Here is a 68,419-nt window from a genome sequence, read left to right as displayed (position 1 = left end):
TCCAGACTGAACAACCCCAGTTCCCTCAGCTGCTCCCGTCAGACTTGTGCTCCAGATCCCTCACAGCTTCATTGCCCTTCTCTGGACACACGCCAGGGCCTCAATGCCTTTCTCGTAGTGAGGGGCCCAAGTTTGAACATAGTATGTCCCACCTGTCCCACAGCTCCTCAAGCACCCAGAAGGTGCTGTGAAGCCACCAACACCATCCACACAAACCACTCTGCAATGGCCCACTGGCTTGCTGCACTGACAGGCCACACGGCTTGCCAACAGATTTTGAAGTGAGTGCAATTGTATGTTATTGACACACACACAGGAACCCTTCAGAGAACTGTCAAAGAATAAAAGATGTGTTGGCTGGCAAGTGCTGCAATATATCAGGATGCTGCTGAGATAGGAGTTGATAAAATGCACAGAGCTTCATCTTCCTCTGGCCATTTGTTATTACTGACCACTGTGGGTTCAGTCAAAGATCATGTCACAAGGAGAAATCACGCCTGATGCCTCTTGTTCTTCGTAGTGGACAGCTTTAAATCGAGTCTGAAATAGAAAGATTGTTTCTCAGAAATATTAAATTATATTTCCTCATGTTATCTAGTGGTGAATGAAGGAACATTCTATTCCTTTCTCTTTCATCATTCCAGTTGCAAAACACAGATCTTGCTGTAGGCTGGCTTTACAACTTAACAGATTCTGCTTTCAGTACTTAATGTTTGACAACAGGATACAAAATAACCTCCACAAAAATCTCATGTTTTTCCCTTTGTACTAACTACTGACACTTGCACGAATTATTTCTCAGATGAGTATTTGAGGTGTTCATCTTAAAGGAGTTGAATTTACTGCAAAGAAAAAGTCCAGTGTTTCTAAAGGTTTAATTAGTGTTACAGAACAACTTATATTCCAGTGCAGTTAAGGCTGAGGCTTATATCTCCATCATCTATAAATGTAGGTATTTTCTAATTTTATAAACTGGTGCATATCCTTGGAGTGTAAGGTCAGAATAGTGATTCAAGTCGATAATGATCTGTGTCTTGTATGCTTAAGATACAGCAATCTGGCAAAACATAACAAAACAGCATTTCACATGAGGAGGTTGTCTCAATGGGACACAGGTCTGTGTGGCAGGTTAAGGGCATATCCTGGTTTTAAACTAAAAGAGAGGAGGTTTACATTAGATGTCATGAAAATTGTTTTCACAAAGCACCCATTGTGGCACTGGCAGAGCTGCCCAGAGAAGCTGTGGTGCCCCATCCTTGGAGGTGCTCAAGGCCAGGTTGGATGGGGCCCTGGGCAGCCTGAGCTGGTGGGGGGCAGCCCTGCCCATGGCAGGGGTTGGGATGAGATGATCTTTGAGGTCCCTTCTAACCCAAACCATTCTGTGATTCTATGATTCAGTTTCTAGTCACATATCTTCACTCTCTACCTCCAGGCTCCCTGTTTCCATACATTCAATCCCACCTCCTATCCCTCCTTTGCAGGACTCAACACCTGGATTTCCTCCTCTCATCATTTTAGTATACCTAGAGCCAAAGCTGATTGCCAGGTTTTAACCTCTTTCACATTTTCTTCACTTTTGTTTGTTTGTTAGTTAGTTTGTTTGTTTTTTGTTATACTCTTCTATTTTTTCATCTGATTTGAACTATTCTATCCTCCCCAGTAACTGCCATTTCTCTTTGTCAACTCCACTATGTTTTCTTTCTTTCCATATTTCCTAAGTGTGTGTTTTTAACTATGTAGTCTCTGTTTCCAGTAATCACTCTTAAACTACCATCATTTTTATTCTAAATTTTCTCTTCCGCTTCTCCTTCTTGTCCCATTCCCACCTGCACTCTCAACAACAACATATTAGACTCTGGTCCCTCCATGCTCAAACCAGGCAGCTGACTGGTATCAATGTTACCCTAAGGCAAAAAGGAGGATAAAGTGAGGTTCCAGCTTCCATTTGCTGGGCCAGCATGAGGCAGGAGACTTGAGGAGCAAGATTGGCAAGTAAAGTCTGATTTCATGAACTCTGAAGAGCCTTAAGGCAGTACTTGTAACAGACCATAGACCATCAAATTTTTTTCCTCTCAAAGGCTTACAGAACTTAGAATTTGAGCTGTTTTTCCTAAGTGGAGCAAAATAGGCATTCTGGACATGAAAGCATGATCTTTTCCCCAAAATAGAAATCCTGGACTTCAAAGCATAAGGTGACAACTTATTAAAAAAAAAAAAAAAAAAGAAGAGTAAGGTATCTTCTGCCTTCTTCCAGTTTTATGGGCATTTGTTGGAATACAGATGTTGTCCTTTTTTTTCTGCTTTTTCTCCCTTCCCCAGCACTGGACTGTATTCCTTTGGGGCACAATTCAAATAACATATCATATTGGTTGCACAGTATTGCTGGGACAGACTGGGCCTCTCAGAAGGCAGCTGTGCACTGACATTTCTGGTTTGTTTCTGTCCTTTTAGAGTCTGCCCTGGCTATATAGTTCCTTTCACGATAGTGATATACTGTCCACAGAAGATGTCAGGAAGTTCTGGCATTTACAGCTGTTGGTTCTAAAAACAGCCTGAGCGCGTCTGACATTCTCACCGAAGCAAGTTCCTCCCCCAAGAAGGAAAGTACACCTCACGCATTTATTAAACCCTGACTGTGAGTTTTGTACGGCAGCTATTTGACCACGTAGGCAAAGCAAGGAATATGCCCAGGGAAGTCTGATATAGCAAGCACAGCTGATAATAGACTGCTTGTACACATGAGCAGGGGAACTACAGTGTGGGTAGCAGTGCTGATGCCCTCAATAAGAAGGCAGTGAGCCTGCAGATGCAGAGCTCTGCCTTCCCCTGCAGCTGCTGACAGTGTTTCTTACAGGGCAACAAACACATACTGTTTCTCCATGGAAATGGAGAAACCCTTTCTATGCAGGATTACTGCAATCTTCTTAATATTCTGAAAAGAGTCCTCCAATCTCCTAACAGTCTTTATACCCAGGAGGAATAGCTGAAACCTTCCTTTGTGCTCTAAGCAATGTATGTATATGTAGAGGATTAAGCAGTGGAACTTGCATACGCAACCAAACGTAAGCAAGGGGATGACTCAACAGCAGCTGAATATCAAGCACCACAATTTTTCAAAATATGGGTGAATTTATACATCTAAACACTAAAGAAGTTGCCACAAGTAAAGCAAAGCCCACAGATCAGTTCTCCTTCCCTTCCAGAAAGCAGTTCATCTAAGTGTGAAAGTGTGAGCACCCAGTGTTTCTGAGCAGTGTTTTTTGTTTGGTTTGTTTGTTTTTTTTTCTTTTCAGATTTTGCTCTATTTATTGCTTAAGAAGTAGTCCCCTTTGTCAGGAAAATGTGTGTGTCAGAGGAAGTAAAACTAGACTTCAACTCTACAGTCACTGTGCATTCTGCTGTGCTGTCCTCAAGCCTGCTCTCTCTGAACACAAACAAAGAAAATCAACTCACAAGTACTCTGCCAAACCTAGGGGTTATTAGGGCTATGCAGAGAGCAATACCAATTTAATATGTGACAGGGACCTTCATTAGAAGAGGAAAAAAGTCCAGGTTAGATCAAATGTAAGCAAACAGGGAAGCTATCCAAAGCTCCTCACTACAGCTGCTGCCACAGTACTTGCTGAGATGACATCTCAAGCTCCTGATCTGTCACTGGACTCTGCATGTAGTTTTATGCATGGAGGTTTCTGTTGTTTTTGTTCTTTTGTTTGCTTTGCTTTTAAGTTAGCCTGTCCCTTCAAATCAGTTCTCCTCGATTAGAGCAGAATATTGTCCAAAAAAAAAGAAAAATAAAAAAAAAATTGTGAGTAGACAATCATGATTTGATGAAGAGCCAGAAGACAACAGTTTACCAACAAATGGCTATGTTCCACAGACGTTTTTGTTCTTCCTAGACTCTCCTTCTACATTTCTCATTAATCCCCTGTCATTGCACCATAAGGCAAAACAGACCTGGAGTAATACAAATAATTGGCCAACCAGCAGCCCACATCTTTTCCTACCTTATCTTTGCTCCTGAGCAGACAGAACAGTTTTATTGGCCATTTGTTGCATGAGCTGTACCTTCCAAGGTCTGTCTTGCTACCCTTTGGAATTCCAGCTGACAGGGCATGAAGAAGTCGTGAGGTCACAGTGAATAACCAGCTTAGCATGAGACAACAGTGTCACAGTATTGCACTGAAGGTAATCAACTTTTAGACTGCATAAACAGAAATACAGCCTGCAAGACATATAAAGTAATCCTTGCTTCATATTCAGCCTTCGTAGGGTCTCTGGTCGAGTACTGTCAATGTTGATGCACAGCCTTAGCAGGAAATGGTTTCTACATCATAATGAAAGGGCAACTCCAGTACATGTAACACACAGCTACAAAGATGAAGGAAATAAAATTATGTCTGTAGTGGAGGAGTTACTTCCATTATGCAAAAGATTGTGAAAAGCACAAGAAGAGATTGCTTTGGAAGATTGCTTTTATCTTCATTTGTTTTTGCATAAAATAGCGGAAGAAATATATTTTCTGAATGTTAGTAGCTGTATATTAATTTTGCCTTGGAACAGAGGAACAGACATGTGACCATATAGCTTGGATTTTCTGCATAAGCACAGTAGAAAAAATATGGGGCTGCCAAAAATATGACGCACTCAGCTTGATCAGAGATGAACAAAGAGAGGGTCTTCACCCAGATTTTGTATCTTGTTTATGGAAATGATTAACGTAGTCAGAAAATGTCAATAATGGCAGGAAAGCCATTTTCTCAGCGGAAGAAAGCAGATGATTGAAAATTGATTTTGCCATCACACCTGTTCTGCATGGTGAAATTAGAATGGCTATGCCAAAGCATTTCACAGAGCTCCCATCTCCAGTACTAAAAGAGCAGCAGCCAGGGCTGCTTTGCAGAAACCTCACATGACATTAAGCCTGCAAACTAGCAAGGCCGATATGCGTTCATCTCTGGTGAAAAAGCAGCCTGCAGAAAAACTGTGGGACTACTTCTTTAAGCAGAATTGAGGGAAACAGTATGGCAAGCAGTAAATAATAAATGTGATACATATAATTCTGTACTGGAAACTGCAGTCTTCTATCGCTTTTGTAATTTTGAGCAGCCTGGCCTTGTAGTGATTAAAAAATGGTCATTATTAAGAGAGGAGGTGATCAGAAGAGCACAGTGGAGTATCCATTCACTTCTACCACTGATTTGAATCTGCTCTTTATCACTGACTTGCAAAAACTCAATATATTCTGATTCTTTTCACAGAAATATCATCCCAATGGGGCATGAGGGAGGAAGAACACGAAACATCTCAGCTCCAGATGCCAGGTCCAGCCTTGCAATCCTCACGTGAACTGGTGTATCAATGAAAGTGAGTTGAATAATACACCAGTGACTGAATGTCACAATGGGAGACGGGTCAGCAAGAACAATTTTCTTTAAAATAATCACTGTCACAAGATAAACAAAGTTCAGGACTGTATAGTGTGGGATTCTTGATCCTCAACCACACCTCTTTCAGAAAGATAAGGCTAAAAATACTTCTTTTTTAAAAAACAATGCAAGACCACTTTGCTGTGAAATTCTCAGCTGAAATACCGCTTGTATTGGTACAGTTCCCAATAACTGGACATGAATATTTCCATAGGTGCTGTTGCCCACATATTTTGTTTCCAGTGTCCATGTAACACCATTGTGGAGTTAATCAAAGAGAAGCAGAAGGCCTCCTTCAGTTTGCTAAGAGAGCTGCAGTGCTGAGGGTCAGCTTGCAGTTTTATCCTGGATGCTCATACTTGTGCCTTCAGAATCCAGGCTGAATGTTCTTACCACCTGTTACCTGATGTTGGTGAAAAGTAACACTCATTATTAGGTGCTTACTCCCTGTTACCTCTTTTTAGTGCTTATGTAATAATTTATAGGATCAGAATCATTAAGGTTGGAAAAGACCACTAAGATCCCCTAGTCCAACCATCAGCCCACCCCCACCGTGCCCACTGCCCATGGTCCACAGTGCCACATCCACACAGCTCTTGAACAACTTTGGGGATGGTGACTCCACCACCTCCCTGGGCAGCCTGTGCCACTGCCTCACTGCTCTTTCTGAGAAGAAATGTTTCCTAACATCCAACCTGAACCTGCCCTGGTACAACTTGAAGCCATTCCCTCTCATCTCACCACTGTTATCTGGGAGAAGAGGCCAAACCCCACCTCACTACCACCTCCTCATTCAGCAGGGTTAAAGATGTAGCAGAATAAATACGCATAGCTCTTTGCCAACCACTAGCATATTTGCAGCAGCAGACAAAACTCTGCTTTAGCAAGCAGTGAGGTAGGACAAGCAATCAGCTGTGGTGCAATACAGTACAACATGTGGTCACGATAATAGCATTACAGCAATACACACAAATGTTTTCATTTTGCTTTAAAACCAAAAGCAAAAGAAGGAAGAAAAAGGTATTATTTCATTTCTCTGAATGGTTTGATTTCACGGGCATTTCAGTACCTAATTTTTAATATTTAACCTTGAAGCTGCCACAGAATGTAAATTTGTTTTATAAAACATGGCTACAGCAGGAAAGAACAGGGCCTTTCGTGGCAGCAGGAATAAGGCTGGCAATCATGAATTGCCTCTCTCAGCAGCTTGTCCTGTCTGCGTCTTGCGTCACGTGCTGTCCTTGAGTCACTTGCTTCAAATCTCACTGCTCAGGGGGAGTATCCTGGGGAGCAGTATTTCTTCCCTGGGGGAAATGTGCACATGCAGCAGTGAGAAGCCAGGCCACCACTGTGCTCTAAGCAGAACAGATTTGCATTTCAGTTCAAGCTGTGGGGAAGGGAGTACGTGGGATGCTGACTAATACTGCATCTGTTTTTAGTCCTGTTACCTGGGTAATGGTAATTTCCCTTTTTCTTTTCCTCCAGCAATTACAAAAGATTTTCTACTTCAATTTAACCTTTAACTGAATGAAACCCAGTCAGTTTGCAATCAAACTACCTAGTTCTTCCAGCTAGCACTGGTTCACTAGCAAGATGATGGTAATAGAGGACTGATTTTAGGGGTATAAGAGATGTTAGCTCTGTTCTAAGCTGGAAACCCCTTTCTAATTTGCCTGTGTGATCAAGGGACAATTCACAACACTATTTTAGCATTCACCATTGTGACTTATAGCAACCACTATTCTACGTAATTTTGAAGTTGTCCAGTTTTTTCTTTCTCAAAATTAAAATGGTAGGATGAAATTAGCAGACAGTAGTGAGGCCAGTATTTTATAACAAAGTCTCCAAATTTCACCAGGAGTTTCAGTATGATCCTAGGTTTGCTGGATGCTGCATTTACTGATAAAGTACATTCTTGGTTTAGCCTGTTAATATATTAAAAACAAAATGAAACCAACCAACAAACACAAGAAAAACCCCAAACTTACATACACTCTTCTAGAATTGTGATTCACACAAATAGCCAAAGCTGTAAAAAGTCAAAGGACTTTCACCACTGGCTTCTATTTTTCGGTCCATGAATAACAAACTGTTATTTCCTGGAACTGAAGATAAACCCAGATACAAAAATACAAATATGCAATTCAAAGGCAGCAGCTGCCTGCCCCCCAGATCTAGGAAGAGAAAAAAGAATAAAATCAGAATCTAAGTTTAGCATATCACCAGCAATGCAGTTGTGTGTAATCTACAGAATCTGGATGCAGGTTTCTGGAAAGGGAGAGCCAGAGCACAGAGTGCTGTTTTCAACTCATTTCAGTCTTACTTAAGTGAAAGCAGGATGTTTCATACAAAGATAATTTCTTTTGAGGATTTTCATCTTCCTGAAGTTGGTGCTCTGGAGTGAAAGAAGAGAGAACTTTTGGTGTAAAAACTGCAACCACCACATACCGTAAAACATCCAGCAAGATACTAGCAGTTTTGAGAGCGAAGGTTTTTTTCCCCATGACAGTCTCTAAAATTAAATACGCTAAACCGATATAATAAAGATTGAAGATTGCATGAGATAAATGGGCAAAGACTGTAAGAAGTTACCATCACACAGATACCTGAGCTGCGTCATCATCAGCAGCAAACCAACATCATTGTCCATGGCTAGATAGAAATAATCAGCAAAAACATATGCTTTATCATATGCAAGCTCTAAACATGCCAATGGCCAACTGCAAATTTCTGAACCTGGCATTTGTATTTTTTTCTTTAGAATTGTACTGTATTCACTTACATTAGAAATTCATTTCCTCCTCCAAGGAGCTCGTTCACTGTTCCTTGAAGTGAATGCGTGCAGGGAGCAATCAGGAGCTTCCTGCTCTTGGCAAAGTGACGGTATTGGAGTTCAGGCCCTCAAAAGCCAGTTTGGCAGCCTGTGAACATCAAACATTTTCTTCCTGTCTTTCCATAAAGAACTCCTGAATGGATTTCTAAGGAACAAACACTGGGCACTCTCTCCTTTCCATCAGTCTATCCGGAGCCAGTGCAAACCTCATGAATGATTCTTGTTCTTCCTTTGAAAGGGATTAATGACAGAAAGACTTGAGGGTTTTCTTTTCAGAAATTATTCCATGGCAGTACTCTGCAGAGACAAGTACACATATCAGATTGTACAAGCATTTAGAGTTTCAGCCTTCATTTTATGGCAAATATCTCCCAGATGTTTACCACAGTGCCAAGGCCTACAAAAATGTAGCTCCAGAGTGCAATGAGATTGCTCCCTAAATTAAGGGACTGTGGGATTCAGCTCCCTGGAGAGCCCAGCTCTTGGCACTTCCACTTTTTTCACAAATCAAAGAGGTAGCTTTTAATCCAGGGTTCCGTTTGAGCACACATTAGTTTGTAAAGAACAAAATTCCCTTAGTGAGAGCAATTTTAGGATCGTATCTTTTTCTAAACGGGATCACGGAGCATGGTTAAGATGGGAGTCCAACCAAGCCTTGATCAAACTAACATTTCCAAAAGCAGAAACACTAAGAAATTTGTGCTCAAAAATCTTACTGGACTTTGGGGAGCAGTCCTCCTTTTTAAAAAATATTATTTTCTTCTGACCCTGCATGCAAATTTTTGTGTTGGGTATGACATTCAGTGTCTGGTTAGCCTTGTGAGTCTTCATGGAAGGTCAGACAGAGGGAGAAATGCTATCAACTTTTCAGTAACAAACACTCAGGAATGCTAACAGGAGGCGGTTTCCTAGATTGCAGAACTTTTACATGCTGTCAAAAATGTACAATGAGCAGAATTCAAACCTTGCAGGGCCTTACTTTTATTCTGCAAGACAAACATCTGAAGGAGAAACATGAACAAGCACAATTTAGCCTAGGGTCTGTTACAGCGTGTTACAGGTTCAACATGGAACATTGTAAAACACCAATGGTTAAGCCACTGGAGATTTTCTTTTAAAAACAGCTGTGAAATTGGCTATCTGTTGCTGATGAATCCAAAACACTGTGCTATTTCAAAAGAACAGGACATATTCCTAAAAGAATGATGGCCTTAATTACTCTTCTCCATTTAACTCTTCAAAAGGAGTCCAGCCATAATTGACTTGATTTTAAGCCCACGCCTTAAAACTCAAGGACTTCTTTAGTGTGAAATACTAAAGAATAATCAGAATAGTCAGAAATAATCAGGAAGGCAATATAGAGATGGCAACCTGATGTCTATCTCTCAGAAATACGTCATGGAAGGAGCACTGACTGGAGTCAGCTGCTTCATTCCAAAGTCAATTTCAGTAAAATCATTCTTATTCCAAGATAAAATTAACAGGAGTCTACAACAAATTTTGGGCTTTCTTAAACCTTCCCTCCCCCCCCCCCCCAGAAGGGTTGTTCCTACTGTGGCTCTAGTTCTCAAATAGACTATATTAATGTATGGGGACTGCTGAATCACGGCCTGAACCTCTGATTGATCACCTGAGGCGAGCAATGAGTCACCACCAGAGCACAGGTGAAGGCAATTCACCTGTGCTGCAGGAAGGGGTGGAGCCTGGCTCTACCTCTCCTAGACCCATTTAAGAGCTGACTGCTAGTGGGGAAGGATCTCTTCTGGAGATGTGCTCTGCTGGAGTTTCATAAGCAAGCCCAGGATGTGAGTAAGTGTCCTATCTTTTCTGCTTTGGTGTAATAATTATGTAGCCAAGCTCTCTGGTGTACCTCATAACTATAACATCTGTACATTTGTTAATTGTACAATTAATAACTTTGAAAGTCTCACTGTATTTCACCTGGATTTGCATGGTGAGAATAAAATGTAAAATATGCTCATGTTATTTTGTAGAATGTTGCTCAGAGAGGTGCTTTCTGCCTTCTTAAAAACACCAGACAGTATGGATCACTGAAAGGCTAATCCAGGTCCAACCTGCTTGCATGGATCACGTGAAGAGCTATTGGGGCAGTGAATCCTTAAATCATCCTATGAAATGTGTTCAGGGTAGGCAGTATGAATTTCCCTGTACAGCGCCCCAACCAAAGCAGCTTAGATCCTATACCACAGGAAGGTTGCATAACTTTAGTGGAAATGCTAAGTCATGGCCTGAACCAGTGATTGAGGACCTAGTGGGAAGGCAGGACCAACCCAAGGGAGCTCAGGTGCATGCAATGCACGAGAGTGACTGGAAGGGGTGCAGCCAGGATCCACCCCTTCCCAGACCTAAGTTACTTACAGAGAGACCAGTGAGGTGCTAGAACAGGCTGCCAGAGAGGTTGTGAATGCCCCATTCCTACAGGTATTTAAGGCCAGATTGGATGGGGCCCTGGGCAGCCTGGTCTAGTATTAAATGGGGAGGTTGGTGGCCCTGCATGTGGCAGGGGGGTTGGAGGTTCATGATCCTTGAGGTCCCTTCCAACCCAAACCATTCTGGATTCTGTGACCTCATTTAAGGGTTAGCAGTGGAGGTGAGAGCATCTCTTGTTAGAGATCCCTGCCTACCTAAGGCCTTTCAAAGGTAAGCAGCTCTTTTCCTGCATTTCTGCCTGCTGCATTTGAGCTTGCTCTCTTTCTCTGCCAAAGACTTTGCCACCCTGCTGTTATCTCATTATAGCATTACAATAATGTACTACGTTAAGTTCTATCTTGGCCCCATGACTAAACTTATAGACAAGATTTCCACCTGATGCCATATAAAATAAAAGCACATGCAATGGTTAATTTGAAGTTAAGGTTCACTGCTGTCACAATGACCTTTGCTACTGTCAAAACATTCTGCCATCTAATAACTTATGTATTCATTAAAAATGTGTAAACCTCTTTAAACATGTAACAATAACATTACTTCCACAGGACTTTAATCTGAGGGAAATTTGGTTTCATTTGTATTTTAGTTTTACTGGTGCATTTCTGAAAATTCCATGCTTCTTAAAAAAGATTTTGTATTTTTCTTATTGCTGCTGCCCAAGCACAGGACAAATCAATTCCCAAGATGAAAATGTAATATACTTTGGAATTCTTCGTGTATGTAATGCCTTTCTTCATTCTACTGGTAACAAATATGTGAAGAGCTTTTAGAGTGCCCATGTGCTATATGCTTTCCAGCACCTGGACAATTGTACTGCTGAAGTACACATTGCCCCATATTATTGCTTCAATTACCAGTTTTAATTGTTGAGGAATTACTGTGTTTGATGTACTTTGTTTCTGCTAAGCAATTTCACAGCTGCTATCTACTTTATGGCACAATTCCAAAGGTCAGTAGTTTGAGGAGTATGAACAGGTGTACTTTATAACAGCTTCATTCACTTCTGATGTGTCAAAGTCTTCACCAGAACTGGTTACTCATACAAGAGACAAAGCATTGCACATGCAAGAATGACTTCTTTGTACTTTCAAGCAGGTCCCAAGACGCTACCCTCCCATTTCCACATCTAAATTTACCCAAAATATAATGGCCACAAAAAATAAGATGGTTTATTGAAGTAGACTAAATGATCTAATGCTTAGACACCATATTTCCATTAATAATATTGTTGCAGGGGTACATAAATGACAATGGAATTTTTTCCTGCCTGTGTTCTGTCTAAGCACAGGAAATACAAGAAAGGGTGCTAGAAGCTTTCCAAGTCACAGAGCTTTGATAGAATATAAAAGATCTTACGTGCCCAATAATTTAAATATAGCTTCAACTTTTTATGTGACTGGATATTGTGCTTTTGAGTCCTCTTGAAGCTACAAAGGATTATAAACCATTAGAGCTTGAGAAATACAAAGTTGATCAGAGTTGTACTAGAAATGGAAAGATAGCTATTAAAAAAAATACTGTCTTTCAAAAGATATGCCACGAGCTTAAATTTTAATTCAGAGTATGGTTGGCAGCTTCAGAGATGGAAAAACACTATGAAAAAAGCTATGAAGAGACATCACACAGGCTAGCTCAGTTTTTCTTTTCCTGTTTTCCCCTTCAGTTAAATCTCCCCTTTAGAGAACCATTATGTCTGTGTAGTGAATATCTCAGATGTTATATTTATTTCTCCTTTATTTACGTCTGTATTCAGTGGTTACTGGAATTCTCATTATCCCAATATTTGGGGTAACTTACATTAATTAACCTGACAATGCTAACTGAACTGCATTGAGGTGATTTTCTTTGTTTGTTTGTAAGGTGGTCCTCGATGAAATTCCAGACACCACTGAAGACAATACACACTCCATATGCATATTTATAAAACATTCCACCCCTGCCATAGCACAGACATTACAATTACATGCATGAATTGCAACACATAATTACATCATCAAAATTGTAGATAAAAAACCTGACTGCCATTGTCTGCTATGATTAGTGGTCTCAGCAACACAGTACTTGCAATGGGTTCAAAGAATCCAGCATCAATTGAAAAAGATCCAGACAACTAAAATACATTTCCATAATAGGTTATATGTGATAAACAAAATAAAACCAACGTGAAACCCCAGTGTATCTTGATCCTTGATTTTTCTAAGCACACCAGATCCACCTACTGACTGTTAGCATCTATAGCCTTGGAGGAATATAGCATCTTCAACATATGGCATTGACAACCATGCAAATACAAATGTATTTATGCATATTCCACAAAAAACTTCTCACACAGTACAAGATAAACATACAACATACTTACTGTCTTGCAAGAAAATGCATTATGCTAATATATAGAATGAGATTTTAAAAAAATAGATTAATGATAACTGTTTAAACAGCAAAAACTATTAGTTTTTATCAGATGTATTCTCCAGAGCTCTATACTGAGAAAAGGAAAGAAGTAAGAGGGAAGAAAAAAAAGAAATTGGGTCCTTTGTTTTAAATGAGAGAAGACAAGAGCAAAATGACTTCCTAACATCCTGATGGCAGTATCACAAAGTTAGTGAAAGAACTGTCATGATTAGAATTAACAACCAAGACCAACCAGCACTCTACAAGGACAGAAATCTTTTGAAGAAATCTAAGTGAGCTGTGAAAGTCTGGTTTCAGTCCGGTTGCATGTAGTCCTGGCAGAGGACAGTCAGCACCAAAGACTGGTAAGAAGTAGTATTTAGCAATGCAAATGTTTTATGCCACAAAATTTAATTCTGCTCAGTGAATTAGCAAAACATTTACTAGTTCTCATAGCACAGGGTATTGAAGTAGTCCTACTTTCTCTAACCTAGGGGATCCTGGAAGGAACCAGTGGGAAGTTTCATGAAGCTCTGTTCTGGCACCAGGTTGTACTTTGGAGCTGAACTCTTATGTAGAGATCTGCTGCAAAGCCTTTGCTTTCTTTGCACAAGCAAAACTTTCAAATAAAGATTTGATGTCTGTCAATCATATTAAAAAAGTTTTTATTTTCATTTGCTTTCCCTTTCCTCATAGTTCCCCCTTGGAATATCATAACAGTCTCTCACAGAAGTACACAGTGTTCTGTACCAAAGGAAAAAAATAAACATCTGCGCATTAGTTAAAAAAAAGTCCAAATATAAGCAATGCAAGGAAACATTGCAGAAAGAAATCTTCTGGTTCTACATCAAAGCAAATACCAAACTGTTTGTACTGTCAAGTTTTACCCTGTCTTGAGAGGCACCAAGGATTTGAGAGGCATATCCTAACCAAGGATGCACAACACTGATCTAGCTTTACTACAACCAGTGGTTCATTCACTGAATGAGATCTGTTCTGGTAAAACGTGGTGATACCAGCTGCTAAAGAAGAAATCTAGGCTCCCTCTGATACTTCCAGGAAAGTCAGCACTGGAACTGGTGTGGTGGGGAGACCAGCTGGAATTATCAAAGATTTCTCCCCAGTGAGAGCATGTGAATTACAGTAGAGAAGAGGTCAGCTTACCATATGGCAAGCACAAGTCAGCTTTGGCACTTGTATTACCAAAAGTAACGTAGTGAGAGTTCTCAGCAGAAAACCCACTGTGAAGATTTAATGTATCAGTGATGAGTTGAGCAGCCACATACCTACAACTCCTGGAAAATCTTTCTTAGTTGGGTAAAGCTACCAAAGTCCAGCTCATATTAAGCAGAAACATGAGGTAATTGTTATTTGCAGAAGAAGAAACAAGATGCCAATGATGGGGTAAGATTTTAAAATACACAAATAACTAACGGAGTTTAAATTTCTGTCGTCTTTTTCCCTTCAAGCCCTGACCCGTTAAAAATAGTTTAACAGCATGAAGTGCAAGGTTTCTTAAACTGGCTCAAAAAAAATCCCAGAACAATGGAACCCTCCCCATTCCCGAATTAAATGTAAAAAGTTTATTGTGAATTATGTGGACGGTGACCATATTTTTATAGACTATACCTGAGTAGAGAGTGGATTTTATTTCTTATCAGTTAATATGCAAAACAAATATTTCAAGATACAGCTGAAGTGCTGTTAAAATAGTGATGTCTCAGGTCACAATCAGAATCTTGTATATACAATTCATATTAACTTAAAAAAATAAAGAAGTTCAAAATACCTCCAGAGAATGTTACATTTTAGCAAAATGTCCTGTACAAAAGTAGGCCACTGCTCTTGGTTTAAAAGAAACCCCTAGCAGTTATTTTCTTCTTAGCTTGTGCAGTAAGTGGTTTCTTCAGTTCAGGCTCTCTGCCTGGAGTACCTGCAGGAGACTTCAGCACTCCATGACGGGGTTTCTGTGCAGGATTGAAAGCCACACGAGAGGGTCCTTCTGGGCTCACCAAGATACTTTTGTCAGTCTTTTTAAATTCTGTTGAAAAACAAGCAAGTGAATTAAAAAAAAATGCAATTATTGGACTCATCAATTAACTGTGGAATTGTCCAACCCTGGAATTTTGCCTTAGATCCTTAAGTCCATCAGAGATAGTGGTGAAATGCATTTCTTAGCTGCGTCCCTTGGACAATGAGGTTTGTTGCAATCCACAGAAAGGTTGTGGACAATTCATTCCCTGCAGTTCCACAGGCCACCAGAGAATTAGCCTATCCCTCAGAAATAAGTGTTTATGTATCCTATAATCCAGTGTGTCTGTTATTACAGTTAATCAGCATATATCTCCAGAGACTCCTGGTTATCACTTCTGCTAGTAGATACACATTTTTGTTCTCTTTGTGCAGCTGTTACATTAACATAAATGCATACATCAAATCACACTATTCTCCATTTGAACTTGGCCTACAGTATACCTCAAAGTAACAAAAGTAGTTAAGTGATACATGCAGTTAAGTAAACGCCTTGCTCCATAGCACAGAAGTTTTAACAGGAAAAAAAACACTGTCTGCTTACAGGTGGGACACAGAAAGGGACTGGTATTTATCTACTCATTACTATAATGCATCAGAGGCAGCCAAAATAAAAGTGAAATTTTGTTGTAATACAGCCTGAGCTCCTTAGAACATCAACACCTTTGTCCTGAGAAACAGAACCAGCAACGAAGAATATGAAGTGTGTGTGCTTGAAAGGCATCCCCTGCATAACAGGAGGCTAGGGAAGGAGAGATTGTCACCACCACACTCTTCTCAATCTATGAGGCTCCATCTGCAAGTCAACAATGCAGCACCATGGAACCAAGCAAGCCTGCATTCATCACCAGGCTGAATGTCCTCAACTTCACCTTCTCCTCTGGTTAGGATGGCTTATAAACTAGTCAATGAACTGTTAATAAATACTGAGACAGAAGGAGATCAGACTAATCCTGCTTGTGAGAGATAACAAGAATTTTGGAGTGCAAATGTGTACAGTTTCCCCTTTCTTTGGTGACATGTGAGTGTCACACAGATATATCAGACTCACCAGTAGTCATGTTTTTATTCAAACCAAAGGTGACTTTTTTGGAGCCAGATGATTGCAGCTTATTCAACTGTAAAGCAAAATGAAGGCAGAAAATAAAATAAGACTTCTGAGGTAATAATATGAGTTCTTTTACCTACATCCCATCAAATCTGATGCAAAGCAGCCTACTTCCCTTACTTTGTTTAGAAGTCCTCCAATGATCTAGAATTAACATAATGATCTCTGCTAAGACAGCACAGGTTTTCTAGCCAAAAGCAAACATATTCAATTTGTAGAGTAAATGACATGCTCTAGGATCATTACATAATTTGACAACAAAGTTTTTGTGAATTAGACAGAGGGCAGTCTTTTGAAGCCTGGTAATGCTAGTCCCTGCAAGTGGAAAGAAATGGAGGCTCAGAGTCAGTTAACAGGACTGAAAATCAGTTAAGGTTTTTTTTTATTGTGAAACGAGCATCCTTTCAACAGAAAGGCATTTTTGAAATCAGTGGAGAATAAAGAAGAGACTTTGAAAATGCCTACAATTCGTTTTCTGAAATTGTGAAGCTAACTGTAGATCTGTCTGCAAGGAAACGTGACATCATCTCCAGATTTACCTGCCTGCATTAGGAGATTAACACAGACTGGAAACGACAGCATGAGTGAGGGTATGTGCTTGGTTTGGGTGTGTTTCAGGAAGGGACTTGTGGCAAGATTTAGCTGCCATTGGTGAAATCACATTACCGGAATGGAGGCTCTGGTGGAAGAGATGGTACTTCTGGCCTTCCTGAAGAGAAATGCCTTTGGTACAGTTGATTTTTCAAATTTTACAAAATCACTCCCTTGTTTTGCTTTCTTTTTCTTTAATGGCGATAAAGCAGTGCTGCTTTCCTATAAAGACAGAAGGGAAAAAATCCTCAGTACAGAAGAATTGTAGTTAATCAATACCTAGTGCAATGATCAGAGCACAGGGCTTACCACACATGGTTTTGTCAATTATGCCAAAGCTCAGAGAGAGCTGTCTGGTACTCACATAAACCAGTCATCCTGATAATTGATCTTAGACTTATCTTGACTGAAAACACAACCCAAGGTTGTGTGCTGGAACACAAAGCTCACTGCATAGCAAAGAAAAAGGACCCTGAGAAACTTTTGCCTGGCTCATCAGAATGCAAACAAAGCTTTCAGCTTCCTGTGCCTGATGCTGCCTTATAACCAGTTCAACTCTTCCACAGTACTTCTGATAGGATCAGATACATAACTAATGAACAAACTCAGCTTTAGGCTGACATGGAAATGAAACAAAAAGTCAAATACAGTGTCTGTGTACACTCAAGAAATCCAGCAAGTGTATATTGCTACTAGTCTCTTGCCTTCCCCTCAGTTTCATTGTGTTACCATTTGGTAAACCTGTCCTTGCCAGAAGGGTTGGAATAAAATGGGTCGAAGTGAATGGGATGAAGTTCAACACGACTCAGATCCTGCATTTTGGTCACAACCACCCCATGCAGTGCTACAGGCTTGGGGCAGAATGGCTGGAAGGCTGCTCTCAGGAAAAGAATCTGGGGATGCTGGTTGATTATTGGCATAACATGAGCCAGTTGTGCATCCAGGTGGCAAAGAAAGCCAAAGGCACCCTAAATTGTATCAGAAATAGTACAGCCAGCAGGAGCAGGGAAGTGATTGTCCCTCAGTACTCAGCTCTGGTGAGGCCACATCTTGAATACTGTGTTTGGTTTTTGGGCTCCTCACTACAAGAAAGACTTGGAGGCCCTGCAGTGTGTCCAGAGATGGGCAACAAAGCTGTGAGGAGTCTGGAGCACAAGTCTTACAGGGAGCGGCTGAGGGAACTGGGATTGCTCAGTCTGGAGAAAAGGAGGCTCAGGGAAAAACTTTTAGCTATCTACAGCCTGAATCTGATGGAGGTTGGGGCAAGGTGGGGATGAGCCTCTTCTTCCAAGTAACAGTGATAACATAAGAGGGAATGGCCTCAAATTGCACCAGGGGAGATTCATGTTGGTTATGAGGAAAAATTCCTTCTCTGAAAGAGTTGTGAAGCACTGGCAAAGGCAGCCCAGGGCAGTGGTGGAGTCACCATCCCTAGATGTCTTTAAGGTAGCTGTAGTACTTAGGGACATGGTTTAGAAGGCAATATTAGTGGTTGGTAAATGGTTGGATTAGATGATCTCAGTGCTCTTTTCCAGCCTTAACGATTACACGATCTTTAAGGTCCCTTCCAACCCAAGCCATTCTATGATTCTATGAAAGCTATCCCTTTCAACCCAAGGCAATTCTCAGGATCTGTAATTTTGGTGCTAATGAAATGCACAGCTTCAGAGCGTCTCAACATGTTGTCTGTGGGCATCAAATGCCTGTGAACTACTGTGAGGCTCATCTGCACTTTACAGTGATCTACAGATGTGAAATTCCTAGAACAATTTGCAGCCACGCTGTGGAAAATGTTCATGGGGATACAGCTTCTGTCAATTTGCTTTAAGACAAAGTAGAACTCTTCTAGCTTCCTGAATTCTGAAGACAACCATGAAATAACACTGAATGTGCTCGTTTTTCTTCCTTCTTTCCTTTTTGATATTTGAAGATCATTTCTTAGGTGGGTGTATTATCTTGTGAAATTAAGATCCAAAACATGCCCCTTGTAATTCCTGGGCAACAGACAAACGTTACCTAATTAAAATTAGGAAATAAAATAACATTTCTCTAATGATGAAATTTAAAAGAAAAAAAAAAAAAGGCAAAGCCTAATTTCCTCCAAAATTATGCATCTTAGCTAATGCTCTGCAGTGAGAAAAACAGTTTACTTACTGGATTAAGAATTGCTTTGGTTCTTTCCTTCTCAGTGCTTTATCATAAAGAAATAGGAAATGTTGAAACTATGTTAACATCATTTTCAGTAATGTTTCAAAATGCATTTTTCCTCACTTGGAGTCTGAATGATTATATCACATATGAATTGGCACTACTTAACTGATCATACACTTTTTTTTTTAATTAGACATGGAAGTCAAACAGAAATGAGCTAACGGATTAGTAACATGCACTTGTTAATCAGAGGAACTCAGTTGTTTTGTATACCACATTTAATTTATGTTTTATGAATTTTCTATCCTGTGAAGTGGGAATGACAGAACACTTCCGATAATACAATTGAACCCATAAGTGCTTAAGGGTGAATGTACAGACAGAAAATGAATGGCTAAAGGGATTTCAGAGGCAAGAGACAGAATAATATTCTCTCTCAACAACGCCACCAAAAACATACAGTGCAAAATACTTTTGGACTCTCAAATTGCTGAAATCTACCTTCATCGCCAAAAGAGAATGGGAATGGAAGGTGCAGGGGGAAAAAAATGAACTTGTTCCCAAACTGCAAAACTACACGTAGTAAGAACAGTACAGTCATCAGACCTTCCTAGCAAAAATACAGCCTGACTTTTGTGAGAAACTAGATCATTCTCAAAAGTGATTGTGCAACCACTGATGACACTGAAATTCCCAGTGCCATACTATCTGTTCACTCCTTTCTGCACTCTTTTCACTAACAAGGTGCAGAAGTGAGTTAGCAAAAGTAGCCATGATTAGGGTTATTGAAAGAAATATCACAAGGAGCTTATACTAATCCAAGTATATGGTATTGCTGCTGAACTAAAAACAATCCATCTTGGCATCCCCATCTTTTTGCCAAGACACGGCAAGATTGCAAACATGCTTGTTCAGAGACCCAGTGCAAATCAATAATTAATTCAAAGGGGGAAAAAAAAAAAAAAAAAAAAAAAATCAAACAAACAACCCTAGCCAACTACAAAGACAACTCTATGCCCTAACCAACCAAGTTTCAGTTGAATTCTTTCACAGGAATAGCTGGCACAGGCTCTAATGTTATAATGTAAAAAGGTGCAAGAATGTAGCAAGGGTGAGAGGATTCTTGGGAAATTGGTCCTTTTGGTAACTGTACAGGCCAGATGTGAAAAATAGCCTGGAAGTTTGGGAAGAGGGCAAAAGGGAGGGGAAAAAAAATGAAAAATAGATCTACAGACCTCCTTTCTACTTTTCTTGCATGCAGTCTCCAGAATTCCATTGCCTTCAACAGAATTTAATACGTCTTTAATTTTTCGCTTCTTTTTCAAGGTTGCTGCTTTCTGGTTGGAGACCTTAATCCCTTCTGGAGCAACCAGCTTTGTCTTTTTCTTCAATTTGACCTTTCTGGAGGGTTCAGATTCAGAGTCCACGTCTCCTGACAGTGGGTCTTCCTTGTTGGATTTCAAGTCTGTCTGCTGCAAAAAGTTCTCCCCATTAACCAAAGTAGACCCTGCTTTTTGTTTCTTTTTCCCAGCCTTGGGAATTAATGGTGTGACAGACGGCTTGACATCCTCTGCCTTGTTGGCATTAGCTGGACCATTTTGACACTCCAGCTTTCCAAGAACATTTTGCCCTTTTGGATTCATTTTCTCTGACTGAATCTTTTTACTCTGCTCTGTGTCAGTTTGACTGCTCTGTGCAGAGATGCTGTGCTTATCTCTGGTGTCACTTACTGCTTTTCTGACCTCATTTATCTCATTAACTAGCAATTTCTTCTTCTTCATCTTATTATTTTCTGACATCTTTCCCAGGTTAGATTTAAGAGATCCAGATGTTACAGCTACTCCCTCCTCAGAATTTCCATCGGTTGTTCCAGAATCAGCAGGTGGGCTCTCCCTTATCTTCCTTTTTTTCCTCCTCTTCTGTGGAACTGATGTCTCCTTTGCACTTGATGTCTCTTGTTCATCCTTCCCCGAGCCTACCCCAAAAGAATGCCATACAACACAAATGTGAAACAAAAAGGTACATACAGCAAATGAGTTCTGGTTAGTCCATTTTTATTTTTATTTTTTCTCCTAGAACATATAGACATAATATTTTCTTGTTTTACTGTTATAGCTGCTCAGGACATCGCATTCCCTGAACTCCTAGCCTAATTAATATTTTGCTGATCTTGCCTTGTCACAGCTGACTTCTAAACCATTCCACAGGGGAACAATATTCCGTACAGAAGCAATGTTAGAAAGAGTTATTATCTACCTATTAATCCCAGAAGAAGGGCAACTCAGGGGTTCAGTAATTTAGTGACATATTTTTGGTATGATTCAGCTTCAGCCATGTCAGTATTAGACATACTGCTATAGACTTGTTCCTGCTTCTTAGAAGCTTTTTTCACCTGTCCAGAAGCTCCACCAAATTCCTATATTCTGACATCCTCTTCCAGGTATACTGACATGTTTCTGTTTTTCTACAGTAAGTGAACTGCTCAATGGAGTAATGCAAACAACTGCTTTCAGTTCTGCTTTTGATCAAAATTGAGGTGATCTTCACCTCAAAAATGAGAAACAAAATTCCCATCACTATTGAACAGACCTTAATTTCACTTTTAATCTTCACTGCAATACAAATTAGTGTGCTCTAAATGACAGTTTATGCCTTCTTCAGAATTGCAGTATCTGATACTTTGTGTTATTGGACAAGTGATCATAGATCATCTCTCTTAGAAAGGTTGACCTTGCCTTACCTTTTCCTTTTTCCAAACTGTTTTTCTCTGAAGGTTTAACAACTTTTTTCTTTCGCCTTCCTCTGCTGAATGTATCATCGTCTTCATCTGTAGAAACATCTTCAGGGAAATCTTGGGGGAAGATTCCTGTTGAGGGGAAAGGATAAGGTATCTGAAAAGCAGCAGTATTTTCTGTGTTGCTGTTCATATACAGCATAATTCCCAAAGAAAGCAGATCAACTCACTGTTACCCATTCAACTCAAAACAAAATCCTACCACTGATTCCTTTTTGATTAAGTAAAAATAACAATCTTTCATTTAAGGACAAAGGGCAGGGTTGGGGAAATTGTGAAGGGGATTTGGCAATCTTACAAAAAACATGCAATTAGTCTTAGTGAAGTTAAAGGAAAAAGCCCACAAGCCTACAGTATTCTTCAAAAGCAGCTTAAAAAACAACAACAAAGATTTGCAAGCCCCACATTGCATGGGGATCATTATATATTCTTTAACTGAAAGAAACTCTGCTCAATCCTTACCTTCTGCTAAATCCTGGAACCTGGTGGTAAGAAGGAAGGGAGAGAAGGAAGAACAAGTCAGCATTACTGATTTAGTACCAATTGCAACACAAGTAGCATAGCGTCACTGTACTCATTATAATCCTGTGATTTTACAAAGGAAGTTACAAAATGCTTACTCCAGAAGAGATCTGTCAAAATGGAAAGTCTTGAGAAAAGAAGAATTCAATGCTCCTGTAACAATAATTTGTGTCACATATAATGAAATGTGACATTCTGCAAGACACAGCCACCCCGTGCAGACAAACCACAGTTGCCAATGAGGAACAGCAGCACAGGCTTCATCAGGCACCTGCCAGGTAAGCCTTCCTTTGTGACACTGTCACCAGAACAAGAGGGCGAGGGGAAACTGAAGTAATTTAAGACAAGATAGTACATGCAAGGTGTATTTCAACAGAACTCACTTTTTGACCAGCTTGTACAGACGCTTTCTGTTAAGGGCAGGTGTATTTTTCTTGCTTGCCAGTTCAAAGAGTTTGTCAGCAACAGCCTTATAATCAAACTGTTGGAAGAAAGCACAATATGGCTTTTCTTAGTAAACTTATCACGCAAGATAACCCAATGAGACTAACATTAACATCGATTCAAGAATAAAGACTGACTTCCTTTAAACCCAAGGTAATTTTCTTTTGAAATGTACACCTTCTTCACACATTTCTACTCATTTTTAAAGGTGTTTGTAGTCAGTATCATTTCCTGAAGCATTTCTAACCTTAATTCTTATTGATGAAAAAAGCTTCAGAACTCCCCAAAATACTTAGTTAAGGACCAGATTTAAAGTATACCATTTCTTGTTTAAAAGCTACAGATGGGTGAAGAATATCTGCCTGAATGTGCAAGATTGGTGCATCCTTCAAAAACACTACACTGCACTGGAAGTAAGCCTAGAAAACACAAATTGCAACGTGTTACTCTCTTACTTTTGCTCTTAGTGTCAATAAAACTTATGGTGACTTCTTGACCATCCACAATGATTTGGCTTTTACCACACATTTCTGAACTTCTGAAATAGGAAAGGAAGAGCAAAAGGAAGAAGGTATAGTAGAGGAGAAAGAAAGAATCAGGGAATAGGATTAAAGTTTTATAACATGTTTATCTGATTCATACTCTATTTCTGTACATGTTGAAATAAAAAAAAGCAACAACAAAAAAGAAAACACAGAGGGGATATTGCTAACAAAGAAAGCAAGCCACAAACCTGAAGAACAGGCCCGATACTATCATCAGCATTTTCATATGCATCCTCTGTTTTTTCAGCGCTCTGTGCTGATTTTCCTGACAAACGTCTATTTGCTGTTAATAAAAGGTAAAACCAAGACACTGAATATTAATGTTTAGTTTGTAAAAACAGACACCAAGCACTACTCTCATATAGCAGAAGATTAGCTGCAATTTTCTTCACACCACCTTGTGAGCCTGTCCTGCTTTAACTGCTTTAGGTCACCATGATGCAATACACAATAATGTCATTATCTGAGAACACAAACATAGCTGAAACAAAAACATACTTGCTCTGTTTTTTGTTTTTTTTTTTCCCCCATTTATTTTTAGTTCCCTCAGAATGCCAAAACCACACACTGTCTTTTAAAAAGTTCTGAATATTCAAGAGCCAAAGGCCAGACTGGATTATGTAGCACTGCTGTAGAAAGCTGGTATAGTTTGTTTTTATAGAAACCATCCATTATTGTGACATGTTCTTGTGGAATCACTTTATTTAAGCACATCAGAAGGAAAATGAGGAAAAAGACAATCACTTTCACATCACTCTGGACATGTGTTTGAGTGGTTCAGTGCAGAAATGTATTTTTAAGAAATAGTTTTAAAATCTTATTATTACTAAGGATACTCATAACTTTGCCCTCACCTTTGGTTTTAAGCATCTCTTTCTTTCCCTGTTCATCATCTTCAGACACATCGTCCTCATCACTGCTGCTTTCCAGTTCTTTCATTAGGTCTTCAATGGCATACGGGGACTGATCCACAATGATCTCAAAGATACCACTGGCTACAGCATGCATCACAGAAGGACTGTGTTAAAAGAGAGTAGGAATGAGAGTTGAGAAGCAGAAGCATGTTCTTTTCTGTGGAAATTTGGGGGACACAAGGAAAAAGAATAACAAGGAACAAAGAGAAAGAGCACCTAGCTCTACAGATGGGAAAAGTCACCCTATTAATTTCTAAAAAGCAGTCCTTAAGATCTAAATAATCATGGCTAGTAGGTGTGTTGCTAACATTCCCCTCTTAAATTTCACAATGTTTACATGCTGCTTTACATTACATTGCTGAAACAGTCCAACCTACTCACCTGTTCTACGCATGCTAGAAACAAAACCAACCAACACAGGTTGACATGTTTTTTTTATCAATCTATAAGGATTACTTACACATTTTATAAACATAAATTATCCTCAAGGGATTACGCACACAGTAAAACACCCTTCTTTCTCTACGTTCTGAAGTTACGCCACGGCTTCTCTTGTTTATTTGGACATGGTGAGGTAGAATGTCTTAATTCTTAACAAGTATTTATCCTTTCATTAAACTTACTCTTTTGATTTGGCAACGAAATTGCAGAAAGGTTCAATGAACTTGAGACTCTGGTCTGCTGTGAGCTGTATGATTAGAAAGATAAAAGCAGTTAGCACAGGAAACATATGTGCATTCAAATTCATTACACATTTGGTGTGTGTTTGTGTGTGATCATCTTTATCATCTTTAAGAAGTTGTGCCAGTGTCTTTCAGCATACTCTCTAATTCCAACTGACAGGAATATCCAGTGGCTTTTTGTTACCACTGCTACCACTAACTTTCAAATATTCTCTGGAAGCATTCTAAAATTGCCAACAGCTTTGCAAAATTTAACTGAGGAGAAAAATACAATGAGTGAGGCTTCGTATTTCAGAAATAGAAAAATGAGATGGAGAAACCTTAGGTAGTTTGGTGCACATTCACAAAGACAGACTGTGACATGAATAAGATCTGGCTTTTCTTTAACCTGCCAGCCCACACCACGACAGTCAGCTACAGTACTATTACAGTACTCCTGAAATACCACTTTCCTAAACTCAGTTTATCACCTGTAACTTCAAGCAGTCTTCAAGACTAAATCCCCATGATCGCTATTTGTGGGGCTGTCATTATGGAGCTTACAGATATTATATAGGCTCCAACAGCAGATTGGTCTCTCACCCTCCACCATCTGGAACAATAAAAGTGGCAGGCAAGATCATATACAACGATTTGCAAAGAATACAAATGGAAAGCTGCTGTTTCCTCCATTGCTACGGTAAGTATCAGATTGAAGAAATAAGGAGGAAAACGTGCACAAACCTAGAACTAAGCATGGGGCAGCAGGCAGCTCACCCTAGTGGAATAACAAGAAAACTACAGTTTGGAAGAAGTTCAGCAGCAACAGGCTTTTGGTTGCTGCAAAACTGTGGCACTGAAACAGAAAGAGACAGCGATCCACAGCAAAGACAGACCTACGTCATCATCAAAACGAGCAACTAAATGTGAAGGGTAACTTGCTCACTGCACAGGTCCAAAGCTTCACAATAAAAAATGACAAAAAATAAAGGAACTTTGACAGCTTACTTTCTTCCCCTGTGTAGGTGCATTATAGAATCAGCCAAGAGCAGGCTGCAGGCTCATTTTTGCAAAAGCAAGGATTGGCAACTGTGTTCTTGAGGGGAAAAACAATTTAAGTCCTTTCGGAGAAACAAACAATTCAGAATGGCATAACTCTTCCACTGCTATTTCCAACCTAAATTGGAAGCTCTGTATGTACCACTACTCAAGGACCTAAATTACTATATTCTCACTTTCTACACTAAGACACAAAGAAAGTGAAGGCGTAAATTGTAGTAAGTCACCTTCTTCATGCTTATTCAATGCTGCTGTGTTATATTTAAAACTCTTAAACATATATAATGTAAAAAAATCGTATTTCTTTTAAGGTTCTCCATGCTATATTGACATTTATCAGGAATACAATGCATTTTCTAACCTCCTTTGCACCAACTTTAGCCAATTCTTGCAGATAGATATCAATGAAATGGAACTTTATCCCTTTGGGAGTATTGCTGTCTGGGTCCATGACTTCCTTCATTAGTAGCTGCAATAGCATTTCACTTAGGCTACAAGAAAACAGAAAAAAGAGGAAAAAAAAGAGGAAAAAAAAGAGCAAGATATTAATATTCAATTGTTCAGGTTCTGTTTGCTTTGAAAAGAGACCCAAGTCATTCACAGTTTTACCAGTTCTTAAGGTGGCTGTTCAACACAAGAAACAAATTCTACGGTGGATTTTCACATCTTAAAGAACAATTAAAAAAAATCCACATACAATTAGAACTGCTTGCAGTCTAGATTATTTTGTCACATCATACAATCCACTCAGCACAGTTTGCTACAGTGGAATTCACAGTTTTAAAATTCACTTGAATATGGACTGAACTTTATTATGCTACATGACTGATGGACAGGACGTTTTGAGCAGGGCATTCCTGAAGACCCAAATGTCATCCTTGATGAGTGACATCTCCCACTCCTCATTTTATGAGATAACTTTCATTTTGGTGTACATCCAACAATAAAATTTAACACTGATCCTTCTCAAACTCATTTCCGTTGTTCAGACTTTGTCTTCGTTAAAGCATACTATTCACTAACCCTTATAGCAAAACAGTGACCCGTGAGCATTGACCAAATGCAAAACTAGGATAAAATAGAGAGGCTGACAGGTACATTCCTATTTTCTTTACATTCTCATTTCCTGTTCCCATGAAATTATGCTCTCCACACTCCAGAAGGTAAAAGACAGATAAACATAATACTAGGCTATCACTTTACATCAAGACTTCAAAGACTGCCATCAGCTTAAATGCAGAACAAGCTTACAAGTGGCAGAAAACAGAGCAGGATAACTGCAATCACTTGCATTTTATGGCGTATGGGAGAAACAGAAACAAAATCACGAATGTAAATTGGCTTCCTGTTGCATACAACAAGGGCAGGTTCCAGATCTGTCTTATAAAAAGGCAAGTCACCATGATTAAGTAGAATAAATAAAAATTAAAAAAAGAAAAAGCTACAACCAATAAGAAACACATTATAATAAAAAAGTTCATTTTCTGTGTTTTTCGTGATGTTGACTCACAGTCTAATCCCTCCACAGAAGAAAATTCACTGCTAGTTCTCCTGGCTAGATAAGGAAGATCTGGTAAACCACATTATATATTTGAAAGTCTCATGTATCAAGACTCCTTTCTAAGCTACGTATTGTAACTGATATAGAAAGCAAATAAGTCTTAGAGCTGAGGCTTCATGGCAGCGCTACCTGTGAAGAAAAAGGATCTATTAAATGAAAATATATTTTGCAAAAATAAATTGGTTAACTTCCCTACAATGCAATTACATTCAGAAATCTGCTTACCTTTCATCCCAGTCATTTCTTTTCAGCACTTCAAAAGATTGCCTCAAAATCATACGGATTAGCTGCAAAGTACAAAATCTGTTACAGGTGTTCATGAAAATGGATAAGAGTTAGTGTGACTGTAACAGGAATAGAATTCTTAGTGAAGCTCTTCATAGCACAAGATGGAAAGCTTCCTCCCCCGAACATTTTGACAGACTTGTCTATCATGTCAAGCAATGTGCACTGAGGTTCAAATGGCAATAAAGTATTTTCATATTTCAAGCCCAACAAAATCAATGACCGCCTCTACTGTACAGCTTTCTTCAGCTCCATCACCCTGATTTCCTCATTAAGTGCTGAAAGACCTAAAAACCCCGACAACTTGAACAAGCTGGAGACAACAGTGAAAACAGATTATAACAATAATCATTTAATTGACAAGAACCTTTTTCTAAGAGACAGCCATGTGTAAAACAAATGCATTAACCTGATTCAAACACTGAAGCATCTTCTTTCTCCTAACATTGAGAAACAAACAGTAGCAACAAACGTGCCAGCAATTACTTCATTTGGAACAAAAAGATTAATTTTGTTCTTTGCAAAGACAGATCTTCTAAGAGTGTTCTTTCAATGATCTTGCTATCTGTTTTAATATAGTGTTTCCTCCAGAAAGAATTCTGATAGCTGAATGTGCTATGGTGGATACCTTAGGAGTGGAAAGTTGGCATTCTAGTGACAACAGGTTTGTTAAATGGAATCATAAAAAAGTCTTTCAACAGCCCGCTCTAAATCACTGATCTTGATGCAGTGTCTGCTGAGACAGTATTAATATGCAGTGAGAGCACTTATGCATGAAATCAGCTTTCTTCCTAAGAAGTTCTCTCAGTGTAATCTACGAGAAACATCACTGTGATATAAAGGATGGTAAACAAAAAAAAAAAATAACTCTCAGCACGACATAAACTGTAATGACTTTTAAATTTGTGACAGTGTGCAAAAGCCTTTAAAAGAAGTATGTTTTGCAATGAATAATGAAAATAGTCACTTGTCTTCTCTTAAAACATACACAAATGTATGTGCTGGATGCTGCCTTCCAGCACGCCACCATATTCTACACATAATAAAAAAAAAAAGTCAATATTACCATATAGTACTTATCGAGACGTAGATTGTCTATTCCATTCCACTCACGGCTCATAGTTTGCCAAAATGTTCGAATGAACAAGTGTTCTGCAAAAGAATAAAAAAAAAAGATTTGTAACTGCTTGTCTGGCACGCAGGTTTCTTCTGTTAAACTGAAAATCTCAAGAAATCACTTCAAGATGAGGGAGAACTGCATTTCCCTAAGGATTTGCCCAGTGACTGAGGTAGATCCGTGGGTAGATATGCTTGAGTCAGGTATGCATCCACTAAACAAAGCAAGAATTGGCACACAGCTACTTTTAAAGACAAGCACAATTACAGTGACAGTTGAAATAACAGTTACTGAGGCTGAGCTTTGTACCTATGCATTTTCAAGCATATATGCACAAGGTCGAGCATTCATTTCTACACATGCTAGTTTAGGCACTGACCAAGAACTCCATTTCAAGTGGATTTTGTATATTTTGTGCTTAACGGCTCATGAAACAAGGTTGGGTTTGAGCAGGAAATACACAGAACAGCAAGGCAAGGGGTTAAGTTTTCTCTGGCATCCACCTGGCAAAAATCTCACCTTTCTCACACTGGAGGGACAATCCTTCCCCTGCAACAACCCAAAATAAACTGCATCTGATCCAGGGTCTAGATACTTTCCTAAATGCAATCACATATACCAGCTGGATAGCCAGCAAAGGAAAAAACAAAGTTATGATCCAGATCTGTCTCTACCCTAGGACTGTGAAAGTAGGCTCAAAATCATCAAACATTAAAGCACCTTGAGAGGAGTCAGATAATTAAATAGTACTTACGAGCCTCTGTATTCTGAATCACATGGATAAGTTGTGAAATGTTATTTGCAAGTTCCTCCTAAATGTAAACAAATACAGTTAGTATAGTGTATTTCAGAGCTTGGTCTCCTCACTACACTTTCAACAAGAAAACAGCCAGAAATAATGAAGAAACATTCCTCAAAAAACATTCTCTTAACAACTGCTTTTGTACCATAGTTTGTACTGGGATTAGGTTAGTTACAAGGGAGAATTCAAGGCTACGAAATCCTGTTTTACCAGTTCCCTGCACAAATCACCCTTTTGACAGCAAGACTGAAGTAGGAAAAGAATAATCCAACGTATCTGAATTAACACGTGATGTAAAACTTTTGGGGTACTCTTCTCATGTAGCTTAAATGTAGGTACACCTCTGTATTATTTATGAGATAAACAGAGAATAAGCATTATTTAGGAGGTGAACTCATTTATGAGAGAAACTATTTGAAGCCTGATTAAGTGAGGTTACTAAGATTTCTACCCCAAAACTAGCATCTTTTGAAAACAGGTAGACAAATCAAAGGAGGGGGCAAAGAGTTGGTAATAGAGGAAATATCACCAAACTCCTCATACTAAGGAACGTTTGGATTTTGTGTTGAGGGACATGGTTTAGTGAGAACTATTGGTGATAGGTGGATGGTTGGACTGGATGATCTTGTAGGTCTTTTCCAATGTTGGTGTTTCTGTGATTCTAACAAAAAATAGGAAGTATGAAACTTTCAAACTCAGCGAACCAAAGGTTGTACGTATGTTGAAGTTGCAGGTAAGGGCAATCTGCTGTTACTGCTGTAGTTCCATCAAATCAGTGCACTTCGTAGCAATACATATTTCATCCAGAAGGTAAATAGTTACATTTGCTTTTGAAAGGATGACTGCAAACACCACATGGTCCATGTGGTGAGGAACACTGACTTAGTCAACTCTACTGAATGTGCCCTGTTAGGGCAAGACAGAACAGTGAGAAAGACTCACTAAAGTCATTTTCACTATTCTGAAGTAGTATGTCCTCATAGCACATTTTAGAAGACACCCACTCAGACAAACTTAACTATACCTGTAGCAGTGGTTTATCCTGCATCCACATACAATAGAACAGTCCCTTCCATATTTTCAGCAGTTCTTCCTGGCTGAAGCCACCTAGGGTACAGAATAAGTGTGAATGAAAATGAAACATCCCACACTTCCAATGTTTTCAAGCAGCTCTCTTTCTTCTTGCTTCCCTCTATTTCCCATTTTTTCTTTCTTTTTGTCATATTCTTATGGGCAAATACTGATTCCTACAATAAGCAGACTATCTGGACAACCACTTGGGACAGTTCAATGATTTCATGGCTTTAAGATTTTATTGCGTGCCAAAGTAACAAAGACTTGAAAGAAATCACAGAGGTGAGAGATGAACACTACAGTAAATCTGATAAATCTGTCTGCAGTTAAGCTTTGTTCCCTCTGGCACATTGCTAGCATCTAGTCTGAGATGAGAGCATCATCTCCAATTTTGAAAGAGATGACTAAGTGCAAAACTTAGAATACAGCTGACTTAGTCCCTCCAATTATCAGCCCAGAATAGCATCCTCTTCTCTTACACAGTGCAGTGGAACTACCAGGTCAAAGCCTGAACTAATGGTTGAGCACCAGGTGAGGAGTGGCTAACCTAGGGAGCTCAGGTGCAAGCAATGCACCTGAGAGAGAGAGAAGGGCTAGAGCCTGGATCCACCCACTTTCATTAAACTGTGAGCAGCATCCCTCTGGATAGAGATTGCCTTTCTTTCAAGCTGTTGCTGGTTGTCAGAAGAGTTGAGTCAGTTTTCCTTCTTTATCACCTGCTATTGCTTTGTAGTGCCTGTATCCTATTCGTTGCCTTTTTCTGCCATACACAAGGAATGGATTTTAAGAGTGGATTGATCAGAAAAACAATAGGACCACTTCTGAAAAATAACGTGCTTATCCAAGTTCATCCACACACACGTAATGACTTCAGAGATCCAGTGGTTCTATGCTTCCTCTGGAATTTAACTTCACTGAAGTGAAGTGAGGCTCTTGCTCTTCAGAAAGGTTCCCTGCCATGGCTAATAACATACCCTAGCATAGATCATACTGAACAGTCCATGGCCTGTGTTCTGCCTTCCTACGGACCATGAGACGAAGTCAACAGGAACTCTGGTACCTCATTCAAAAGTTGGCAAGTTCTTTATTGTTCAACTGAAGGACTCTAGCTGGCTTACCTGATGTGTGAATCTCATCTCCAACAAAGCACTGTACAGATATATGCCTACTTACTCATAAATAACTTGAAAATAAAAAAAAAGCTCTTCCTGAACATAACACTCTTTTTTTCAAGTCCAAATCAGCTACTTTTGTTTTAATATTTTTAGCTAGAACTTTACTTGAGAGTTGAGAGCAAATAAATCAAAGAGCACTGGAAATCAGTTGCTTTGCTTTCCTCCTTTTTACATTTCACGGTGGGTTGATCTTTATATGCAAAAGCTTCACTGACTGCTTCCCTATGGTGGTTTCCTAATATTTTAAGGCATTAATTAACATGCCTTATCTGCTAGTGAGGAAGCTCCTATCCACCTGAGAGTTTCCACAAACTGGGAGGAATCTACACTTTGCAGTGAGACTGAATATAGAGATATAAAAAATATGAATATAAAGATGCTACATCTAGCATAGGAAATGCACCAAACTAAAACAATCTGAACTTGAGAGGGGCAGTGTGTACAGTTGCTTGCTCTTACTAATCCCTAGACATCTCCTTCTATTTATTTATAGGAACTGTCAGGAAGAAAGCCCTGGGGTGTGTTAAAAAGTGTGGCCAGCAGATCGAGGGAGGTGATTTTCCACCCTCCCACCCCCCTGCTCTGCCTTGGTGATGGTCAGGGGCCCGGAGCACCCCCCTTATGAGAAAAGACTGAGACACTTGGGACCACTTCCTCAGCAGGCAGCAAAGCATAAAACCACACGCTTCAACTCCCGCGTATCGCGAAAAAGATGCATAAAGGATAAAACAATTAAAAAAAAAAAAAAAAAAGGAGGAAGCAAAGAAGCGAGCCCCGATCCCCACAGAGAGGCCTCAGCGCAGGCCCTCCCCACACGTGCCCCGCCGCCCCGTACCGCCCGGGCGCTGTGTGCGGAGGCTGATGTAGCCCCGCAGCTTCTTCACGGCGCGGTCCCGGATTCGCTTCTCGTTGGCGGCCAGCCGCTGCGCGAACTGGATCTCAGGAGCTTGAGCGGCGGCGGGAGCCATGGCCCGGCAGCACCCCACCGCACCGCGCCGTGCCACCGACACTTGGGCGCACGCTGGTGACGTAACCGACAGCGCCGTCGCCTTTTCTCTGACGTCATCCCCCTGGGGGGGCCGGTCGCTATGCGGGAGGACAGTTGCGCGCCATTTTTACACACACTCTCTCAATAATAATAATAATAAATAGACAGCTGTTGTGCCTAAAGGTGTTTTTATTTGCTGTAAATAACAAAACGCCCTCGCCCAGCCCAGCCCCTCCCTCAGGGCAGCGGTGCAGCGTGACGCGCCGGCGCAGCGCCCTCCTTCCCGCCCTCTGCTTTCCGCATCTCTTTCCCGCCCTGCCGCCGGGCGGTGCTCGGTGCCATGCGGCGCTGCGCGGGGCAGGCGGGCGAAGCGCAGGTAGCGCCCGGTTGGAGGGCGGGCTCTGCCTGAGGGCTGCGGGGAAGGGCCATGCTTCCTTCTGCGCGCAGCGATTTGTTGCAACTGGATGTTGTAGTGCGGGGAGGTGTTGGGTGAAAAAAATAAATCCTTGTTTTTCTGTGTGAGGATCTGTGATTTACAGGGAGGTATGCTCTGCGTTTCGAACCTCGGTAGTGGATTTTGCCTGGGTTTGGTCACTGAGAGCAGATAATGTGGTTTTTATGTCTGTGCCGTGCTTTGCTTTGTAGTTTGGAACTTACTGAACTGTATTTCTGGCTTTCCTGTTTGTCTGACTGGAAGTGTTCACCTGGTGTCCTCTATGGAGTCCTATTGCATATGCATATGTGCTTTTGAGACTAAAATGTGTTGTTTTCCTGTGAATTGTGTAGTGTGGTAGGTCTTGATTGTGCTAACTTTCCCATAAGGGCTCCCTAATTGCAACTGCAAGTTAAAAACCTTCTTCCATGTCTTTATTGATGGTGAGCAGAGTTAAATCTAGTTATTGACTGGTTGCTAGCAGAATTCCTCAGAGGTCAGAATTGGGGCCAGCCCTGTTTTATGTCTTCATTGATGATCTGGATGAGGGAATTGAGCGCACCCTCAGTAAATTCACAGATGACACCAAGCTGGGAGGGAGTGTCAATCTGCCTAGGGGAAGGAAGCCCCTACAGAGGGATGCGGAAAGGTTGGATAGCTGGGCTGAGGTCAGTGGAATGAGCTTTAATAAGACCAGGTGCTGGGCTCTGCACTTCTGTAATAATAACCTCGGGCAATAACAGTAGTTTGGGAAAGAATGGCTGGAAGGCTGTTCTCAGGAAAAGGATCTGGGGATGTTAGTTGGCAGCCTGCTAAACATGAGCTAGTAATGTGCCCAGGTGGCTAAGAAGGCCAATAGCATCCTAAATTGTATCGGAAAAAGTGCAGCCAGCAGGAGCAGGGAGGTGATCAGGACAGTGATAGGACGAGAGGAAATGGCTTCAAGTTGTGCCAGGGCAGGTTCAGGCTGGATATTAGGAAGAACTTCTTCTCAGAAGCAATAGTGAGGCAGTGGCACAGGCTGCCCAGGTCGATGGTGGAGTCACTGTCCCTGGAGGTGTTCAAGGAAAGGGTAGTTGTAGCACTGAGGGACATAGTCAGTGGCTATGGTGATGATGGGTTGATGGTTGGACTAGGTGATCTTACTGGTCTTTTCTAACCTTAATGAATCTGTGTTTCCATAATGATCTGAGTTTGTCATGGATGACTGGACTGGAGATGGCTGTGTCTTGAGGCGATGGTATCTTGTATTCCCTAGCATGCTCATCTGTCTGAAAGAAAGGGAAGTAGTATGTGAAGAATCTCAATTTCTGAGACTTGCACCATTCCCTAAAATTTAAACTGCTTGAAAATGCCCCTTTTGCATTGTGAAAGTGTACTAGCTCATTAATGTTTTAGACAAAGGAAGTTGAACTTTTTTCTATGTCGGTGTGTAACATCTTTAAGATGCAGCAGTGTGCATACCAAAATACATCAGAAACTGGAGTTGGGTAGTTTATTATACAGAAAATTTTGTATCATTTTAAAATCAATACACGTTCTCTTGGACTGTGGACTTGGATGGAACATCCAACTCCTCTCTTCTTTTGTTGACTTGGGATTGAGTTACTTTTATGTGGGATTGGATTACAAATAGCTTTTGCTTCTAACATAAGGTCAAGTATTCTGAAAAAAAAAATACACATTTTCTAGATAACTGAGGATCTTGCAAATATTTGAGTTAATTAAAAAATGGAGTTACAGTGTATGTTTTATAACAGTTTCTAAACAATAGCTTTGCATATGTATAGCATTTTCAGACACGTGAATGTTAATTCTTACAGCTTTCTGAGGTACATTGCACACATTTTAGGTGAAAAAACAGATGTAAAGAGTTAATATGATTTGCTTTAGGCTAGAGTGGCAAAAATCAGATTACACTCAAAGACTTTGTGTCCCAGTGACTTGCTTTAAATTATTACTCAATAGTTCTCTTAAATAAGGTTATGAATTTCTGAATTGATGTAGTGCAGAACAATATTGTTGAGAGAAAGGACACAAGCAGAAGAGTATTTCAAAGCAATAACAGTGTCTTTTTCTGGGGGGGAGAGGGGTTGTTTGTTTTTATGTTGGTGGTGGTTTTGTTTTCCATTTCAGAAGGATGAAAGCAACGAGGACTTTGTTCAAGTCAGAAGGAGGGATTTGGAAAGGCTGACAACTGAGGTTATGCAATTGCGGGATTTCTTACCTAAGATACTCGACGGTGATATTGTGTGGACATTCCAGAAACTGGATGCTATTGAATCAAGTGAGTGGTGCCATGTTGTAAGCAGAGATAGTTTCTGCCAAGACTATTCAATGCGAACTGTTTTGCCCAGATGAATGGTTGTAGAGTTTGAGGCATTCCAGGTTTAACTGTGATGTTTAGACTGCTTCAGGAAAGTAATGTTTTTGCAATGAAGAAAATTAGAAAGCACGTTAGAAATAATTAGGCTTATGTCAAATTAACTTTTAATATTTTGCTGTGGATGATACAGTTCAGACAGTCAGAGAAGGTATATCAGGAAAAAAAAGTGACTCTTCTTGGAGGGAATGGGAAAGTATTCTGTTTTTCAAAATGTCTCTTAAAGTCATCACCAAAAAATGTCATCAGCATCTCTTAAAGATCAGCAAAAGAACAGGTGAAAAAAAAACAACCTGTAGTTAAGAAGCTAAATTTGAAGGAGCAGATAATAGCTTTGCCTTTGATAGGTTGAGCTTTGAAAACAGCTATTCTACCTTGAGTTTGAGTCAGGTCTTAACTTCTTCTATGTGAGACTTTCTCTTGATGAATACCCAAGCAGTTGAGTGAAAGGTCTACCTAGCAAGTCCTGCCTCCTGGTGTGTCTGCATAATTTCTGACCCACGTAGCCTTTTGGAATGAGACCTTGATGTATAGTTTTTTTAACGTTCTTTGAGACTTTGACTCAGATGGTAGAGGCTGAGATTGTGGTCTAGCCTCAAATAAAAGTATTGGCCACAAAGTACTGGAAGAGAAGCAGGGCTCCGGAGTCCTAACCAGAATGCTGGCTATGTTGGTTAAGATAGATATGGAACCACATTTCACAGGATCCTTTGGTTTGAAGTTGCTTTCCTGCTATTAACTAATTTTCAATCAAACTTCTGTAGCTAGAAATACAGTAGAATACCTAGGAAACATCATGACTGAAACATTTCTGTAACTTCCAGAAGTTACCACTTTTCAGAATTACATTCTAGTCTTTACAGCTTGCTGCAATTGCTGGCAGAACCTCCGTGCTAATACTTCCATTCTCTTTTTCTTCCAACAAAAGTCTAGGACATAGGCGCAAGGCCTATCTATGATACCAAAGATTGTTTTGGGGTGGAGTTTCCAGCAGTCTCCATCATCTGCTCTTTGGAAGACTTCTTGCATGCTATCAAATACCAGTAGAGATAAGGAGACTGTAACATCTCCTGCTGCCACTTAAAATGTCATCCATGTCACAGGATGTGAAGTAAGATCTGGAAATGGTCTATGCTATTGCATGATATCAAGGACTGTTGCCTGTTGGGTTAAGCTTTCATCATTCTCAACTTGTCACATCCTTCTTTTACATAATTTTATCGGTGCTCAGCCACAAAATTTCTCTTATGCTCCTTGTGCCAGGCACCAAGGTGACATTATCAGAGCATTCTAGCTGCAGGTTTGTGTTGTTGACACACTCAACAACATCTCAAGACTTTGATCTCAAGACTTTCTTCCAAATGGTTTGCTGGCTTGCCTTTACTCTGTAGGCGCTTCGGAGGAATTGCTGAAGTCAATCTTTAAATTATCTTGTGTGCATCCCCACAAAGGAGACTTTTCTTCCAATTAATGTTGTGTCTTGATTACTTATTCAGGCTTTTGTTGCTGTTTTCTTCCTACAGCTGGACGTGTCAAGTGGCACTATTTCATTCTGCTCCCACTTCTGTAGCAATAACAGCATGGAATAAGGTACGCTGAGAGGAAGCTGTGAAACATGCTGCTCCAAAAAGTGAGATGTCACAGGAACACCATTGCAGCTGTTGGCCATCTTCCGTTTTACAATAGTGAGCTGTCTGGTTCTGGTCCTTAAGTAAGGTCTGTGGTGTGAAGCTTACAGGACTCTTCCAGCAGCTGCTTGAGATGGTTTTCCATACAGGTCTCACAGAGGCCTGTGGCTGATCTAGGCTTTCAGCAACTATCACAGTTTTCTAGGTAGTGTAAACATCAATTGGTTTATAATCTGGATTATAGCCAGAGACTTTACACACCTCTTGTTTGTTCAGTTGTGAGACTGATGACATCTTGAATAGCTTCAGGAAGCTCTGAGATCATTGTATTTATCACTTGCATAGCTTGATCAGTTAGATGCCTGTTTGCTATGGGAGTATCCTGCTGGTGGTATCCAAGGTTTGAACTGGCAACGATACAACTGACACTACATTTGTGCTGCTGTTGGAGTCTTTGTTAAGGCTTTTTCCAGCATGATATTTTGTTTCAAACAGAGGGTCTGTTTTCTTCTTGCTGCCCTATTCAGAAAGAGTGGTTGGCTCCAGGAACCTTAGAAAAATAGATTCATTAATGTTTCTGAATTATTATACACCTATTTGGCAAGACTTATCAGTGCTATATACAGTGGGCTCAAGTGTTTGGATCAGTAGAATTGGAATCCCATCACTTCTTGGCATTCATTATAATCGTACTCACTTCTTCACTTTCAAGAGTGTTGAGTTTAGATCTGTCTTCCAGAAAACACTGGTGTGACCTATAGCACAGAGGAGAATGAGCCCTCTGGAATTATATGCCATTTCTTTTGTCACCTCAAGTGTCTCTGTCTGTTTTGGGCTATGCTGTTGCTCTCAGGGAAAAATGTCACTTCTTCCTGGAGTCAGATTTACCATTGCAGCGGTAATGTTACATATTTCCTGTTTGTATAGAGATGTCATTTTGTATTTTGTGCTCATCCATGTTGATAGTGAACACTGCTTCTTCGCTTGTTTAAGGCAGACAGTCTGAACCTCAGGACTTTACTCTCAAGAAGGAGGGAGCTTTCTTACCGGGGAGTTGGGACATGTAGACAGTGGGAGAATCTGTCAGGCTGCTTCTGTGCTGACAGGACTGCGCTCTGCAGGGAGTGAGCAGCATAGCTGTGGAGTTTAACATCAGAAAAATGTCTGGTGCTCATTCAATTGCCATATGTCAAGGGATTGTCAAATGTTGGGATTGGTGAATCCAACCTTGAATTCACTTCAGAGCACACCTGGAAGATTTGACTGGACGCAACAAGAGGAGTTTCCAGGATTGAGGCATAGCTGACAGTAGATCTCTTTTTATCAGCTCTTTTCATCAGTACTACCATTTTTTCCGTTATAGGATGGACTTAGTGTTAGTTTCCTTTGACATAAGCCATCACAATACCTTAGAGGTAAATACTTCTCCTTTTATCTGTAAGTCTTCGAAAGACAGCACGTAGTGCTTTATATACAGACAGTAGTTAATACCATTCCTTTTCTCCTGGCTCAGTCTTGGTTCCAGAAAGTCTAGCAGTGAGGTGTGCAGTATCTTCATATGCCTCCTGGCACTGCCAATACTATATTCAGGATGGATCCATCTCATCAAGGGGTGGAGATGATTCTTTTCACTCTGGAGAGTTTGTCTCCTTGCACTGAGAGAGGGCTTCACTAGGAGTTGGTTTCACTGGGTGTGCCTACCTGGCAAGGATGAAGAGGTTCTTGGTCTGCCATTGATAAGCAGAGCATGCCCTCCTCGGACTCTGTATGTCTTTATGTTATAGAATCGTAGAATATCCTAAGTTGGAAGGGACCCATAAGGATCATCAAGTCGAGCTCCTGGCTCCACATAGGAGCACCCAAAAATCAGACCGTATGTCTGAAAGCATTTGCCAGAGTTCAAGAAGAGTCTGGACAATGCTTAAGACCCGCATTCACAAAGTAATTCATACATGGGACAGGACTTTGTGAAGGAAAGAAAAATTTTCTATCACTTGAACAATTCCTCAGAAGCTCAATGAATCCATCCCCCTGTTCATTTTTATTAGTTTCCTTTGAGCTGTAGGTTGAAAAGAATTGCGTGTTTGGAGAGAGCACCCTGGCACCTGGGCACGTCCCAGGAGTGGGATTTGCATTTGTTTGCCCTGTTCAAGGGGCATCCACAGATGTTCAAGGCCAGATTGGATGGGGCCCTGGGCAGCCTGGTCTAGTATTAAATGGGGAGGTTGGTGGCCCTGCATGTGGCAGGGGGCTGGAGCTTCATGATCTTTGAAGTCCCTTTCAACCCAGACCATTCTGTCATTCTGTGATATCTTTTCATGGCGTGATCGAGTATGTTACTCAGTAAGTACATTCTGAAATATTGACTGTGTGTGAGGGGAAGTATATAAAGTGTGCTAAGCCATAAGCAACATTTGTGATCAAGGATGTGGTGCTTCAAGTGGTGCCTAACTTATTTTTAAGCTTTTAATATTTCGAGTAGATAATGTTTGCCCGTTACTTTATGAAATTACATAAAGGTATTTCCTGTGTGCTTTTTTTTCCCCACAATAGAACTAAGTAGCTGGAGCCATGTTTTTTGAAGTAAAAAAGTATATATAAACACCGTGTGTGTATTTATATATACATATATGATTTTTTTTTTTTACACACACAATACATATAGATATATACTTACTAGTAAGTATATAGTAAGTATATATAAACACAATAATTACTCAAAAAAAATCCTTCAAAGTTTTTTTTTTCTTAAACAGACATCAGGATCTTGTAATATTTCTAATATAATAATGTAATTATTATTGCATTGTTGTGTAATTATTGATATTTTGATAATATTGAATTATTTTTAAATACGTTATTAAAATAATGTAAAAAATAATGTAATATTTGAAACTTGATTTCCAGCCACTAATGTAAAGCACCTGAAGTACAGCATGAGATATGTGTGTGTTATACAGTGTGACAAATCAGACTCAGTTTTAAGGGAGTCACTGGGAAATTGGGTTATCACTGGCGCTGTTTAAATGACTGATAATGCTTTCTGCACGTTAATGTAAAATATTTGAAGTAGTTCTATAAAATTCCTATTATCCACACAGTTTGTGGTATGTATATTGAAACACTCACTTTTGAATGATGTTGGTGTTCTTTTTCTTCAATTTTCACTGTATTTCCTGAATTCTGAAGGCAGCAGACAGAAAACAAAATAGAACGCTGGCTACATTAAAAAAAAAAAAAATCCCTGGGGTGCTCAATTCCAGAATAGTATCTTATCAGCACATGCTATTTAATCATAGACTCATAGAATGGCTTGGGTTGAAAAGGACCACAATGATCATTTAGTTTCAACCCCCCTGCTATGTGCAGGGTCGCAGACCAGGCTGCCCAGAGCCACATCCAGCCTGGCCTTGAATGCCTCCAGGGATGGGGCATCCACAACCTCATTGAGCAAATAGGGGTATTTCCAGACTTCTGCTGTTTAAATCAGAGGCGCCATACATTCAGGTTTGTTAATTCCTGTTAAAACGTGGCAAATTGCTAAATACCAGTTTGGCCACTAGGAGGTGATCTAATACAAGCAGATGTTCAATGTCTCATAAATACTGTGTTTAGTGGATTCATTTTTCTTTAGTGCAAGCCAGTTGGCTGTAACTTATTATTTCATTTATCTAATTTATTCTGTCACAGGCATGGAGAAAAAGGAGGAGGAAATAGAGCAGCTGAAAATGGATTGTGAGCACTTCAGAGCCCGCCTGGAAGCAGCCCAGGCAGATTGCATGAGGGAAAAGAAGGTATATTTGCCATCAGGATAGTGAGATCTGTATGCTTAAGTTTTGAGAAATAAAGTGGGAGTGAATGATTTTTCTTGTTTGTGTCACAAAAAAACATCCTCAGCCTGGAAAACAGGCTCTTTCTGGTCTTTGTATTGTTAAAATCAGCCATTAGTTTTCCGTAAATATATAGCAACATGCTGAAGTATGGCATTGGGTGCTCAGGAAGATTGTGGTGTAGATGGCATTGAAAAGGTACTGTGCAAAATCCATTCTTTTCAATTCACTGCAACTGTAGCATGTTTTCAGAGAGGAAAACAGAAGGTAATGTAAGCAACACAACGTGCAAAATGATGCTGGCTTCTCCTTTGGTTTGCTTTAAGCTGCGTACCTGTGTTTAGTTTTAGGTTCTTTCACAGTGCACCTATTGATCCAGTTGCCACGTACAGCTGGGAGTTGAGACAGAATTACAGAGCTGCTTTTGCTGTGTCAGTACAGTATTTAGTGATTATAAGAGGGAAATTCTTAACAGTGCAGGAATAATGATGACCACGATCACTCAGGTCTTTAGAGTCCAAAAGACTTCACAGAAGATTACATAGAGTATGATTAATTTTCGAGAGGCAGTTGTGAAGCAGCGGTGATTATTTGCTGCAAAAACTCACTTCCAAGGAAGAGTGAACTTAGCAGAAGCTCATTTTGATGGGGTTCTGCTGTTAGGATCTGCCAGGTGGAGAGTTGTACAAAGACAGATAAGTCTACAGAAATTATAAACAAGTGAAAACTCAGGACTTGAAGTTTTAGGGCATGTCTGTGCGGACGAGTCATTCTGGTGTGAAGTTTAGTATGAATGTAGTAGCTGTCTGGGTGACAGCTCATGTGATGGAATAGCTGTTTGTTTGGGTACTTTTCTATCTGCTGGAACAGCTATTGCAATTTTGCTGTGCTTATGGTTTAGGCATCCAGGTTGAAATCTCAGTAGGATTTAATAGTGCTGCTGCTTTAGATATTAATTAAGTGAGGCCCACCTTTTTGTATTAAAAAAAATGAATGGGAAGTGACTTAGGTTAGTGATTTCTTTAGGATGGAAGCTTTAGTTAAAGCATGGGTAGTTAGCTAAGAATTGTTGGTGTTTTGGCGTTCCTGATCAAAGCTCTTCGTATCTTTGCTGTTGTGCAGTGTGCATCAGTTGCCTAAATGGCTCCTGTTGCTTGTCAGAAAAGTGCCCCATCCCTGGAGGCATTCAAGGCCAGGCTGGATGTGGCTCTGGGCAGCCTGGTCTGGTGGTTGGCAACCATGCACGTAGCAGGGGGGTTGAAACTAGATGATCTTTGTGGTCCTTTTCAACCCAGGCCATTCTATGATTCTGTGATTCTGCATTTGAGTGGATAGTGTTTATGTATGTTGTGAAGTCCTTTAGCTCTTTGGGATGGAAGAAGATGGTGTATACATGATTTTTTTTTTCCTTAATGACTTTGCATGGTATTTTTCATTTGCTTGCTGTTCTATGTATCCTTGTGTATAGTTCCAGAATTATTTTTTACATATTTATTTTCTGAAGGAAAAGGAAATGATTCACTGAAACAAATGATAAAAATGCCTTTTCTGGCCGAGCAGTGCCCTTTTCTTAGAGAACCACAAATCAACATTCTGTTTTCCAAAACTGCTTTGCAGTGCTGCATCAGTGGTGAGTGAATTGCATTGCTTCCTGAACCTGAACAAAACCTGGAGTGTGCGTGTTATTCTTGGCTAATGCCTCTTTTGTCTGCCTTTTTGTAGTTAGGTGTTTAAGCATCGCTGTATTCCTGTGCCTTGACCATTTCCTGAGGGTGGTGGTGTTGCACAACGCAGTGATTGCTTCACGATTTGAACTCTCAGGAGTGTCTCACTTCCAGGTTGTTTGCTTTCAGGCCCCATTTATCTTCCTGGCTCCTGAATGTTCTATTTTGTTTTCTTTATTTCGTACCTTTGTTCTCATATTGTTTTTATCTGTGCACAACTGTGCTGTTTCTTGTGGCTTTGCATCCTTGTTGGGGGGTGTAGCTATGTGGTATGGCAGAGCTTTGTTTATTTAGCATTAGCATTCTCATGCAAAATGCCAATAAAACACATTAAAATGTACATTTATCTATGGACAATACAGGAAAAAAAAAAGACAGGGACGGTATAGGAGATAGATAGAAAGATGCTTGTGGACATTTTGTTGATGCACATGGTGGCAGAATAGTCGATAATTCCAGCAGTGAGTTATGTAAAAGATAAAATTTGGTTAACTCACCTGAAAATGATCAGAGAATTAAGGAAATGAGACAATTTTTGTGACACTTCATGCCTAGGGAATTGGCAGCAAGGTGCAGTCTTTCGTATATATTACACCATAAGGTGAGAGAAACTATGGAAAGAAAATATACGTGTCAGTCTGCTTGATAGATTTCGTTTGAACATTCCAAATCCTTCCCTGTGTGTTCCATTAGCAGCATGATAAAGCAGCTCAGTTCTGGCTGTCAAATGTGATATAGGGGGCTAGGCAGGTGATTGATGATAAGCAGGCAAACAACCTTGTACTGGTTGATTCTATGTTACATAAATTTTTAGGCGACTGCCTTTCTATTCTTTCCAAACTGAAAACAAAATATTGAGGCGAACCTCTAAAATGCCAAGATAGGTACTTTAAAGTCTCAATGGGAATATATGCTTGAAGGTGCATTTGCTTACTTTGCAAATTGACATTGAAAAGATGCCTTCTCATTCCCCAGGCTTCATATTGATAAGAAGATAAATAGGGAAGAGTGGGCTGAGGAAAATGTTTTCTGTGCTGAATCTGAAAATCACAACCCCCCCGCCCCCAAATGGGCAGAGCAAGATCCTTCTGTGATCTGTGGTTCTCTCTCTCTTAATCCCTGAGTTAATATCAGTTTTCTTGACAGGCCCTTATCTTTCCCTGCAGCACTAATACCACCCCTCAGCACTACCTGGGAGTTCCCACCCAGCTGGCAGACTGTGGTATCCCAGTATCCATCTCACTGTCAGCACTAGCTTGAAGCTGAGAAATGCAGCAGTTTTGCTGTACCTGCAGCAGTTTGTGGGAAGCCAATGAGACGTAGAATCATACGTAATCTTCTTACATCTTTTGGCCACCTTCCTGTCTTATTGAAAAGAAGTACTGGCTTATTGAGACTGAGTCCTGGTTGTGTTGAATTGCTCTGCTCTTTCTTCAGCTTCATCGCAAGGACCACTGAGCACCTCACTCAGCTGCTGGATACACAATGGAGTGTGGGCTTTTCTGGTCCCAAGTGTGAAAGGCACTTCAAACTTCAGGCTTGTTTTTCTAGGGATTCTTATTTTGCCACTGCTTTTCAGGAATATGTTAGTTGAAAGAAGTTGGAAGAACCAACAGGGATAGCCAACGTTTCTCCCACATTAATGAAAGCAGCCCATTTTGAAAAACAAAAGCACCCTCCCTTCCTGTGAGATGTTCCCGGTATCTTTAGTGAAGTGGCTGGAAAGGCTGACTTCTGATGCTGAAATCTCTTCCCTTTCTGAGATACACAGCTATTTGCTTAGGATGAGTAGGCTTTCTTATCAGACTTCTTTAGGTGCCGCTCAGTCTCAGTGGGTCACTTGGCTTGACCTTGTGGACAGGCTTCTGGTTACTGTCAGCCTAAGTGATATGTTTACTACTTGGCTGTAGCTCAGGAGAGAAGATTCACATTCAACACAGTGAATTTCCCCCCCCCCCACCTCACACACACCCTTCCATATATATGACCGTGGTGTTTCTTATTCTATCCTGCAGCCTAGAAACATCTGGCCTGGCATGAAGTGCAACCCTAATTTCTTTGTGTCATTTCAGGAGAAACTAGACCTCCGGCAGCACCTGCGTGAGGCCAAGCAGCAGCTCCTGCAGCAAGCAGAGTATTGCACAGAAATGGGTGCAGCTGTCTGCACCTTGCTGTGGGGTGTATCTAACAATGAGGAGGCTGTTAAAACCATTCTAGGAGGAGTAAGTATGGCAGGTGAATACTTATTGGTGGTAATGCTGGTAGATATTTAAAATAAGCACCTCGTTTTGTTACACATTTTAACATAGGAATGTATTTCAGAAAGAAATTAGACAACAAAGATGTTTCCTGATTTGAATATTCTCTAGGAAACATCCATGTTCTTTTAAGAAGAGCAGGAGATATTAAATGCTATGCAGTAATTAAATTTTATTTTGGCAAGTAAGGGTTACCTGTTGTCTGCCACACAAAGTTAAATTGGAAGCAAGGCTACAGCTAGCATAATATATCAAGCAGCAATTCCCATGCCAGCAGAAAGTTTGGAGGAGCTATTTCTCTGAAAGGAGGACACATTCATCAGTTCTACTTCCTTGAATCCTTACCCCAATACAGTCTTTGTGCTGCCTTAATATTTGTGTGAGTCCTGAAAGTTCAGAAAGTGCAGCTGTTTCAAACTTAGTGGATCTTAATAAATCTTCAGTGTTAAACATGAGCAGGTAGTTTACTAAAGACAACAGCAACAGAAAAAAACAACCAACAAACAACAAAATTCACTATAGACAGCATTAATGTTATAACTGAAATAATTTCACTGCAGCTGATGGAATTAGGAGGAATCAGAAGAACAAGCCTGACAAAAATATAATTTTGGTCTTCTCAAAGCTGACATGAGAGGGAGTTGTATTGAAGCTGAGTAAACTGATTTCACACTTTCTTTTGGTTTTTCAGCAACATGATACCTTTCAGTGATACTTTTTGATCATTCAAGGTATAAAATAAAAAAACCTGATAGGTGGACAGGTACTACAAAGCCCACCCATACTATAAAACCAGAATAAAATCACATTCTGTATTTTCAGGACAGTTTATAACCATAAGAGCAGATAATCATTTAGTGACCAGCCATTGTTATTTGACTTGTGAAATAGTATTGAAAGGGCACACTTCCCACAAACAAAACACTAGCAGTGCTGTATATGACCTTCTTCTACAAGCTGAGAGTAGAGTTAGTAGAAGCCTTGTTGAAAACAGTCTTAAATAGGAAAATCAAATAGCATTAAGTAAAAAGCTGAGTTGATACACTGACATACAGTTGTGTAGAAAGCCTAACTATGAAGATGCAATTCTTTTATTTCTAAGTTTATTTGAAATTCCTAGCAATCATTAGAGCCCACTGAACTGCTGCATTTCTGGTGAGGGTCATAGAAACATTTTTGGGCATAACTTTCTTGCAGTGGTGCAAAATGATAAGAAGGGTTTGCAACAAGGCTACTGTGAATTACAAAATGGATCGCATGGCATTGTATCAACCACAGATTACAATTGGCAGTGAGTCAGGTTATTAGAAGATGATGGAGCATTGTCGTACAAAGTTTTTGGTTTGGGTTATTTTTGGACAAGCTGTTCAGCATGTAGTGCCTTCTCAGGGGAAGATGCTGTGAACTACAAAAATGTATGAGAACATGAAGAGTGCTTTCAAACTATTGCTCATATTTAACTGTGTGGGGAAGGGTGGCATCAATTCAAAATAACTTTATGCCTTAGGGAACAATGCTCAGCTTTTTCAATCACTGCACGGATATAGAAGTAGTTCTTTTATTTAGCTCTCTAATGTAGATTGACTGATATGATATTTGTGACTAATAAAGCATTCATGTCGATGCGGGTTGGGCAAGTCAAAACTTGAGCAGCAAATTTCAAGTGTAACATGAATAGCCTGCAAGGCAGTGGGAGAGAAGTGCCTAGCGTTTCTGCTGATGCTTAACATTTCCAGAAAGAACCCAAAGAAACATCCGGAGAAGCAGCAGTATTCAAGTACACCTACCTGCATGTGCTAAGGACAAAGTAAATTAACTTCCATCAGGTTGTTTTAGGTGTCTTTCAAAAAGCTTCAGATGGATATTCACATCGCAGGACTCTAATGTGGAAACAGAAACTGAAGGTTTAATTTCAGAATAACATCAAGGTTTACTTCAACATAAGACATTTTGGATGTTACAAGGTGAGCTGCTACTACAGTTATCTGTGATGGTGAAAATCTGCTTTGTATTTTATGGCAGCACTTTTGTATGTTAACTGATGTTTTCACTGAGGAGTTACATGGAATGCAAAGGGCTCACTGCACCATTTCAGCTCAAGCATAATAATGGCTGCTCTCAGAGCTGTCCTTATCTCAGTGTCTATGGGTGAGAGATTCCTCAGTTCCATGAAAACACTGTCAAGCGAATCAGAGGCTGCACAAAGTATGTCATGTTCCCTATTTATAAACTTGACTGATCTCTGCTTCCTCATCTAAGACCTCACCACTAGTGAAATGATGGTTGTTTGGAAAGAAGGCTCAGCAGCAAGGACACCAGTGGCACCTCAATGGACTGACTAATAATTTTGCCTGGTTTGTGGTTTCCTTAGCACTCTTTTAGTACTATTCTTGCATAGTGTTCTTGTATGAATACACTTTTTTTTTATAGTAACTTACATTAGTCTGCAATACTAAGTTTTCTTCCTTCATTTTCTCTTGTATCCTTTGCTGCTTAAACGATAGTCACTGCTTGTGTTAAAATGACCGTCTCTGAGGAGTATTACCCATACATGTATAGAAAATACATTTGGTGCAAGCAGAAGCATACTTTTTTTTCCCCCCTTCTCTTTCTCCATAACCCCTTCATTCCTATTCTGGGACTGCAGTTTCATTTGTGAAAAAAGAGTATTGGCTCACCCTGCCTTCTATGCCCCACTGTTGGAGTCACCCCACACGAACTGTGCTACATTCCTCCCAAATCATGTCTTCAGCGTGGTCCGTGTGCAGCAGTGGAGAAATAAATGAATGGTATTGGTGGGTTTTAAGTATTGTGAAGATGGTAGTTTTGATAAAATACTGAATATTTCAGTCACTTTGCAAAATGAGTAGGAGTTCAGCAATTTCACAAAGTGATGGGAATTGTAGGCACTTTCTTGAGCTGTTTGGCTTTTCCATTGGGTTGCTGCAGGAAGTGACGAGGTTTCAGTTCTCATGAGATGACTTGCAAAATTATTAAGCACACCAGGAAACCTGCGCTTTCTGTTATGCTATTTTGATCGAAAAAACAGAATCCTCTGTGGGAAATAGTGCTTCAGCAGTGTTTTACAGGTCAGCATTTAAGGAGAAGCCGTTCTTTCAGTTGCTCTCTGTGGGTTTTGCCTGCACCTCTGACCACGTTCTTTGATCTGCTCTGAGCTTCATGCTGGACGATTAATTCTTCAACGGAGATACCCCAAAATGGAGCAGTATTCCAGCTGAGATCTTGCGCTGCGTAGAGGAGATTGCATAACATAATTACAGGCCGTGCTTCTGTTTACTCATTCTGGCATGATGCTTGTCTTTCCTATGTGACATTGACTTAAATTTGACCTGTGACTCAGAGGAGACCTCTCTTTCCTATTCTGAAGAACTGCCCAGCAAGTTGTTCTTCATCTTACATTGAGCAATACATGAATCCTTTTATTAGGATCCAATCCAGTCCTACTTCTCTGAGCATTTCATTGGTTTTATTATTTTATTTTTATTATTTTTTTGTTTATTATTGTTTTTTATTATTTTTTATTATTATTTAAATTCATAACAAGTCATGTAGGTTAGGCAACTGTCTGGTTGTCAGCTAGATAGAGCTTTGGCAAAAGTGGCTATAGTTGAGTTGAATATGAAATGCCTTGCAGCTACTGCAAAGCAAAGAGATGATGGTCTCGGTTTTGAGAGTAAGCATTTTGTTTAATATATATTATTTAGAGTTTAGGAGGTAATTATGCAATAATAGAGTTTTATAAATGTAGCACTGAGTAGTTTCCCTTATTCTCCTGAGATAATGGTTCCAAATATTAGAGAATTAAGCATGTCACTTGGTGTTTACCTGTTACTTTATACTGTTTTATGAGGTGACTGGATGCTTTAATAACTTTGCAGTTTGTCCAGTTTTATTGTAGCATCTAATAATCATAGTCACTGTAGTGTGGATAATCTTTTTTTTTTTTTTCTCCTCCACGCTTGCAGAGCAAGGCAGCAAAGTTTTTTACTATCACTGCACAGACTATGGAGAGCTTTGTGAAGTCATTAAGTGAAGATATGAAACAGCAGGATTTGGATTCTGATGAAAATCAGTTTGTGTTAGCGTTGGCAGGGATCGTAACAAGTAAGTTAATGTTATCTCTCAAAATAGCATTTCACGTGCACTGGGAATTTCTTTATTGCTCTCTATGTACCACAACAATTGCAGCTTTCTGAAGTCAAATATTTAGTCAGTGTTGGTATCTTGGCTGACTTCTAGTCTTCTAAAGCTCTAGCAGATTTTTTTAATTTGGCAACTCTGTGAGGAATTGAACTTTCTGTACCATAGTTAAGGATGCGATGTGTAAAATTTGTTCAGTTCTGAAATTTCTTAGCACTTCTGGTCTATCTGAAGTAAAGCAAGTACTCTTTTACTAGTCATCTGCACTCACCTTGCTTTGTAAATGTCAAGCAGTGTACTGTCTGAATCACAGATAATGCTCACATCTTTGAGATGTTCTAGCTGCAGATGACGCAACCATCTCAAGGTATGTGTTCAGCATTTTGAATTTGTGTAAGAATCTTGTTGTCAGGTGGACTCCATCTTCGCTGCCTTCTAGATCCCCGATTCAATGATCCTAAGAGAAGTAGAAGTTAATAAATGTTACTTCCACCCTAAATATTTTTTTTGGAGGTAGAAAATAGATAGGAATCACAGAACAGAAAGAAGACAGAGATTGTATCTGTATGGCTGCCCTTGGCTTGGAAGGCTATTAGAGATAGGGATGATACATAACTGCAGTGCAGCTGTCAAAATGATATTAGTTAATGATGTGATGCAAGGTAGGTGAAACAATGGCTGTACAAGTGAATCTTGCATTAGTGGCTCTTCTGAATGTGTGATTTTAGGTGCTGGTGTGCCATTAAAGAAATAAGAAATGGTATGTGGCACATTGTGCCACTGTACCAACTAAAGGTGGGATCCAGTTCTCTCCAATAGCTTCACCAAAACAAAAAAAGAAAAAAAAAAAAAAAAAGAAAAAAAAAAAGAAAAATAGAAACATAGCAAAAGTAAAGTCAGAACAAATAAAGTGTTTAATGGCCTACGTGGGGGAGGATGACAGTGTTCTGCCTGAGAGAAATCAGCGTGGTAGAACGAAATCTTGCCTCACTGAAGCTGATTTTTTTCCACTGAATTAAGTGATACCAAGGTTTTTCTCTTTGTAATTTAGGAAAGGGGTTGCTGAAACTTGAGTATGATAAAGGATGCAGACATACAAATGATGTATAAGGTACAAGTGTAGTCCTCCTGGTATTACGTTAGAGGAGGATAGCTGGTCACAAAGTGCCAAGTATTCAGAAGTCAGAGAACAACAGAAGTTCTGAGTGCAGTGTTAACACAGCCCAGCATGAACACACATTATGGCACCAATCCTTAATTATGTGCTGTATCCTTTGAACATTTGCTTAATTCTGAGTTTAAAAGGCATTTTAAACTGAAAAAAAAAAAAAAGGACATTCATGGCAGAGAGAAACTGAGGGTACGTGGAGGAACACTGTCATGCAGCACATCCCAAAATCTGCCTTGAATGGGAGGCCAGGGAGCTGAATTCTGCCACTCAATACATTCATGGTACTTCACTCATTTGGAGGAGGTTTGAAAGTCCAGGTTGCTGGAAGATGTTTTGCACATAAGGATTTCCTGAGTTATGGGACTAGCATAAGGGAAAATACTTGAGGAAAATCTGTTTTAGAGCAGTAGTCATTGGAAATGTTTTTGCTATTTGGTTCGTGCATGAATAATGTAGTGCCTGCAGAGAATTAGGAAAAGAACTCTTTTTAGTCTTTAGACTTTCACAAGCATTTCAGTTGTGTAATGTGCCAGGCATATTGGATTGAGTGACTGTAAAGCAATCTGCAATCCTGTTTCTGCAAATCAGAACCTACAATGATCAGCTTTGCTTCATTCCCATGTCACAGGGTGCTGGCCACTCTGAACAAATATTTGAATTATTGAAGTAGAATCATGAGGGAGTTTGATCAGTATCATTTGCTCTGACAATGGATGTAGCTTCAAGTTTATAGAGATACAACAGTTCATTCATTACAGTTGACTTTTTTTTACTTGTTCTGGTAATTATCATAAACTTATGTTTGAAACATGAATTTGATGGTAATATTTTGTGTTCTCTCACAGATGTGGCTGCACTGGCATGTGGCCGTGAGTTCTTGGTTAGTTCAAGTCGTGACCTATTGGACACAATGATGCACCTCCTGGGAGAGATGAAGCCAGGACTTTGTACAAAGTTTAAAGTGTATGATGACTTTTTTCTCTTCTTTCAATGTAGATCAGTGATTACAGCAGTGTTACCACTTTCCCATTATTTCATTTCCTGGAGGCAAGGCATAACGGTTGGAAGACTTTGCGCAGAAACATTCCTTGCAGGTACACTAGGCTTACCTGCAAGGCTAACTTTATCCAGGTTTTGTGTCCCTTTGAAAGACTCGTAAGCACTGTAATACTGCCCATCTATCTTAGGAGGGGCTCATAGTTTGAGGGTCGAATAAGGGAAGTATGAGGTTAAGCTTTAAAATAGAGATAACTGTGGGAAATGTGGATTTGTATTTGTTCTCTTTCACTATGAAGAATGCCTTCTGCAAAATACTACATGCTGAAGTGAAAAATGTGCTCTGCTAAGAGCAAAAATTAGATTACTTAATGCCACCTTAGTAGCCAGAGGCACTGTACAATGGTACTTGTAATAGGTGCTGCCTACAAAGGGACTTCATGACAGAGACATGAAAGAAAAGCCTATGTTACACCCTTCAGCCACTGGAAAAGTTGTACTTAGAAAGTGGTGGAGAAACTAAGAAAGTTGCTAGCTGTGTCTTTTTCTCACACCTTTTAAAGCTGAGAAAATTTGACTTTAGCAAGCAAATTACTACAGCTTATCAATTACTTATTATTTTGCTACACAGTGGACACTAGCCTGATACATGTCATAGAATCACAGAATGGCCTGGGTTGTGAGGGACCTCAAGGATCATGAATCTCCAACCCCTCTGCCGGGGCCACCATGCAGGGCCACCAACCTCCCCATTTAATACTAGACCAGGCTGCCCAGGGCCCCATCCAACCTGGCCTTGAGCACCTCCAGGGATGGGGCATCCACAGCCTCTCTGGGCAGTCTGTGCCAGCACCTCACCACTCTCTGAGTAAAGAACTTTATGTGGTTAACTTGTTCTTGAAGATGGTTTAAGCCAGTGTGTGTGGTTTTGTCTTTATAGTTGGACAGGGAGTACATGCTATGAATTCATGCACAAGTTAGCTATCACAGTTCAGCTGACAAACAGCAACCTTGTCAGCCACAATAACCCAATTGCATTTCTATGCACACACTTAAGCAGCTTGTATGTGATGAGTATGAAATCAGGGGCGGTCCTAAATTCAGATAGGTTTTATCTTGCCTAACAGCTGTCTGAAAGCTAGTGGTCAAGGTGGCTTTCTGTGCTTCTTCCCACCATCAATGCAAAGAGATGGGGCTGTAAGATGGCTCATTCAGCCCATGTTGGGAGTGAATGAGCTGCCCTCTGAAGATGCTTGTCTTTACCTGCAGGGTAACGAAGAGGAAGCTGAACAGCCTGTGCTGTATGCAATAGATAGATACTTTGGGGTCAGTCGTTTCCTGTTTCCCAAGCATTGGTCTTGAAGGTCAGCCTCAAAAATAAAAAAGCTAGTTAACACTTGCAGTGGTGTTTTTCTGTTAAGTCCCAATTAAAAGATTCAACTTAAGAAAGCAAAGATAGTTTGTGCCTTCGTGTATTTAGGGAAAAATACTAAGAGAGGTCCTACACTGGTTGAAAGTGTGCGTGTCAACCAAAAAAAAAAAAAAAAAAAGGATTTTCTTTTATGGGGAGGAAGGAAAGCGTTCCTAAACATACTCAAGATTTTAAGCAAATGAGCAGCTGGGGAGTAAGATATGTGATTTTTTTGAATTTTTCAGGTTGTATTAATATAGTTTGGTAATGCAATTGAATTTGAAGGCCCTCCTTTTGAAGTGATATTTTGTTTTAATTATATTTCAAAATCTGCCAGAAAAATCACATGTGATGCTGTGAACATTGGCCATACAGCAGTACAAATACTGAAACACATGAAATACAAACAAAATACACATAATCAATCCCATGAAGCAGTTTGGGGTTCAATAGAGCCTCTTGAAATAATAAATTGAGTGAAGCCTAAAGAAGAGTTTGCACAAGAAACATTTAGATGTTGTACTAAGGGACATGATTTAGTGGAGAAATATTGGTGGTGGGTGGGTGGGTGGTTGGATGGGATGATCTTGGATGTCTTTTCCAACCTTGGTGATTTTATGATTCTTTGTATACATACAGACAGATATTTTTACAGCTCTGTCTTGTGGATGAGAATGTCCATCATTTTAGAAGGGTGGTGTATTTTTCTCAAAATGTCACCACTCACTGCATTACATAGAATCACAGAATAGCTCATGTTGGAAAAGACCTTAAAGATCATTGAGTCCAACCACAACCTACCCATACTACCCTAATTCTAACAACCCTGCACTAAATCACGTCCCTAAACACCACATCCAAACGGTTTTTAAACACATCCAGGGATGGTGACTCAACCACCTCCCTGGGGAGCCTATTCCAGTGCTTAACAATCCTTTCTGTAAAGAAGTTTTTCCTGATATCCAACCTAAACTTACCCTGGAGCAACTTGAGGCCATTTCCCCTTGCCCTGTCACCAGTGAGAAGAGACCAACCCCGCTCTCACTGCAAGCACCTTCCAGGTATTGGAAGAGAGCAATAAGGTCTCCCCTCAGCCTCTTCTTCCTGAGACGAAACAGCCCCAGTTCCTTCAATCTCTCCTCATAGGGCATATTCTCCAAGCCCTTCACAAGCCTTATTGCCCTTCTTTGGGCCTGCTCCAGCACCTCAATGTCCTTTCTGTACTGAGGTGCCCAAAACTGAACACAGTACTCATGGTGAGGCCTCACCAGTGCTGAGTACAGGGGCAGGATGACTTCCCTATTCCTGCTCACCACGCCATTCTTGATACAAGCCAGGATGTCATTGGTCTTCTTGGCCACCTGGGCACATTGCTGGCTCATATTCAGCTGATTCTCCTGATCAGTACACCGAGGTCCCTTTCCATCAGGCAGTTTTTCAGCCACTCCTCCCAAAGCCTGTAGGTTGCCTGGGGTTGTTGTGACCAAAATGGAAAGAAATTACCGACTTAACATTTAGGCAATAAAAGTCAAAATTTGGCCTCATATTTTCAAGGATGTGTTTGTCCTTTTGTTGCTTTAAAATTACTTTTTAGCTTCTATTTTCAAAAGTATTTTTCTTTACTGTGTGACAAATAGGGGGAGACTGTGACTAATTCTGCACACAGCAGAATCGAACACCAAGTGAACTGGAAAGAGAAGTTCTCTTCTTTCCCTCTTTTAGTTCTAGAAATCCTGTGAGGGTTTTTTGTTGTTGTAACAATGTATAAATAAAACATTTACAGGAAAGATTTCCAATTATTCTCTCAATGCTACGCTATCCATATAGCTAAAGCTTCTATGTGAGTGCTAGGACTGAAATCTCATGACCTTTTTTTGCCTTTCTGAAATAGTGGTGTGAAAGATTTTACATGGCGCTGCTGTAGGCTTTGATCAACATTAATAATTATTAGGTGGTCAGTAAGCATTTACACAATTGTTTATGTCTGTAATTAAATTGATAGGAATCTTCAGCTTTGCTCCTGTAGCACTTGAAAGCAGCCACTAAGAATATTTCACTTTATGTACTAATCCCATCTATTAAGCAAAAGGGCCTTCACAGTGGTTTTAGCTGTAGATTTTAAAGCAGTGCCAGATACAATAGTACACAATGTTAATTATTTTGGAATTGCCTAAATATGAAGACTGTGAGGCACATAACTAAAGAACTCTCCACACTGACAAAAAGCAGAAAATACTGTCTATGAAGTCATGCTGTGTGTCAGATTTTCAGATTTCCTTCAATAAAAATATGAATTACAAAAAGTGCTTACTAGAATGTGCAAGTACTGATGATGTAACTGGTATGAAGGGCCTGGAAAAGTTTGTATATACTCATGTGTGTTTAATTAGTAATAATATGCTATATAGGATGAGGCCCTTAGCACTGGTTAGTGGGATGGGCTAAGTCCTGTTGTGACACTGCAAACCACAGCACTTTCCTGGATCACCAGCACCACTCAAGTTTCTTTTGTCTGCACATAGCAAACAAGTAAAAGAAAAATACAAACATAGTGGTATCTCTTTACGTCACTTTATTTCTAACTGTAAATGTCAAACAGATTAATGATGAAAGAAATTGTCGAGAAATACTAGCACTTTCCATTGTGAGGTATTGTTTTTTGATCATTTTAATTCTGGCTGATTAGATGTAATTACAGCTATGCTCCTTTGTCAGGGCTGGGATTCTGGATTGCATTAAGAGCTGCAGGAGCCATATAAAAAGAAGCATGTGGGCTTTATGGCTGCAAATTCAATTCCACAGCACCTCTCACTGCTTACTGATGGCCACTGATGCAGTAGATTTAATAATATATTGCTCTTGTTTCTAACTACTTAAGAGCCTAAATGATCAAACTCGTAGCAGTGCGGCAGTTAATGTAGCTTATCTTCTGTTGCAGACTAAACTGAGTTGCATTGCTTTCCTTTCTTGCTATATGAAGATATGCATGGAGACTGTTGGAAATCCTGCTGACGGCAAATTAACTTAAGCCATGTTCACTTAAGAATAGGATGTGAGGTGTGAAGGCTGTTAGGAGTAATGTTATTTCCCTCTTGTTTGGAAATGGTGCAGTAGGATAACAGGCAGCTTTATCACAGACATGAGAGGTAGCAGCAGCCAAGCTGACCCCAGAACAGGGCAGAGAATTCCAACCTGCTCCTGTTTCTCTATAGTTGTTTGCATGAGACCTAGCACTATGGTCTGAGTATCGTGATGTGCTCTGTAAATGTTACAGGAGCTGCATTCATTCATCTTCCTTTTTCATTGTCCAGAGCATTGATTTCCATGTTGTCATCTTTGAAAAATAAATAAGAATTCATAGCATCAACCGTAGCATTTTTTAAAGTGCACTAATCCTGTCATTCCAGCCACTGCACAGCTTTTAAGATGTTCTGCATAAAAGGCAGGGTAGGAGAACGTCACTGGAAGGGTGAAAGGATACATGAGATAACTTCTAACTCCAGAACTTTTCATCTTGGTCATCTTGGCTGGAAGTTTGTAGTTCAGCAGTGGTTGAGTGTTATTCTTCACTGAGAGGGCAGTGAGGCGCTGGCACAGCTGCCCAGAGAAGCTGTGGTGCCCCATACATGGAGGCTGGATGGTTGGATGGGCCCTGGGCAGCCCAATCCAGTGCACAGTGTCCCTGTCCATGGCAGCTGGGCTGGAAGTTCCAACCTAAACTATACTACAGTTTTAGGATTGGTTTACCTTGTTAACATCCATGGCTTTTTTTTTTTTTTTTTCTGTATGCTTTCTACCTTTAAGTAGAAAGGTTCTTGCTGGCAGTTAGAAGAGAATGGAAATAATTCTGAGGTAAGCCCACTGACACTCAGCTGATAAAGAAAATTTTACCCACCAAAAGCATAAAAACTCCCTTCAGGAATGTGGAAGGCAGTGTGATAGCAACTTCATCAAGCATCTGAAAGCAGAACCTAGCTCAGGAGAAGCTGCAGGAGAAGATTTAGTATCAAGAAAATCCTCTGCATTGAGCATTAGTTGCTAGTGCTGACAAGTGGAGATGCATTTGGAGCCTCAGGGTGCCACATTTGTCCACCAATCTGAAGCAGCTAAAACTGTGTTTTGGCCTAGGCACTTTATCTGCACAAACTGGCTAAGATGCCATTTCTCTGTAGCATCCTGTGTCTTACAGCATCACATCAGCACTGATGTAGCTGAGGCTGAGGCGCTTGGTACCCGTAGTCAGCCCCCCCCTTTCCTGATGGTTTTCAGATTTTTCAAGTTCCTGATCATACTGAAGCTTCTCATGTTTGCAGTAACTTAATTGGAAGCCATCTTGAGAGAAACTGGTGGGATCGGCAGGCTGGAGTCATCCTTTTCAAATACAGAGACTTCTCCAACAAATCTCTTTTTCTCCCTGTAGAAAAGCCGAGAGTGGTTTAATATGTAACTTGAGCCCCAAAAGAGGACTAATGCACCTCCGTATTTAGGGGGCTGACAAATTAAGAAAAACAGTTTTTGGGAGCTTTTGAAAATGTAGTTGAAATGAACGATGTGTATTTTTATTGTGTGGTTTACATGCTGAAGTGCAGTGTGACTGGAAAGAGCAGCAGTCTTGGTTTCAGTTTGTCAGAGGTGTCACGTTAGATTTTTTTTTCCAGTTCTCAATTAAGGAAATTCTTTTTAGCTGCAAGACCGTAGGCGGTCTTTGTTAACCCAGAAGACAGCATATGGGTTCTGTCCTTTGTCAACCTGAATGACCGTAATAAAAAACGAAAAGAAATCACCTTCTAAGAAAAAGAAAAAAGGCTTTGTGGTTGCCCAAATGTCATTTGGAAACAAGTTTTGAAGAAGTGCGGGTGAGAGTAGCATTTGGCCTGTGCTATCCTGTGTTGATTTATACTAAGAGCACAGTTTATGGCCAAATTGAAGTCTGGTGCTGTTGACTTAAACCAAAAAAAGCCAGATGTCTTTCCACTTGTGAATTGAAACTAATCAATCAGGATTCCTGAAGGCAGAATGAATAGAAAAGCCTGTGATGACATTTTAAGAGATGAGCAGTCTTGTTTTTTCACAGCAGGGTCTCCATTTACAGGCCAGCAGCATCTGGTTGGATGAGGCCTTGGGCTACCTGATCTAGTGGTTTGTAACCCTGTGTACAAGCAGGGGGGCTGGATGATCTTTGAGGTCCTTTCCAACCCAAGCCATTCTGTGATTCTGTATTTGTGATTCTGTGATCACGCTGCCCACCACCTGTGGCAGAAAGCAGCAGTCCAGCATAGGAAGAAGCATGCTAAGATGAATTGTGACTACCTGTGCTTCTCTTTTTTATACTTCAAGCCTGCTCCCTTCTTTTAAATGCTTCAGTAGGTGTAGTCACTTCTCTTTAAGAGGAGAGAGAATGCATTAGTTCTCACTGTGCATTAGCTATGTATTACATCTGTTCTCATCTGCTGTAGAAATAGGATAATACTTCAAAGAGAATGGCCTAAGCTGTGTGTCTGTTTCAGCTGACAGTAGGATTGGTGTACATAAGGCCTGCATTGCACAACCAGTGGAGCACATCCTTTGACGTTGTTTCTAGTACTCAGCCTCCAGCCTTTCTTTTTTGTGTTTCCTGTTGGCCCTTTTACTTGTCAGAGCAAGCAGCTGATCTGAAATCATCTTGCGCCCAGCACAGATTATCATTGTGAACCTGTTGTGCAGATTGTATGGGCATGTAAAGCCAAATCCTGCTTTTGTATGTTTCATGTATGTTTGATGAGAAATAAAAAAAAAAATCACTTCTTTTTCCTTTCAATTTTAGGCTAATGCTAATGTCACTTTACAACGTGAGTATCAACTTGAAAGGCTTGAAGTACATCAGTGAAAGTCCAGGTTTTATTCCTCTGCTTTGGTGGCTCTTGAATGGTAAGTTGCTCTAAGAACCTTGTAAATTGTGGCTTCAGCGATTGTAGATTGTGGTAATGTGGCAAATACAAAATAGAAATTTACGTCTGTAACATGACTGTGTAAAGCTTTTGTCAGATCAAAAGTTAATGACAAAGACACACTTTGGGGAGGAGGTGTGCATGTCCCACATTTCTGATACTGTATGTAATACTCCATTAATATAAAATTTATGGCCGATATTAAAAATAAAGAATGGTGAGATGTTGTGAAGTGCATTAGAAAAGCCACCTGTATTTTTGTATATCAACTTTAAAACATGAGTGAAGCTAAGATCACTGAAATACAACAAGGGAAAATGTAACCGTGTTCTGGGACACTTGGGAGAAATGCTCTTTCAGAGGCCTCAAATCCCTGTGTAGGAGCCAGCTGAGATTGACGTTGCTGGCGTGCGTTGGAACTTGGCTGACAGCTGTGTGCACAGCTTGTAAGGGACAGTAAGGGCTGCAATAACTACAGAGCCATGACACTGTCCTGCATGTGAACTGCAACTAGAGTTTGCTCTGTCTTGGGTTTCTGAGGTTACTGTGGCTTGTCCATGAGAATATTTTTGGTGTTCATTTCATAGTATCAGGGAGGTTAGTCATCTTGGCACTCTGCATTGCTGTGCAAAACCCTTCTGTAACATGAGAAGTAAATACAAAAGGTAGCTGAAGTGGCAGAGGTTGCATCTGCTTTTTCAAAGAACTAAATTCATTCTGAAGTTTTTGAAAAGCTTTGACTTGGGCTTGTAAACTGGAAGTTGTTTCTATTTCCCACAGTTCTCTCAACTATTTTAAGGTTGCCATGCTTTTCACTAAGGAACTTGCAGCTTTGCACTGCCGTAGACTCTTCTGTGATCTCAGAAAGTGAAGTAATCCTTGCAAAGCTGTTGAAAAACACCTGTCTGTTTTTACAGCTTTTTAATGTCATTTGAGAAAATGAAAAATTATGTTCTCAGAGAGTACCCTGTGTATATCATCCTTCGTTCTGCTGTATGTAGAAGTTGAACATAAGCTAGTTCAGATTTTCCTTTACTCCATGTTTGGCTAGTACACATGAGCTTTGCTCTAGTAAAACAAACAAGCAAGCAAAAAGCAACAAACCAAAATTTCAAAAACCTTGTCTAAATGTGAGTTGCCAAGTGTGGCCTTCTAAATTTTGTGATGAGATAAAGAAGCTGATCTTGTTTGGTGCAGTCTTTTGTTTGAAGGAGGCTCCCAGGTCATGCAAGAGAATAAAATAGGGCACAATTATAAACAATTTACTGCTGTTAGTGGCAATAAGAAATTTGAAAGGCAATAAGAAATTTGAAAGAAATTTGAATTTGTCATCAACTTTTAATCTGACAAAAGCTTTACATTTTGATATTGTTAATTGTGTGTGGCTGGGTTGTGGAAGGAAAAGATGGGCATGGCTAATTCCTTTATGTTTTGATAATAAATTTCTCCAGCTACAGCAAAGGAGGAAGATGCTCAGATAACCCACATCTGCTAGTTCAGATTTTTGACTTGAGAGGAAGTCTGCTTAGTGTGAAAGGAGATGGCTGACTAGTTTGTATATCGGATGAGAGGTTGGACCAAGATGCAGTCTTGTTCTAGTCATTTTGTATGAGATCGCTGTCATTTTCTCTACATTTAATCAACCTCTGAACTTCTCCAGAACTGAGTAGCTTTCTCACACACTTGCTTCTCTACTGTTTCTTCAGCCAGGATCTTCACCTTCTGCTGGCCTCGATTATAAACATCTGGAGTTGCCACAGTGTAAAGCCTTACATTTTTTTTCCATGCTGTCGGTGTCCTGTATATGCTGCCGTCCTACAGGAAGCTTCTTCAAAGAGTGTTTTGGCTAAGGCTTGAGAGATGATTCAGCTTTCCACAGTTCTCTAAGCCTTTATCTGCGCTCTCACTAAGAAAGTCTTCTGAAAGCATCCTCTGACTTTTTTTTAATTTTCAGAGAATCATCTCGTTAGCTGTCACCAATCTACAAGTGTCCATAATCTCAGATTATACATCCAGGCCAATTGCTCGTATACAACAGATAAATCCCTCGAGTTCTTTCTCAGAATTTTCAGTCACTTCCCAATATTCTTGTCCCCCAGGGAAGAATGTCCTTCTCATTAAGTGAAGTAGAGAGCAAACACACGATATCTTGATTTTCTTTATTCTCCCTTGTTATATCTAAAGCAGAGAGTGGTTTGATTCAGATTGTCTGCCTGATCGACTTTTTTGAAATATGTCATGACATTGAACACATGGATGATAAGAGAAAGGAGGCAAACCTGCTAATGATTCCTAGTGGAGAAAGAATGTTAACAACAAAGGGATTTTGTCTGTTCTACTGTCTTTAGAAAATTTGGATGAGCCAGAATGTCTTCACACGCACTAAAAAGAATTCTTAATAGCTCCTTCTGCTGGAGGCTATACTGAAAACAGGTGAAAAACAAATGCTTGACACACTTTCTGAAGGTAATGCAGAATTGTGCTTAGCACTGTATGACGTAGACTGTTCTTTTTCTCTTCCCCCCCCCCTTATTAAGTACCGCCTGAAAGGTGAGGCATCCTTTAATAAGGAAAAGTGATCTCTGAAGAAAATAGTCCCATAGCTATGCAGCTGTTGTATTCTTGCATAGATATCACCTTTTCCTACCTGTATCTTCCCAGCCTGGTGGGAGCATAAAATATGTGGATGATGACTCAGATTTCTGTCTGTGAAGCAGCTTGTGGAATTAGTTTCTCTTCTTGTGGAGCACCATTTGTGTGTAGAGCAGCTGTTGCTGTCTTGGAGGATATAGGCAGCTTTAGTTTTCTCCATCTCCATCTGCTGTCCCTGTGTTGATATCTTGGCTAAAGGTTTTATGTAACTTTCAGATTTCAGGAAGCTCTGTCCTCAGCAGTGGAAAGAGAAGTTATATAACTTTCGATGGAAATCCTCTTGAGATTTGTCGGTATTTTTTTGCTGGTGCTTTACTTCTATAGATGCATTAAGACTTTCAGTCTGCCATTTTCAAAGAGGTAGACAGAGACTTTTCCCTGCAAAGGATCTTTTGAAGAAGTTGAAGTTAGCTCAGGTGTTACTGGTAAAGACTAAGTTTTGTTTTTCATTTTTAATCATACAGAGCCTCTACAAACAAGTGAGTGCTGGAGAAAATTGGGCTGAGCTCTTCACTTTTTTTTTTTTTTAACTCATGCATCTATCTTATTTTTCCTTTTTTTTCCTTTTTTTCTTTTTTTCCATGTATTTCAGTTCTTGTTCTTGTTGGACATATTAGAGAGGTGGAATTCAGAGAGACTATGTCAATGACATTTCCCATCCTTGCTGGGAAATTGCTCCAGGTACTTCATTAAACAAAAGACAAGAGACATATGACTAATCTTAGATCTCTCCCTTCGGTTTCCTCCACCACAATTCCATACGGAAATCTAACCTTGTTTATCCAAATTCTTTGCAAATGACGGCCCCTGTTATAAATGTCTATATGAAGCACATTCTCATTTTGCTGCCTGCAACCTTCAGTATTTGCATTTCATGACTAACCTTGATGGCTTCTAAAGCCTTTCTTTTCGTTTTGGATTGGTTATAGCTGTTAGAATTTTGGAAATTCGGGTTAAATGCATGGCAGCGTGTTATTTAAAAGACATCTGGACAAACAGAGCTCTGCTATTTATGAATCAGTGTCTGTATTAAAACAAATTTTGGTAAATAGAAACCTCAGCTACCAGTTTTTCAAACTCTCAGCAGTTTCCTCTTAAGAAGAGGGTTACCCTACTTGTCCTTAAAGAACACATCCATTTTCTTAAATGGAAAGATGTCAGCTCTGACACAAAAAGTTCCTGAACCACTGCTAGCTGAGAAGCTGGGAAAGTAGCTAGAGGAGGTCTCACTGAATACTTGCCCTTTTCCCCTGCTCTTCTCTAAGAAGCACATTCTGTTTGTCTAAATAGAGCTCTTGCTGAGCCCTGAGAGGCTGTCATTACCATCTGAGGAGAAGTTTCTCGAACAGATCCTCCTTCTTAACATCAGAGCTGTGCAAACTGATGTTCTCCATCCTGACTGGCAGCAGTTTTCCTTTTGTGACTATATGTAAGGAACCTTAACTCTGGTGAATGCATCTGTCACTGTAAAGCACTAGTTTGATCTCCTGTTGATCAGCAGCTATTTTGGGAGTCCTCAGATGCCCAAATTAAGATTGATTGAAGCTGGGGAATGCACCTAACAGCTCACTCGGGAGTCTGTCAGCTGCAGGGCCGCATCTGTGTGAGTTCCTTTTCACTCTCAGCCCTTTATGTCACAGTCAGGCAAATTGAGTCTGCATTGGCTGCTGTGGTCTCCCTCTTTGAGTCCCCCTAAGGATTTCCCTGGTAAAAGTATGATAAGCATGTATCTGTAGGGGAGTGGGGATTTCTGCTGAGCTGAACTCCGTGTGTGACCATGAAAGCAGTTGTTTGGCCAGGGAGCAGACTGAAGCAAATCCAGCTGCTCTGCAGGAGCTGGAGAGAATGTTTTGCAGAGCAAAAATGCATTTGCATCCATAGGAGTTGCAACTGCAAAGCTGTTCTTTTTACTGCCACGGTGTTCTCCCTGCTCCTTCCCCACATAGTGTCTATGTTGCAATACCTCTTGGCTCTTGGACCCATCAGCATTATGAAAGTGTCCGGAAAACTCTGCATGCTGCAGATATTGGCTCAGCTCCACCAGCATTAGCGCCGTGGAAAGATCTTACATGGAACTAGCTGTGGCCCTATCTCTATTAGACCCGCTGTGAACGTAGTCAGTCTGACAGGTTCATAAAAAGGAAAGGGAGAGGTTGTCCCTTTATGCTAGAATCAGACAGTGATTGAATTGAATTACATTAGCAGCAGTAATGGGAAGCTTTTGAAATATTGCTCTCGTACATAGGCATAGCTGTAAACTGCTCGCTGGTAATAAATCTTACACTCAGGTGGCCAGGGAATGGTGCGGGCACGTGTAAATGGAGCTCATGCAGCTCAGAGCCAATTGTAGATAAGCTGTTTAGCATTGATGTAATGCAATTACTTAAATCCCGCTGTAGGGAACAGTTCATCTGAGAGCTTGGCGCTAATGACAGATGTGACTAAAATCTGTCCACGTTATCAGTTGCTTTTGTCAGTGACTGAAAGCCAGTGACATCAAACAGTGGTGCTGGCAGCTCGCAGAACGTCAGCAAACTCCAGCAGCTTCAATACCTTGTTAAAATTGCATCAGCGCTTTGTGATGGCGGTAGGCTTACGCTCCGCATGTGATCCCCGACTGAGGCAAGCAGCTTGATTTCTTACCCTATTGCCCAGAAATAATGACTGTAGTTTTGAAGTTTTAGTGCAGGAGATGTGTGTGCTAGTTGTTGGGAGGATATGATGCAGTGATTTGATTGCAGCTGAGGCGCTTTTTTTTTCTTTCTTTTTTTTTTTTTTTTGGTCTTGTACAAACAAGATGTTACTCAGCTAGTGTAGAAATGACTAAATCTGGAAGCTATTGAAATACACAGTGCTGAATAATGAAGATTCCTCACATTTCTTGTAACTATTCTCTAGATGGGAGTTTTAGAAAAAACCTCCAAGATGTTGAAGAGGGAAGAGTAAGATTTCTAGGGTTATTTTTAAAAATCCTCTCAGAAAACATGAGTGTCTGTAGTAAGTACTATTCTCAAAATCATATGTAATCTTAAGGAAGTATATTCTGAGGCATATGTATTCATTTAATTCAAGGCAACTCATGACACATGCACAACAATGGAAACTGGAGATTAAATCCATATTATGTCATCTTCTGGTGCAGAATCATTTCCTTCCTTGTTAGAGTGAGTCAAGCTGTTGGGCTTCTCTGGTTGCTGTTGAAGATTCTTCCTAGAACCTCCTCACTTATTGGAAAATGTTGTTGCTAGTCAAGCTGGAGTTCATTTCCTGATCTCCTACAGGTCCTGACTTTATTACCTCCCCGGCTATCACTTGGTTCTTAATCAATTCTTTACTTTGTACAGCTTTTAAACTCTTGCAGATAATAGTAAAGCAAATGCATGTAACAGCACTAATAATGAAGCACTATTAATCCAGGGATATATAAGATCTTACATACATGAAGCTTCCCAGCAGTATCACAAATCACTGCAAGTATTAATGTCTTTATTACATGGAGGGAAAATCTCACACAGAGGAAGGCTGTAATGAGCTACATAGATTTCACTCCCAAAAGCTTCTTTCAGCCTATTTGGGTGTGTTTTATTGCTGCTATTTCAAGTGAAGAAATGCAGAATAATTCTAAGTATAAATAAAGGGGGCAATGAATACATAAATAAACACATAAATAAAATTAAGAATTAAAAAAAAAAAAAAGACTGGCAGGCAGGAAGATGAAAATAAAAGGCATGGAAGGAAAAAGCTTTTAGTCATGCTTTCATGAGGTCAGCATGAATCAGAAAACCAAAAACTTGCACCCAATTTTTTTCCAAAGGATTTACTAAATTGTTGCCTTGCTGTCTGTGAGGCTGAGCTGCAGCATTTCTCCATGGGAAGTTGTGTCTCCTTATCACTGTTGGAGCTGATGATGGAAAGGGATTCCACGGACCCTCAGTCCAGGAACCAGCAACAGGAGCTGTTCTATGAGAATAGCCACTTCTGTGGTGGTGCAGCACTGATCATCGCTTTTTTTTTTTTTTTTGTAATACTTACTCAAATGACTTAAGTTATCCAGTGTGCCCAGTGACCAAGGATACACTGGCACAAAATGGCAGAAAATGCATTCTGTTGTCTGGTTTGGGGCAGTTGCCATATCTTCAGATTATACCACACTCTGCATTTCCCAGGAGAAAGTAGAATTCTTTTCTCAAGAGGTTTGCAATTTAAATAGTGAAGAAGATGTAGTAGAAAATAGCTACTGATCTCATTTATTGACAGAAAATGGGGGGAAAAAAGAGAGACTGGCTGTCTTGTGGGGATAGATCAGATGTCACAATTTTTAATATTGTTCTTTGACAATGTGACAGTGGGAATTGCTTAAAAATTCTCATCTGAGCAGACAGTTTCATGCTTAAAGCCATAGTCATTTTCACTGTCCATCTTAGTCCATTTTCTCCCTTGGATGCTTTTACATTTCCCCTTATGCTTTAATGGGTAATTCTCCTCACCCCTTTTCCAGGTTGCAGGTGTCATTATTAAATAAGCCAACAAATAAAAGAATTTGCCTCAGCCCACCAAACATTTTTCCTTACAACTCAAGACAGCATGATTTGTTGCTGCACCACATTTATGCTCCTCCAGTGAGAGTTTGGTCTCTGTGGTCATTTCAGGTACAATGTGATCTGAACTTATTTCTCCCCAAATTCCAGCACATGGCTTTATTGAAGGCTGGCTGAAGATTGTGCATACTAACAACAAACACATAAATGATGTATGGCAAATGGAACAAATAACTTCAGCTGTAAAACTGTATTACACATTTTCATTTGGAATATGCAGAATAGAGAATTGCAAAAATTGTGTTTTCTATGAGATGCTTTTGCTAAAATTATAAGCAACTAAATGCAAATGGACTGTTGTGAACAATGAAAAGATAATGCTCCTAATGTTTGAGTAATTAAAAATGCATCTTGTGTTCCTAACAGTAGAGTTGTTACATCTCCTTAGCTTAAGCCACTCAAAGGTCTTCCTTGGTAAATTTCTCTGATGCAATAAGGCTGATCTTCAGTACCCATTTCACTTTCGTGTAGACTGATTTAAACTGAAAGGTTGATGCACCGTTACCAAGAAAGTTTTGTAAAGATTAATGTTGTATTGAGCTTTGAAGGAATCTGAAGGCTTATGTAAAAAATGAAAGGAAAGCCTTGTGTTTTACTGCTGGTTTCATTAGTTGGTCTGTTTGTTTCTGAAGTCTAATTAGTCATGGGATAGAGCTTGTTGTGCTCTTAAACTGGATTGCATCCAACAGTATATCTTGGCTACTGACTGAGTAAATTTGAGCTGATAAATTTCCTTATTTGTAGCTTTTTCAACATCTGAAAGATAAAAGTTTCTGGTTGTCTGTTCCTCCCGAACACTACTGAGTACAAGCTGCTGAAGAGGGCAAAGTTGTTGTTTCAGGTTCCTTCTGGAGCCAACTAGCCAACACCAAATGGCATCTGCAAATTATGACACTTTGGTTATTCCCAGCCTGTGTGTTGAGTCTTGAGAAATGACAGCATACTATTTTTTGGGGGGGCTCACTTCTAATAAGCACTGGATTCTTTCCTCTCCCACTTCTAGACCCGGATACAGAAGTTTGTCTTCACGTTCTGCGGCTCCTCCAGTCTGTGGTTCTGGAGCCAGAAGTATTAGCCAAGTCAGCCTGTGAGATGCGTGATACTTTGCCATTTCAACGTATCATTACACTGTCAAAGAGCCGCAATGCGGAACTGCAAGCACTTGCAAAAGAACTACTTGAAGATCTTAAAATACTTGAGTATGAAGCATAGAAGAATCTATGACACCAACTGCTTATGTCTTTCCTGTATTTCCGTGCTGCGGGAGTTATTGGAAATTGTCTTGACTGAAAAGTTCTCTACGTAAGTTTCTCTGACAAAATTTCTTTATGAAATTAGGCAATCCAGGTACAATAATGCTGAGGAAAATATTTTGGGTTGTAAATGTCCAAGTAGGCAATCTGGTAGAGATGGGAAATGCTTCATTTCTAGGAGCAGAGTTTCGTTGATGATGGATTTCCAAAGTGCTACAGGTTATGTTGTCTATTTATCACATACAGTAGAGTGGTCATCTCATCTGTTGATGACGTGTTGTTTATTGGAGTAGTAAGTAATCATTTTGGTCCACCCTTAAGAATTATTATACTGGAAGAGAACTTTGTTGCTTTTCATAATTCTGTGTCAGAATGCATCCCAAGTTCTAGTTTTATTGATGTTATTGCTCCTCTCTTTTTGCATTTTAATAAAATAAATTTCAAATTCTTTAGCATGTGATGGATTCTGTTTTCGAAATCTGCATTCAGACTCACTGGAACTGCAAGTCAATCCATTTTATGGCTGCCAAGCATACTAGAAATTGAGCCATTCTTTTTTTCAAAAGCCCTGAAAAAAGGATATTAATTACTGTTGTTTGTGTTGTGTACCCAGTGTGCAGAAGATGCTAGAATTAACAGCTTCTCTGTCATGAGCAGCATTGCATTCCCTCAAAATTGTGCTGTTAGAGCTGCTTTGTATAACTTGCTTACCTCAGTGCTACATACAGACATTTGTGTGCTTTGTACTGGTAGAAGTTACACGTGTATTTTAGAAAAAAATGTTGTCCATTTCTTTGATGATAGAAACACAGCCAGTTAGGTGATGCTACTTGAAGGAGTAGCAAATGAGAAATGCAATGCTGTGGTATCAAAATACTAAAGTTATGGCACATCAACTGTGTATCTGACATACCAACAAAACACAGAGTGGACATCTTTTAATCCAACTGTACAGAAAACATATAGGATTTAAATATTGCCTAAGTATAGGTATGAAAGCATTTCTATTAGGCTTTTTGCCGAATGATGAATATTCACAGTTGGAAATGTCATATACCAGCTTAAAATTA

At 40.0% G+C, this 68,419-nt stretch overlaps 2 protein-coding genes across 5 annotated transcripts; one reads left to right on the top strand and one right to left on the bottom strand.

Moving 5' to 3' along the window:
* Positions 1 to 11,854: 11,854 nt before the first annotated feature.
* On the bottom strand, positions 11,855 to 32,990 carry RRP1B (ribosomal RNA processing 1B). The gene is made up of 16 exons (XM_003202970.5): positions 32,772 to 32,990; positions 30,712 to 30,794; positions 29,640 to 29,697; positions 28,835 to 28,920; positions 27,709 to 27,770; positions 26,284 to 26,413; positions 24,825 to 24,889; positions 24,142 to 24,305; positions 23,476 to 23,570; positions 22,682 to 22,779; positions 22,239 to 22,258; positions 21,723 to 21,848; positions 20,218 to 20,957; positions 16,907 to 17,053; positions 16,184 to 16,250; positions 11,855 to 15,142 (listed from the first exon to the last, which is right to left on the bottom strand). The coding sequence occupies exons 1-16, from the start codon at positions 32,902 to 32,904 to the stop codon at positions 14,952 to 14,954; spliced, it is 2,265 nt and encodes a 754-aa protein (XP_003203018.3). The 5' UTR covers positions 32,905 to 32,990; the 3' UTR covers positions 11,855 to 14,951.
* A 164-nt stretch (positions 32,991 to 33,154) lies between these two features.
* Positions 33,155 to 67,801, top strand: HSF2BP (heat shock transcription factor 2 binding protein). 4 transcript variants are annotated; one of them, XM_085209263.1, is made up of 8 exons: positions 33,155 to 33,300; positions 35,494 to 35,644; positions 41,059 to 41,162; positions 44,995 to 45,144; positions 49,167 to 49,305; positions 51,358 to 51,475; positions 58,723 to 58,826; positions 67,100 to 67,801. In XM_085209263.1, the coding sequence occupies exons 1-8, from the start codon at positions 33,265 to 33,267 to the stop codon at positions 67,306 to 67,308; spliced, it is 1,011 nt and encodes a 336-aa protein (XP_085065389.1). In that variant the 5' UTR covers positions 33,155 to 33,264; the 3' UTR covers positions 67,309 to 67,801. The 4 variants fall into 4 exon arrangements, with proteins under 4 accessions (XP_085065389.1, XP_085065394.1, XP_085065380.1 ...); XM_085209268.1 differs by having other exon boundaries at positions 33,205 to 33,300; positions 35,497 to 35,644; XM_085209254.1 differs by having other exon boundaries at positions 33,228 to 33,300; positions 35,446 to 35,644.
* The last annotated feature ends 618 nt before the right edge of the window (positions 67,802 to 68,419 follow it).

The sequence above is a fragment of the Meleagris gallopavo genome, chromosome 1, assembly GCF_905368555.1.
Source record: "Meleagris gallopavo chromosome 1, MGAL_WU_HG_1.1, whole genome shotgun sequence".
Lineage (NCBI taxonomy): Eukaryota > Metazoa > Chordata > Aves > Galliformes > Phasianidae > Meleagris > Meleagris gallopavo.
Note: the sequence above shows the minus strand (reverse complement) of the source record. Positions and strands in the feature narration are given on the sequence as shown.

Bases quoted from the DNA above. Each gene is read 5' to 3' on its own strand.
- RRP1B (XM_003202970.5), bottom strand. From the start codon at position 32,904: ATGGCTCCCGCCGCCGCTCAAGCTCCTGAGATCCAGTTCGCGCAGCGG. The intron at 24,890-26,283 runs GTTAGAAAATGC...CTAATCATACAG, and splicing joins CTAAAGTTGGTGCAAAGGAG to CTCACAGCAGACCAGAGTCT. The intron at 15,143-16,183 runs GTGAGTCTGATA...GTTTTTCAACAG, and splicing joins GAATAAAAACATGACTACTG to AATTTAAAAAGACTGACAAA.
- HSF2BP (XM_085209254.1), top strand. From the start codon at position 33,265: ATGCGGCGCTGCGCGGGGCAGGCGGGCGAAGCGCAG. The intron at 33,301-35,445 runs GTAGCGCCCGGT...TCTGGGGGGGAG, and splicing joins GGCAGGCGGGCGAAGCGCAG to AGGGGTTGTTTGTTTTTATG. The intron at 35,645-41,058 runs GTGAGTGGTGCC...ATTCTGTCACAG, and splicing joins ACTGGATGCTATTGAATCAA to GCATGGAGAAAAAGGAGGAG.